The following is a 72,089-nucleotide window of genomic DNA, read 5'->3' as shown; positions in this document are numbered from 1 at the left end:
CTTCTCAAATACTTGAGGATGTCTTTCACAGCTTTCCAGTGTGGAAGACCAGGGTTCGAATAATATCTACTCACTACACTTAATGCAAAAGTCACGTTAGGACGTGTAGATATCATCCCATACATGATGCTACCAATCGCAGATGCATACGGAATGCGTGTCATCGCCTCTATCTCTGCATCAGTCTTGGGAGACATAGACTTGGATAGGGACACGCCATGACACATTGGTAGATGTCCTCTCTTGGACTCATCCATCGAGAACCGCTTCACGATGGTATCAATGTATGTGGACTGGGTGAGACCAAACAATCTTTTTGATCTATCTCTATAGATCTGTATTCACAATACAAAAGATGCTTCACCCAAGTCCTGTGTAGAACCCGTAACTTAGACTACGTATAAACCATGCATAATTCTAGTATTTTAAATTAAAATGATTTTATTGCATGAGTATTTAAATTTAATTATTTTATGCAGTGGTCTAATTTTTATCATTTCAGTTATTTTCAGTGAGGTCGGACTGGAGTTGGAGTTTAGAGATAAAATTTAAGATTTAGAAATCATTTCCAGAATTTATTTTAGCTAGCAAATATGTTCATTTAAGTTAAAAAGGAGGTTTGATGATTTAATTTAATTACTTGAGGTGAGTAGAAAATAAATTTATTTAAGTTCCAATATTTAAGGGTTTAATTCACTAAATTAGTTAAAGGATTAGTGAGGCTTTTAAGGGTTATTGATTTACTAGATAATCAACATTTTCCCTCCATTTATTAGTGAATTTTCGGCCACCTTAGATTGCCAACTCATCACTTTTTTGACCCATTCCTTGTTGTTTTAGCATGCTAATCTTTTAAATTAATAGTCAACCTTATTTAATTAATTAATGAGCATTATATTAGTCTAGATTAGCAAGGATTATCGGCCAACCCTTTCTAGATCCATCCAAGAAGACTTGATAGCAACTAGAATTCAAAATTCAAAAAGAGTAGACTTGGTCTTGATATCTTTCCCTATATTTTGCACCCATTCTCCTCTCTCTTTTAACCACTATTATTCCCTCCTCCATCACCGAAATTCAGAGTGTTTTTGAGAAGAAAAATCGTGGCTAGCACTAGAGAAAAGAAGAGAGAAAATCGAGCAAGCTAGGGAGAATAGTAAGCGCTCCACCTCCTCCGCGCCGGATCGTCTCTTCTTTTCGTTTTTCTTTCAAACGAAACCAGGCATGCATATATTCTTCCTTGACTCTTCAATCAAGTCCTATTATCAATTATTTTCATTGCATGATCATGATTTCTATGGCCATAAACTGAAATCCATCAAGAATTTTCAGAAAAATAAAAGTGCAGAATTTCGGTTTTCATTTCAAGCTTCACATTTTCTTTTGTGTTGATGGTTACAGGTATTGGTTCGACTCATGGCTACCAATGCTGCATCTAGACATGTACTAGGACATGTTAGGATCATAATGGTCCATTCATTGAAGCCCCTCACCCGCTGGAAACGAAAATTGACAGCAACTCCCCAAGCACAGCTCATGTGCACTTGATTTCTTGTGTCTTGCTGTCAAAAAGGGAAGCTTCTGATCTTGGCTGCCCTAGGGGCCTATAGCCTTGGTTAGATCACTTCCCTAGCATGTCTAAGACGTGACTAAGTTGCCCTTTTGGTGGCTTGGTCCATGGTGCATCGGTTTTTAAATCAAACGCATGAACAGCCCCTTTCCCCATTTCGGCCCTTCCTTGGTACAGCATATGAGTTTCATTTTGGGTGGTTTGGTGTGGATCTTGGTTGGCCTATGGCCCTTAGCCACGATTCATACCATACCCCTAGATGTCTAGGTTGTGCCATGGTCAATCAAATGGCCACTGGAACGACACGAGACAGAAAGCAAAGCTAAACATCACACGCGCATGCAAAGATGCTCTCGGGTGAATCTTTTCGATTGTTGCTGGAATATTCCAAATTGTGGCTGGTTTAAAGCCCTTAGCCATGGTTCGAATCATTCCTTAGGATGTTGGTAAGAGGTTCTGGTCGGTGGTTCAAGCCCCAATGGCCATTAGCCTTGCAAACGACGCAAGCAAACCAAAGCACAGTTGCTGTATTTTTGGACAGAAACTTGCTGTGACGGTTCAGTAGCTCGTTCGAGTTCTCGGTCGGATTTTAGCCTATGGCCTTGGACTGGAAACCGCCTCATTGAGTTGGGAAGGTCATGTTTTTGACCGTTTGTCATTCGGATCATTTTTGAGGTCGTACGAGAATTTACGGTGCGATGTGCCAAATTGACTCTCGAAAAAGCGTTTCATGTTTTGGCCTCCATTCACCTAGATTTCGGCCCGCACCATTTTAGGAGCACTATTTTATCATTTTAGGTGTATTTTAATCATGACTACATGACGGTTCAGTGTTGGTTCGGGTTGGTTCGGAGTCATGATTAAATACGAAGTCGGTAGGCGTAATTGTCACATTTTAGAATGTTATTGCATAGTTTGGTTCCATAAATCTATTGCATATTTTTCATGACATATTTAGGTTGCAGCGAGCCTGAGAGCGATCCAATCCAAGCAGTAAATTATTACAGGATATTTAATTGTGCCATTTAATTATATTACGTGCATAAATATATAAAATGTTCATTTTTGAGATTATGCGATATTGCTTGTGGCCATTTCACTATCATGGGATTATTGCTAAATCCGGTCGCCAGTTACCGGTCAGTTGAGTTTGTTTCACCCAGTATACTGTGGCTACAGTTTGATCAGACGTTTACTACTTTATCCGGTCGCTAGTTACCGGTCATGGGAGCATTTTATTATCCGGTCGCCAGTTACCGGTCAGTTTCAGTGCAGGGGACACTTGCGTATACCATAATCTCACCAGGAAAATTATTACAGGCTATTTTCAGTACAGGGCTCCAAGGAGCAAACATTTTTACCATGATATTTTCAGTTCAGTTATGCACGTATTATAATTAATCATGACACGACACTTTTACGATATGCCTCATGACATGACATTTTTATTCCATGAAATTTTACTATAGTATTTACTCGTTATTTACGATATATGCATGTTGAGTCTTTAGACTCACTAGACTTGATTGTTGTAGATTCTGATGATGCCGGGGCCGAGGGCGGGGACCAGTGAGTAGGCTCGAGTCGGCAGTAGTAGGACCCGAGGACCTCAGTTTAGCATTTATTTTTAATTGATGGCTCAAACGTTTTAATTATTGTTGGAAAAACTTTTTACTGTTATTTCAAAAATGTTAATTCTTCCGCTGCCACATTGAACATCAAACTTTATTTATAAGTTCATTTATGAAGGAGGCAATTTTAATTATTTAAAAAGAAAAATTTTAAATTTTTCGCAAATTTTCCAAGCAAGGATTTTTAGGCCCTTTACATCCTGCATCGAGAACTTACTAGCTAACCATATCTTAGTTGATTGCAACATCCCTACATCATTCCCAATGAGTAGAATGTAATCAACATAAAGCACCAGGAATGTCACAGCACTCCCACTGACCTTCTTATACACAAAGGGTTCCTCAGGATTCTTAGTAAAACCAAACTATTTGATTATACTTTCGAATCTAAGGTTCCAACTCCGAGATGCCTGCTTTAGACCATAAATAGATCTATGAAGTTTGCATACCATATGCTCACTTCCGACAGATGTAAACCCTTCAGGTTGAGACATCCATCTGTCTTGACATCCATCTGCCATATCTCATAGTCATACCATGCAACTATGGCTAGCAATATCCTTATGGACTTGAACATTGCAACTGGAGAAAAGGTTTCCTCAAAGTCAACTCCTTGTCTTTGAGTATATCCTTTTGCCACCAATCGTGCCTTGAAGGTCAATACCTTCCCATCCGCCCAAAGTTTCCTCTTGTAAATCCATTTACACCCTATAAGAACAATTCCCTCAGCTGGATCCACGAGATTCCACACTTGGTTCGAATGCAAGAAATTCATCTCAGATTCCATCGCTTCAAGCCACTTGGATGAATCGGCATCAGATAACGCTTCCTTGAAGGTCCTTGGATCACATCCATGGTTAGGCTCATCATGGCCCTCTTCAAGAAGCAGACCATACCTTATAGGTGGTCTCGAGACTCTCTCGGATCTTCTAGGAGCTTGTATCTCTTCTCTTGGCTGTTCGGGTGTGGGTTCTATAATTGTGGGTGTCTCTCAAACCTCTTCGAGTTCTATCATCTCCCCTTTTCTATCCAATAAAAATTTCTTTTCTAAAAAAGGTTGCATTCCTAGAAACAAACACCTTTGTTTCTTGGGGATGATAGAAATAATATCCAACTGAATTCCTTGGATATCCCACAAAATGACATAAAATGGATCGACTATCCAATTTTTCTCCCACTACCTGCTTCACATAAGCAAGGCACCCCCATATTCATTCTGTAAATGTTGCAAACACCTTTGCTAAATAAACAAGAATATCCATCTTTTATCAACCATAGAACTGGAAACAATGTTTTTCACCAAATCAGGTACAAACAAAGCATCTCTTAAAATCAACTTAAAAACACTGTTCAATAATAGGTAAACATTTCCCACGGCCTTGGCAGCAACTATTGCTCCATTGCACAACCTCAAGAAGGTCTCACCTTTTCTAAGTCTTCTACTTCTTCCCATCCTCTGTAAATCATTATAGAGATGTGAGCCACTGCTGGTATCCAATACCCAAGAAGTAGAGTTAATTGAAACGTTTAATTCAATGTAGAACATACCGTTTCCAGAACTCTTCTGGGCAAGATATTCTCTACAGTTACGCCTCCAATGTCCAGGCCTTTTGCAGTGATGACAAATATCAGCAGTCTTGTCAGCCTTTACTGGTGTGGCTGCCACAACGGGATTCGGAGCTTGCCTCTTCAAGGGCACGTGCTTCTTGGGACATTGGAAAGAACACTTCTTTCCCTTCCCAGGTGGACCAATCTTCGTACCAGATGAAGAGCCCACATAAAGAACCGATTTCTCATCTTTCATAGAAGCCTGCATATAACACTTGGCTTTCAAGTCATGGTCACACCATTCCATGTAAGTCTGCAATTCCTCAGGAGTGCAGTCAGTCTGAGCCTCAACAGGGGACGACTTAGTAAGTGTATATGCTAACCTTTCCGAATTCAAGATGATTTTCAGATTTCTTAGCCAATTGAGGTAATTAGGTTCGGTTAATACGTGTTTGTCGAGTATTACAGATAGCGGATTGCGAATCGAAGACATTGTCAAAATGTATTGAAAAGTAAAACAGATAAATGTTAATGACTATTTTAAAATATTTAATAAGATATAAAGTATGGACTTTTACTTTATAAATGTTTACTCCCACTGTTTTGACATCTTTCACTACCCTCTAGTGAAAACGGGAAACTCCTTTTCTCAGTAGGTACGCAAGGTCCAATTAGCGAATTATGATCCCGAATAATATCAGTCAATCACAATCCCTAAAAGGTAGTTTCCAATTGCATCACCATGCAACCCTTTATGTAAACTTTTGTCTCACGTTTGATTAGGACCCAATAATATGACGTCGTTCATCTTCACGTGTCAAGCCTTACCCATCGATGTTGAACCTTAATGGATGGTCGCCATGAGTTCCCCCAATAATATGAGCCGAAATCATGGGAGTTCCACGTAGTTCACATCACCATGTCAATGGATGTCACAGCTTTCTGGCACCCAGGGCCCCCCAATAATATGAGCCGAGCCCCGACCACGGATAGCGTTCATCATGCACCCATTGTCGATGGAAGACATGAAAATTATAAACAAATTTATAATTCCCCTTTTCGGGCTTGATATTAATTTTGAATCTTATTCAAAATGAGGGTTTTTTAATTTTGAAAGGTCTCATCATTAATTTTATTTAAAAACTCGCCATGTTTGATCGTATGTTTGCCGGATTCATGCAACTTTGTTATTATCATAATAATAACGCACATACTCATTATTTATAACATATCATGCATATATTATAAACAGTAAACAAAACAAGGATGATCAATCGCCCCAATACTAATGGCCCGTGTGAGCTAAGCACGGGCCTAGGTCCAATCCTAGGGAAATGCATGGGATGCAAATGCAACTATTACATAAGCTTCCAATATTTACATGTCTTCGATCTTCATAATCATCAAGGCCACCATCTTCCAATCTTGATCTTCCACTATTCTAATATTTACATAGAAATATCCATGGCAAATAGGGATACATCTCATGGGGTGGGAACGGGCCATAAACCAAGCCCACTTTATAAATTGATAATTATTACAATTATTAAACACAAAATATCCTAGCATACACATAGCAAATTGGGCTTGGGCTTTTGATCATCCTTCATGCATAATATCACATATCATACACCATCAATTAATTATCACAATAATTAATTGATCCAATCACTAACCGCCACAATTATAAACTAAATTAACAATGTATACAAACACCTTTGTCTACTTTCTAATTAATTTATTTATAATCAAATTTCTTGTAAATCACCATTTACTATAAATAATTAAAGTCCAACTTAAATTATTTATTTCATGAGAAAATATTTGCAACTTTTGTAAATTTAAATTCAAGGGCCCAAAAAAAAAATTTTTCACCAAAAACATTTTGGTCCATTTAAATTTCACAAATATGTTAGCCATCTAATGGCCCAACAATATCAAGGCCCATGACACTTTGATAATCCAAAACACTTTTGGAAACCCTAGTCGTCATTGCCGTCGCCGGATTCAGGCCAACATGCAAAAATTTTTTTTTTTTTTCAAAGGGGCTGGGCAGCCCCTCGGGCAGCCCAAGCTGCCCGAAATGGGCAGCAACTTGCTGCCCGAAAATCGCCCAAATATGCCTTGATTTTTGTTGCAAAAATTTCATCTCATGCGGTTAGAAATCGACCTCAATATAATATTATGTATATGCTACAAAAACTAGTACCCTTAGCTCTGTAACCACTTAAAAGAGGATCGGTTTTATGGTGTTCAAATGCTCAACGGAAGTTCAAAAATGTTTTCAAGGCATGAAAACCGAAAATTTTAAAGAAAAATTTGAACACCTCATGTACTAGCATGTAACATATACAAAACACAACTATGACATTCTTAGGGTGTTGAGAAATCGTTACCTATCAATCACAATGGATTGAAGTTGGCTCCAACTAAGGTGTAAACACCTTAGCTCTTGATGGGATGACCTTCTACAAGCTCTCCTCCTTTGAGCACTCCTTGCTCAAATATTAAGCCCACCACCAACTAGCTAGATCTCCTCTTATTTTGCACTAGAAAAATAAGAGGATTTTTCAAAGAGAAGTGTATTGTTTCCTCAACAATTGAAGAACAAAATGGAGAGAAATATGAGGAGAAAAATGTCCTCAAAATTTCGGCCAACTTGATGTGTTGGAGGGAAGTGAAGACTTTTTCTTGGTCCTTGAAAAAGTAGAGAGACCACCTTTAGCATGCCATGCAATTTTTTTAATAAAAAGTATTCCCCAACTCTTCACCTCCCAAGCATGCAATGTGACTTGGGCTTGTAACTATTACAAGGCCCATTGACTTTATTTAAATGTCTCAAACACATTTGAGTTCATTTAAAACTTTACTTGATATTACTCAAGTCCACTAGTTTAATAATTATTTCTAATTGGGCTCCACAAGGCCCAATGTTATTTAATTAATCCACTACTTGAATTAATATAATTATTTGGACTCTACTAGGCCCATTCGTGTTTAATTAATTCAACACTTGAATTAATTGAATTTAGTCCATAATAATGCTTATGAAAATCACAATTCTCAAATACATTATTTATTTGGCCAAGTTTTAATTTAAGAACACATTCATAAATTAAAAATTACATTTCCCTCATGGAAGTCACACTTCTATTTTTCCTTAAGCTTATAAACTCCTTTATAAGCCGTTCAACACATTGAACTATTTTACTTCTCAACGGGATCTAGAAAGCTAGTACTTGTGTGGCCCTCAATGGTTCATTGATACAACTAGCCGTGAGTTCACATCTCCATGTGATTTGGACTAAGCATGTCCTTATACGAGCATACCCGAATTGCTCCATTCTTAATTATCAACTTCTTAATAACAAGAACGTCAGAACTCAAGTCTGATATTACCCAATCAATCATGTTAAACGCCTAGCAGCATCGCTTACATGATTCCATAGGTATCAAATGATAGTGCCTGCAAGAACCATTCAATTATGGTTAGCGTACAGTACGGTCCCTTCAACTCAGATATCCCGACCGATTCGACAACCATTGGTATATCGAGAGTTGTCAATGAATCGATACTATGTGTCATGTCGTAGTTGCATCGATGGTGTAATCTATGAAAACCTTTCATAATTACCACCATACTCTGATGAGAGATTTCATACTATACATACATGAGAACACATAGGATATCCATACCCTAAGGTAAGCGGTGAATCCCCGACTACAATGCATCGACTCCTATATGTTTCGACAGAACACCCAACCTTGCCACCTGATGACCCCATGAGAGTCGGTAAACAAGTCAAAGTGTAATGCTAGCACATAGAGTCTCAATGTTGTCCCGGGTCATAAGGACTAATGGTGTACAACCGTAAACTAGGACTTTTCCACTCGATAAGTGAGAACCACTTGGAAAGTCCTATATGGAGGGCTGTTCAGTGCACTCTACCAGGAGCACCTATCTGCATGCTCGGACATCACAATGTCCCCTACCAATGAAACATGGTACTCACATCGTAGATACTAGTCTCAAACTCGAGCGGCCTATATCCTTCTTAGCGGCGGCTTAATCGACTAGGAACTGTTTAGAATATACAGTATTCCAAATATGAGTTTCATGATACTCATCATATGAGCATCTCATATTCTTTCTACTATTTGTATATTTATGGACTTTATCTATGCAACTAGCATGGGTATACAGATAAAGAAGTGCCAAAACAATAAATTCAAATATTATTAAAATAAAGACTGTTCATACATAGAGTTTAAACATGAACCCTCGGCCAACACTTGGCTCGACGGGCATCTACTCTAACAGAGATGGCTCCGTATGAAGCGTTGTACGGCAAGAAGTGCAGTTCCCCTTTTTATTGGGATGAAATATCTGAGGTACCTGAACTTGGGCCTGATATGATTCGAGATATGACTGAGAAAGTGAAGTTGATTCAGCAGAGAATGAAAACAGCTCAAGATAGACAGGCCAAATATGCGAATATTCGACGTCGACCCTTAGAGTTTGAGCAGGGAGATAGAGTATTTCTGAAGATTTCTCCTTTCAGAGGGTTTGTCAGATTTGGCAAGAAAGAGAAATTATCTCCTCGTTATATTGGGCCGTATGAGATTCTGTAGAAGATAGGTACTCGTGCCTATCAACTTGTTATTCCGCCTTCTCTATCTGGAATACATGATGTCTTTCATGTGTCTATGATGCGGAAGTATCTTCCTGATGCTTCCCATGTTCTTTAGCCAGACGAGGCAGAACTTGATGAAACTCTGAGTTATTTTGAGAAACCGATCCTGATTCTAGATCGTAAAGAAAATCAGCTCAGAACGAAGACTATTCCGCTTTTGAAAGTTCAGTGGAGTCGTCATTGCATTGAAGAAGCTACTTGAGAGACTGAATCAGATATGAGAGAGATGTTTCCAGAGTTATTTCATTGATGTGAGTTTTCTTATTAAGCTTCTGTATATCTCCTTCTTGTATGTGATTTGATTGCATGTGATTTCGGGGACGAAATCAGATCTTAGAGGGGGAGAATTGTAATGCCCGAGATTTTATTCTGTTAATCTGAGATTATTGATTATGAATTGATGTGATTATAGACGGACCACTCCGAGACCAGAATTAAAAATTTATGAGTTTTGCATATGTGGGATACAAAAGGTATCGCGCACATGCGCGGCAGAGAGGCGCGCATATGCGCGAGTACCTAGTGCCGAGGCAGAAGACCTCGCGCATATGCGCGAGAAGAGGCGCGCATACGCACGAGCATATGAAGAGAAGAAGTGCCGAAAATTTGTCTTTCAAAATCCCAGCGGGATTATGAACCTGGCGGCTCTGATACCACTTAAATGTCACGCCCCGTGTCTGAAGCGTCTGTGACATCCAGCGTTGTTTAACAATTACTTGAAAACAATTAAGCCTCGTATCGAAATGCCAAAAACCAGTCTTTTTCATAAATAAAACATTGTCTTTACATTGACAATAGAATAAAAATATATCAGAGTTGCAAATGCGGAAACTGAACAAAAGGAAAATAAAGTCTTGATTTCTTGTATCTTGGTCATCGGCTACCATCCCTAGAAGGCTTCTTGTTCCTCCTCATTCAGTTGCACTTCATTTTAATCTGAAATTTGTAAGGGGTGAGTGTTTTGGGAAACACTCAGCAAGTGGAGGTCGATCGATTTCCAATAATACATATAGAACTTAATCTTTAAAACATTTCTTTAACAAACTTTCAAATCTTATTACTTTTAACTCATCATAACAGAAACGAAACAAATATGAGACAAAGGTTATCATACGATTCAGAGCAGTTCAGAAACAGATCAGAACAATTCAGAACAGAACAGATCGGAACAGACAGAACACTATTACTCATCTCATTTCCATGGTCAAATTGTCCCCAATATGTTAGTCCTCTAAGGGGTGAGGCCAGAACTCGGTTTTATACCCACCGGTGAGGGCCAGACAGAATCACAATTCTCGTCCCATTTCAAATTGAATCGTAATAGTGTAACAAAGATTTCAGATTTTTATCGAACATAACTTATCAAAATTTTCAGATATCAGATTTTCAAACGAATTCAGCGGAATCAACGAATTTCGAAACATAGAAGAAACACGTAATCGATCGAAATTTTTAAACAGAACATATAGCAATTTTCGAAAATATGAACATACATATAAGCATGTCATATTATGTATATTAAAGTTTAAAAATACAAACAAATATGTAACAAAAGCCCACTTACCGATTCTCGTACAAAGTTCCTCTCGAAAATTGAGCAGCACTTCATCGTGACTTTAACAAATGCGAACTTCAATCGCGCAGCACTACGATTTTTTCCTTCGAGCAGACTGAGACACAATTTTAGCAGCACTTCAACGTAAATTTTGATCGCCTGCACTGCAAGAATTTCCTCCTCTTCCTTGCTCTCCTTTGGCCGAAATTTGAGAGTGCTTTTTTGTGTGCTTTTCTTCCAACCTTGAGGTGGTATTTATAGGAGAAAGAAAGGCTTTCCACCTAGCCATTTGGCTGATTTCTTGGCCTCCAAGAATGGAGTAATGATGATCATGATGGTGGTCAAAGATATGCGAAGCACCAAGAGTCATTCCTAGCACCATAAATTTGTCCTAGCCTCTTAGCTCCTCCCTTAGCTCCTTCATTGGTTATCTCAATGGTCATTTCTTGCATACTAAGTTTGTCCAAACCTTTAACTCCTCCTTTAGCACTTTTTTTGGCCTTTTTAGGACAAGCATGGTTGAGCTTCTTTGAGCTGAAAGGTCGAGCTCATGAGCTAGGGGTTTTCTCTCCCAAGAATAAATGAACTTCCTTGAGCTGAGGGTTTTAGCTTTTGAGCTGAGGGTTTCTTGTCAAAGAATCTTGGAGCTTCCTTCAGCCGAGGGTTTTAGCTTGTGAGCTGAGGGTTTCCTCTTCCGAGCGACGTACCCTTAATTCTCAAGGTTTTGCATTGCCTCGGCTTCTTTTTGAGCTACTTTCCGAGCTTTTTGAGGTGCTTTGCTTCGAAAAATCCGGGTTCTCACATCCCACCCTCCTTATTGGAAGTTTCGTCCTCGAAACTTTAGTTAGCTAGATCTTTAATGTGATGAGGGTGCCGAGTGCACATACTTTCTTCAAATTCCCAAGTTGCTTCTCATTCCATATGATTTGACCATTGTATCTTGACTTATGGAATTGTTTGGCATCTCAACACTTGGTTTTTGGTGTCCACTATTCGAATAGAGACTTCTTCATATTTCATTTCCTCGTTAACATTTCCTTTGTTTAGTAGCGGTTCAACTTCAAGAATGTTACTTGGATATGAGACATACTTCCTTAGCTGTGAGATGTGGAAAACGTTGTCAATCCTTGACATGCCTGGTGGTAAAGCCCGCTGATAAGCTAGGTTTCCCCTATTTTCTCAGTATTTCGAAGAGTCCGACATATCTTGGAGTTATCTTTCTAGATTTGCTGAAACGAACCACTCATTTCATAGGGGAAACTTTCACATAAGCTTTCACACCATTTTCAAACTCCAACGGTCTTCACTTTAAATCAGCCCAGCTCTTTTGTCGATCATGAGCTGTCTTGCGTTTTTCCTTGATAATAGCTACTTTATCAACAATTCAAGTATCATGATAGCTTTCTTTCTGATTTCAATACTTCCATGATAATTACTGTTATCGGCAAATTCAATCAAAGGGGTGTTTATTTAATTCCTCCGAGGTCCATGGCACATGCCCTAAAATATCTTCAATAGTTCGATGCACCGTCTTTGCCTCATGTTTAATTCCTTTTGTATGAACAGTATTTGAGGCTTTGATGATCGATAAATTTCACACATTTGACACCAAATAAATTGATTCTCTGGATCTTTGGCTCAAATATAATTGTGGCTAATTCACTATCATGTGTTGGATAATTTTGCTCACATGGTTTTAATTTCATCGATGCATAGGCGATTACTTGCCCTTTTGAATGAGAACACATCACAATCCTCTTTTGATGCATCATTGAAAATTGTGAAATTCTTGCCTTCTTCGGGAAGTACTAATACTAGCGTAGGAACGAGTTTTTTTTCAAGATCTAAAAACTTTTCTCACATTCTTCACTCTAATTGAATTTAGAGTTCTTCTGAGTGAGCTTGGTGAGCGGAAGAAAATCCTTCAACACATTTTCTTAATAGCCAACTAATCCCAAAAACTTCAAATTTCTTCCAATATTCGATCAAGGCAGTCTATGATTGCCTCTACCCTATTGGTGATCCACTGATATGCCCATTTCAGAGATTATATGACCAAAGAATATGACATTTTTTTTTATCAAAATTCACCTTTCTTAAATTTAGTATATAGTTATTTTTTTCCTCTGAGCATTTGTCGAGCAGGACCAAGATATTCCTTGCGGTCTTCCTCACTTGTTGAATATTCAAGAATGTCATCAATAAATGCTACCACAAACTTGTCGAGGAATTTCTTGAACACTCTGTTCATGAGTTCTATGAATGTTGTTGGAGCATTGGTCATAACAAAAGGAATTATTATGAACTCATAGTGTCCATGTCCTTTTTATTTTTAAGGCTGTTTTAGGAATATTCTCTGCCTTAGCCTTCAATTGTGGTAGTCTGACATTAGATAAAGCTTTGAAAAGATCTTAGCTCCTTTTAACTGATAGAAAATGTCATCTATTCTTGAAAGATGACATTTGTTCTTGATCCGATTGAGTTCTTTGTAGATCGACACACTATCTTGTGCTTTCACCATTCTTTTGTGTCAATAAGATTGAAGCTCCCCAAGGAGAGGCACTTAGCCTGATTTGTTTTTGAATAACAAATCTTGGAATTGATCTTTTAGCTTCTTGAGTTCAACTAAAGCCATTTGCTAGGGTTCCTTAGATTTTAGTGTAGCACGAACCATCAAGTTACTTTCGAATTCTACTTCACAGACTGAGATAATTCAAAGTAACCTTTCCGAAGCTCGCTACCACAGGAATATTTTATATCTTGAGCTTAATTCTTTCTTTTGCTTCTCTCATTATTGCTAGTTAGACTTCTTCCCGTACTCCATTCCTTTCTAGATCTGAGAGGCAGAAAGGAAGGAATTATGTTCCTTATCCTTGCCATAAAACATGATTTATTCTCGGATTGGAGTTTGACATTCTTACCCCGACCATCTACCATTGTATGATTCTTGTCCCACCAACCAATCCTCATAATGACGTTGAAATTTACCATTGTACACTAAATAAAATCGGCACTGAATATACTTATTTTATTCTATCTTAAAATTATCACGATTAATATCTCAAAACTTAAAACCAATATAGAATCTTAGAACGTAACTCCTTATCAGCCTATTGACTTAAGCCCCAATAACCTAGTTAAAATTTCTTTCAACCTTGTACGGAAGAAACTAATTCCTCAAATAATTTTTCTTTTACTAAATATGTCTTTAATTAAAACTATGAGCCTAACATGCTTTAATACAAACAAGTTTCGTTGGATGTCTTTCTCCACAAATCTTTCCCCTATTTTTCTTTTTACTATAAGAAGAGTCAGAACCTATTATGCATGCTACATTTCCCTCGATGTCCATCAATATCTCATAACTCTCTTTATTTACCTAAGGTAATGACCTTAATTTCTTAACATAAGTTATTGGTTCTTACCTTTATTAAATATTCCAAAATCTTACATATTTAAATTTATCGCTTAATATCCCAAATTTAAATGTCCATACCGTTAATTATTGACATAAACTTTTATATCTGAATATCAAAACTTATATTATTCTTATCTCATACCTTCATAAATAATTTATTATTCCCGAATCAAACATTTCATCTTAAGTCGGAAGCTTATCTTCGATAAGTAAATTTCCAAATGTAAGTCAACTTATATCAGAGTATTTGTATTCCCATAAATATAAGTCAAATTATCTCTGATAGGTATGTTCCCAAAAAATATAATTCAATTTATCTCTGTACATTCTCAAAGAAATGTTACATTTCTTTATTATCGTATCATATAACCATAATACCAGTCTAGCCTACCTTATCATCTCTTCATCATCACTGTTCTTTATTCCACTACTTCCATAGGTGCTTCTTCTTCTTCATCTTCTTCCATGTTTTCCATGACAAGGTGCATATAGTTATGTTGTTCTTGCATTCTATCCATATCACCATGAAGCTTGGAGATGTAACGTTCTTGTTTGCTAAAAAGGTCTTCATGTTGATAAAGAGAGCGGTTAGCAAGATCCTTCTCAGTTTCAATCTTTACTATAAACTTTCGATTAGGGGTCGTATCACGTGAGATGGGTTACGCAGTGTAAGGGCAAGCTGGCTCTTTGATCTTTCAAGGAGATAGGTGAGACGTTGTATATCGGTTTGAAGTAGGTTCTTAATCTTTACGAGTTCTTGTTCTCTTGTTTTTCTATAGCGAGTTGATCCTTTAGAGTTGCAATCTCTCGTGTTTGGTTTTCAATGGTATGTTGACGCTTACGAAGGACGGATTGAGCATGAGCACGAAGGCATCCGTTGAGGTAAAATTTCATAATCGAATAAAGAATAGAAAGGCACAAACAATGTTGTCGTGGGATTTTTGATACTAAGAATTTGCAGAACTTTAGAAGGGAATAGATTTCGAATTTCTCAAAGAATTTTGGAAAGAATGAGAGTTTGTTTCATAATTTACTAGGCTTTTGCCAAAATTTGACTTCTTCAAATTTTGTCTGTCAAAATCCCAGCGGGATTATGAACCTGGCGGCTCTGATACCACTTAAATGTCACGTCCCGTGTCCGAAGCGTCTGTGACATCCGGCGTTGTTTAACAATTACTTGAAAACAATTAAGCCTCGTATCGAGATGCCAAAAACAGTCTTTTTCATAAATAAAACATTCTTTACATTGACAATAGAATAAAAATACATCAGAGTTGCAAATGCGGAAACTGAACAAAAGGAAAATAAAGTCTTGATTTCTTGTATCTTGCTCATCGGCTACCATCCCCAGAAGGCTTCTTGTTCCTCCTCATTCAGTTGCACTTCATTTTAATCTGAAATTTGTAAGGGGTGAGTGTTTTGGGAAACACTCAGCAAGTGGGGATCGATCGATTTCCAATGATACATATAGAACTTAATCTTTAAAACATTTATTTAACAAACTTTCAAATCTTATTACTTTTAACTCATCATAACAGAAACGAAACAAATATGAGACAAAGGTTATCAGACGATTCAGAGCAGTTCAGAAACAGATCAGAACAATTCAGAACAGAACATATCAGAACAGACAGAACACTGTTACTCATCTCATTTCCATGGTCAAATTGTCCCCAATATGTTAGTCCTCTAAGGGGTGAGGCCAGAACTCGGTTTTATACCCACCGGTGGGGGCCAGACAGAATCACAATTCTCGTCCCATTTCAAATTGAATCATAACAGTGTAACAAATATTTCATATTTTTATCGAACATAACTTATCAGAATTTTCAGATATCAGATTTTCAAACGAATTCAGCGGAATCAACGAATTTCGAAACATAGAATAAACACATAATCGATCGAAATTTTTAAACAGAACATATTACAATTTTCGAAAATATGAACATACATATAAGCATGTCATATTATGTATATCAAAGTTTAAAAATACAAACAAATATGTAACAAAAGCCCACTTACCGATTCTTATACAAAGTTCCTCTCGAAAATTGAGCAGCACTTCATCGTGACTTTAACAAATGCGATCTTCAATCGCGCAGCACTACGATTATTCCGTCGAGCAGACTGAGACACAATTTTAGCAGCACTTCTACGTAAATTTTGATCGCCTGCACTGCAAGAATTTCCTCCTCTTCCTTGCTCTCCTTTGGCCGAAATTTGAGAGTGCTTTTTGGCGTTCTTTTCTTCCAACCTTGAGGTGGTATTTATAGGAGAAAGAAAGGCTTTCCACCTAGCCATTTGGCTGATTTCTTGGCCTCCAAGAATGGAGTAATGATGATCATAATGGTGGTCAAAGATATGCCAAGCACCAAGAGTCATTCCTTGCACCATAAATTTGTCCTAGCCTCTTAGCTCCTCCCTAAGCTCCTTCATTGGTTATCTCAATGGTCATTTCTTGCATACTAAGTTTGTCCAAACCTTTAACTCCTCCTTTAGCTCTCTTTTTGGCCTTTTTAGGACAAGCATGGTTGAGCTTCTTTGAGCTGAAAGGTCGAGCTCATGAGTTAGGGGTTTTCTCCACAAGAATAAATGAGCTTCCTTGAGCTGAGGGTTTTAGCTTTTGAGCTGAGGGTTTCTTGTCCAAGAATCTTGTAGCTTCCTTGAGCTGAGGGTTTCCTCTTTCGAGCGACGTACCCTTAGTTCTCAAGGTTTTGCATTGCCTCGGCTTCTTTTTGAGCTATTTTCCGAGCTTTTTGAGGTGCTTTGCTTAGAAAAATCCCAGTTCTCACATTCGATATTGAAGGCCAAAGTCTGGGAATAAGAACGTACGACCATCTAGCTGGGACGAATAGGTGGGAGACTGTTGCGTTCTTATTCAAACCGAGATCCCTAGATAAGAGTTGAGTCAGAGATTAAGAGTCAAAGAGTTTGATTTATAGTTTTATTTTGACTCATGTTTTTCAGATTATGATACATGCTATTGATAACTGTTCTATGCTTTTATATATGTTTATATGAAATGCATGTATACGTTGTTTATACTGGGAATATATTTCTCACCGGAGTTGTCCGGCTGTTGTTGTGTTTGTATGTGTGCATGACAACAGGTGGGAAAGAAATATACTCAGATCGCAAATCAGACGGTCGGATTCTTCGTAAATCAAATTTCCCTATCAAAGAACTTGTAATCTTCCCTTGAGGTCTCGTCCCTTTTCTCTTGTTTCCTCTAGAAGAAATGAACACAAGGATATATATATCTTGCATGCCATGACCATGTGCGTAACATCAAAGCAGCTCGCGCATATGCGCGTCCTCACCTGGCGCATATGCGCGAGGTCCTTTGCAACTCTCTGCCATCCTCGCGCACATGCGAGGGTCCATGTCGCGCATATGCGCGAGGTTCTGTGCCTTCCTCGCGCACATGTGTGCATCATGTCACGCACATGCGTGAGGGGTACTGTCCTCGCCCATGAAATATCACAAGCAAACTCAAATCAAGTCTCGGAGCGATCCTTCAGAATCCTATCAATTCATAAATCAATAATCGCAGATTAACAGATAAACAAATTTCGGGCATTACATTTCTCCCCCCTAAGATACGATTTTGTCCCCGAAATCACAAGCAATCAAATCGTATCAGAAAGAAATGCACAACAGAGGCTAAACAGAAAACTCACATCAGTGAAACAACTCAGGAAATCTCTGTCTCATGTCCTATTCGGTTTCCCACGTAGCTTCTTCAGTGCCATGACGACTCCACTGAACTTTTACAAGCAGAATAGTCTTCGTTCTGAGCTGCTTTTCTTTACAATCGAGAATATGGATCATTGGCTTTTCAAAGTAACTCAGTTTCTCATCAAGTTCTGCCTCATCTGGCTGAATGACATGTGAAGCATCGGGAAGATATTTCCTCAATAAAGAAAATGAAAGACATCATGTATTCCAGATAAAGAAGGCGGTAATGCGAGTCGATAGGCACGATCTCATATCTTCTCGAGAATCTCATACGGCCAAATGTAACGTGGAGACAACTTCCCTTTCTTGCCAAATCTGACAACTCCTCTGAAAGGTGAAATCTTCAAGAATACTCGGTCTCCTGCCTCAAATACCAACGGTCTACGTCGAACATTGGCATATTTGGCCTGTCTATCTTGAGCTGTCTTTATCCTCTTCTGAATCAACTTCACTTTTTCTATCATATCTCTGATCATATCAGGTCCAATCTCAAGTACCTCAGAGATATCATCCCAATACAGAGGGGATCTGCATTTCTTACCGTACAACGCTTCAAATGGAGCCATCTTTATACTCGTCTGATAGCTATTGTTGTACGAAAACTCACAAAGCGGCAAAGAATCTTGCCAATTAGTGCTAAAATCAAGCACTACAGCTCTAAGCATATGCTTCAGTGTCTGGATAGTCTGCTCTGACTGTCCGTCGGTCTGTGGATGATATGCGGTACTTAGATATAACTTCATACCTAGAGCCTGCTGTAAACTCTGCCAGAAGTGCGAAGTAAACCGAGGATCACGGTCTGACACAATCGACTTTGGCACTCCGTGCAATCTGACCACCTCTCTGACATAAATCTCTGCCATTTGGTCATGTCTGTACGTCATCTTATACGGAATAAAACATGCTGATTTGGTTAATCTGTCAATCACAACCCAAATCACATCACAACCTCGGGAGGATCTCGGTAGCTTCATTACAAAATTCATGGAAATGTGATCCCATTTCCATTCATTAATAGACAAACTCTGTAATAGACCTCCTACTTTCTTTCTTTCCGCTTTTACCTGTTGGGAATTCAGACACTTGGATACAAATTCAGCAATATCAGCTTTCATTTTTTTCCACCAAAACTGTCTTTTCAAATCATTGTACATCTTTCTGCCACCATGATGAGTACTGAATCGACTGCTATGTGCTTCTGACAATATCTGCCGTTTCAACTCTGAAACATCTGGCACAACAAGACGATTATTCACATACAGTACACTGTCACGTACCCGATACTCAGATCGATGCCCTGCTCTGACCATCGATACCGAATTCTGAACATTCTGATCAACTTTCTGAGCCGCTTTAATTCTCAAAATCAGCTCTGGTTCAACTTGAACGGTATATAGTCTCAACGGTCTACAATCGGTTTCAAATACTAATCCAGAAAGACAACAATCTTCTATCAAATTTGAAACACCAATCGTCGATAAGGATAAAGAACATACCTTTCGACTCAGTGCATCTGCTGCTGCATTGGATTTCCCCGGATAGTACTTGATTTCACAATCAAAGTCTTTAAGCAAATCAAGCCATCTTCGCTGCCTCATATTCAGCTCTGACTGTGAAAACAGATATATCAAAATAGATTTCGAACTTCTCACCATAAAGATAGTGTCCATATTTTCAAAGCAAATACAATGGCCGCCAATTCAAAATCATGAATTGGGTAGCGAGATTCATGTGGCTTCAACTGTCTCGAAGCATAAGCGATAACATGTCCCCGCTGCATCAAAACACAACCCAATCCTCTGTGAGAAGCGTCACAATAAACCACAAAATCACCAGTACCTGATAGAATAGTCAAGATCGGAGCACAGGTCAATCTTTTCTTAAATTCAAGAAAACTGGACTCACAGTCTTCAGACCAATCAAATGGTGCATTCTTCTGAGTCAGCTGTGTAATAGGTTTAGCAATACTCGAAAAATCTTTAATAAATCGTCGGTAATATCCTGTCAAACCCATAAAGTTGCGTATCTCTGGTACAGATGTCGGTCTCGACCAACTGATCACGGCCTCAACCTTACTAGGATCAACAGAAATCCCATCTCCAGTTATAATGTGACCCAGAAGTACAACCTGTCTCAACCAGAATTCACATTTCGATAGCTTGTCATACATTTTCTCAGCCCTCAGAATTCTCAATACAGTTTCAAATGCTCAGCATGATCAATCATATTCTTCGAGTAAATCAGAATATCATCAATAAATATAATCACAAAATCATCAACTGAAATACACGATTCATCAGACCCATAAATATAGTTGGAGAATTAGTCAATCCAAACGGCATGACAATAAACTCATAATGGACATACCTGGTTCTGAAAGCTGTTTTCGAGATATCAGAATCCCTGACTCTCAACTGGTGATATCCAGATCTCAAATCGATCTTGGAATAGACAGAAGAACCCTGCAACTGATCAAATAAATTGTAACACCTCTGACTGATTTCGTAAAAGAGTAGCGGAATTTATCTAAAATTTATTTGAAGGGAGGAAGGATTTAAAATTTTCTTGACCCAAATACATTTTCAATATATACAATCAAAAGTTTATACATGATCCATAAAGTGTTATATCAAAATACAAAATATCATTTGATCATGTATATCAAAATATATTTCTTCTTCCTTCCATCCTTTATACATATGACCTCGGCTCCAATCAACGTCCTGGCTCGTTGCTCTTATCTGCATCACATAAATAATTGAAATGAGTATAAAACTCTTACATAACAATCTACATATATCATACTCTGTAAAACATGACTTTGAAATCATTAAATACCATCCAACTCTTGAAACATGAATAACATGGTATAGCATAACATTAACGATGGTATTTCTCTTTTCTCTGGTGGATTGATATTTAAATAGTATCTCTGTCTCTGTACCTATATCCCATCGATATAAATCGATTACTCTGTTGAGATATAGTCTATGGTCGTTGATCAACTAATTGCATGCAATCTCTGACTATGTATCTATCAATCCAATAAATCATTTGAACTCTCTTTTGGGCATTAAACCAAACACTGTGCATACTCTTTTCTTTTGTATTCCCTTTTACACAATTGAGACATATAAAGCCTCTCATATACAACATGGTATATCTATACATAATATGAATCAAATGGAAGGGAATAACATGTTAAAACATTGGAACACAATACATATATTATCATGTGAGTACAAGGAATGAATTGCACTTACAATCAATGGAAACCTTGAATCTAATCTCTTGGTACAAATTCTACAACAATAAACCATGAATTGAACCATCAATAACTTAATAATCACAAACCCATAAATAAAATTTATCAAACCAACACAACTAAACATTCCAAATTTCTCCAACACCAAAATCCAAGGATAACTAAACCAAAAGCTTACGTGATGCGAATCCTCGTACGAATGAAAGCAAACACGATTATTACAATCGCGCCCTCAATTCAATATCGAACAAGGATCGATTGTGTTGTACTGATCTTTTAAAACAAGCAAAGATTTGTGATATTCACCTCTAAGCGATTAACACTTAGCAACAAATATCAACGATGATAACAATCGAATTTCATACGAACCTTCAAAGAACTTGTTTTGACAATCCGTGCGAAAAACAATCGACAAACGCCACAAAGATGCAATCTTTGATAAGTTTGATTTGATTTTGAACAAAGCTTTAAAAGCTTTGAGAATTGAGAGAAACTCCTCAAAATATTTTTATCAATCTGAATTTTCACGTTTTTGGTTGATACAATGCATATAAATACAATAAAATACAAGAAAAGTAGTGTAAAAAGTCATAAAGAAAGTTGTGAACAATTTCTACACGGCAGGGAGCGCGGCTGCGTATGATCTCGCGCGGTGGCGCGCGAGATTCTGTCCAGGCGCGCGGTAGCGCCGAATCACGCGCGGTGGCGCGCACGGCTACGCCGAATCACGCGTGGTGGCGCGCGCATGGGCGCGTGCGGCTGCGCCACTTGTGGCGCGGGGGCGCGCCTAGTGCTGCTTCATGCGCGCGGCTGCGCCGCTTCTGGCGCGGGTGCACGCGTGCTGCTGTCCTCATGATCATTTAGCACTTGAATTACATTCCAAACACTTCCATCATTGTATCCATGTTCCCCAAGCTCCTCTAATTTAGACACCCAATTTGTAATCTCTCCTTGGTAACTCAACATTAATCCTTGAAATGTTTCTTTAAACTTCTTGCTACGCCCCCTCGTTATAAGTCCTTCGTTATATTCTTTGTTGAACTCCACCACTTGCTTGAATATGCTTGATTCATCATCTTTAATCACAATCAAGTTTGAAAGTCCGAGGCAACAACGCATCTTAACTTTCCTTTCAACCATTAGCACGTAACACCCGGTCAGATTCGTATCATACTACCCTTCTTCAAAAAGATTTTTTCTCAAATCTTATCTACCTACGCAAAAACGAAACAAGTTAGTAATAACAAAATTTATATGACCAACATGCTTACCTTCAGGTTCAAGTTTGTTGACGCTATCATTTACTCGCTCCATCAGCACTAGAAATTCCAACTTCACGGTCGCCTTCCTTATGTATTCATCATCCTCAACATACACAAATTGACGAGTGACACCAAATAATAAGATATCATTAACTATCACAAAGATCAGATTTCTCCCCTTCTTAGACCTAGTTAACACACATGTGAAATCCATACACGTGTACGACCATAGCTCACTAGGAATAAGATATAATTGATGCAATATATAAGAATCTAGCTTAGATGCCCTTTCCCTATATCCAATGCACTCTTGACTACTCCACTTAACATACTTCTTCATATGCAACCATAGTAAAAATTCATGCATCCTATCTATGGCTCTAATTACTTCATAGCTACCACTCAAACAAATATCATGTGCCTCCATATCATGCAACAACTCATGCAATGAGTGTAGGATGAAAAATTTATTCTTGTTAAATATGTTTTCATCATGAACAAAGAAACAGTCATGTTCATCCTTGCCCCCCTCAAAACCATCATCAAACCAACATAAATCATGCAAATAGAACACCCTAAATATACTATCCATGTAATCTTCACAACCATCACCAATCAAATATAAATCATGGAAATAGGACACGTCACATGTACTATCAATGCAATATCTTATCTTATCACAAAATCTAAGCCTAATATATATAAACCCTTGTAGTAAACAAACCCCATCAACTTTGTAAATCGTGAGACGTTCAAAATTCAGAGTAGGTACATTCAATTCATCCATAGTATCACATCCATAAAAATCAATGAATAAGGATAAATTTACATCTGACCCCTTAACCACCACATTTGCAACACATTCTCCAAGCTTTGGAAAATGATAAATCAAAGAATTAAGATAAGGACGAAAGTCATACCTCATGGTTGTTGTGTTGGCAACTAACCTTACCTCATCGCGATGGTACTTGTATTCTCGAGGCTCGGACCCTTGGGTTCTCCCTTTAGTAAAACTCACTTGTCTCCTTGGCATGACAACCCGAGGAACCTGCAAATAAGAACTAGCAATGCTCGGGATTGAACCGGCTGTATCATCACAATGACAATAAACCACTTTGTACAAAGGTACATGAAATGGTTTATTGAAAAATAAACATCTCTCCATCTCACTCTTTTGGGCCATAAAGTTCTTTTTTTTTTATTTTCTTTGGCCTCTTTTTCTAGTTCTTTTTCTTTTCTCATTCTTTTCTTCTCTTTTTATTTCTATGGTCATCTCACTCTTTTGTTCACTCTTTCTTTTGACCATTTTAAATTCATTTTCACTCAATTCATGAAGTATCAATTGAACCTCAAGGACTCTTTTTGGATTCAATTGAACAAGAGAAACATTTTGTCCCTCAAGAAATGGATGTACAATAATTGCTCCTTGCCTACTCCTCATATCTATATTAGAAAATTTAAGCACTTCTCCTCCACCTAATGATTCAATTTCTACTATACATTGTTTAACATCATTCGACTCATCAACTACTGGAATACTATCATCAACAACTTTCTCAACCACAACCTCAAATTCAGGTTCTTCTACAACATCAACTTCATGTTCAGACTCAACAACCACCTCATCCTCCACTCGGGATTCAAGCTCACCCACAACATCAACCTCCATTTGAGAATTAAGCTCAATTGGTGATTTTATTACGATCACCTCCTCACGTGGACATTGGCTGATTTCATGCCCAATTGCTGAACACCAACAACATATAATATCACAAGTACTAGAATTTGAGTTTTTACTTGTACCTTGATATTCATATTTGCTAGCTTCAACTCTCGACTCATTCTTTGGCCTAGCAATGATTTTCTCTCCCCGGTTGCTATACCCACTACTCTCCTCACATCCCTTATCATCATCACGTTGCAAATACAATGATCTATTCCCTCCAAATCTTCTACATCGCCTATCCTCATCATATTGCCTATCATGTATTTCCTCTTCTTCGCAACTTCTATATTTTTTTCGTAGAGGCTTAAACTCCTTCTCCCATATTCTATCCAACCCTCCTAACATGGTTTGAAATTGACATTCGTCAATCATTATACCTGCAATAAAAAGGTTAGTATAAAACAATAAAAGATAAAGTTTCCTCACCACGAATCCTCACCGGTCACTCCAATGAAAATTCACTCGAATCTCCTTTTTTTTTCTCTTTTTTTTTCACTAAAAAATACTCACCGTTCATTCCAAAGAAATAACGCTCACACTCAAGTGTTTTCACTCGAATTTGATAGTTTTCTCAAAAGATGTGCTCAAGCTTTGTACTTGTATATCAAACTAACAAGATTCAACTCGTGGACACTCGCAACTGTCTCACTTGGACTGCACAAAACAAAGAACACTAGAATAACGCAGATCTTACAACAATACAAAGGATAACACGGATCTGAAAACAGAATCGAAGTTTTAGAAAGATCTTGAATAAAAATGAAAAGATAACAAAGATCTGAGAATAGAATGAAATTTTAAACAGATCTGAAAATAGAAACAAAAGGATAACACATATCTGATAACAGAACGGATATTTTTTTTATTTTTAGACAGATCTGAAAATAACAACAACAACGATAACTTACTTGAATCAAACAGAACTAGAAGCTCTAATACCAAATGATGCGAATCCTCGTACGAATGAAAGCAAACACGATTATTAGAATCGCGCCATCAATTAAATATTGAACAAGGATCGGCTGTGCATGATCTCGTGCGGCGGCGCGCGGTAGCGCCGAATCACGCGCGGTGGCTCGCGCATGGGCGCGCGCGGCTGCGCCACTTGTGGCGCTGGGGCGCGCGCGGCTGTGCCACTTGTGGCGCGGGGGCGCGCCTAGTGCTGATTCATGCGCGCGGCTGCGCCGCTTCTGGCGCGGGTGCGCGCGTGCTGCTGTCCTCATGATCATTTAGCACTTGAATTACATTCCAAACACTTCCATAATTGTATCCATGTTCCCCAAACTCCTCTAATTTAGACACCCAATTTGTAATCTCTCCTTTGTAACTCAAAATTAATCCTTGAAATGTTTATTTAAACTTCTTGCTACGTCCCCTCGTTATAAGTCCTTCGTTATATTCTTTGTTGAATTCCACCACTTGCTTGAATATGTTTGATTCATCATCCTTAATCACAATCAAGTTTGAAAGTCCGAGGCAACAACGCATCTTAAATATCCTTTCAACCATTAGCACATAACACCCGGTTAGATTCGTATCATTACCTTAGATTCTTGAACCCAAAATAATCTTGCTCTCACTTGAACAACCCAACAAGAAGCTTGAATCAAAGGAAATGAAAGGAAGAAATAAGAACCCTAGCTCTCCCTTGAAGTGAAGAACCGAGAAGAATGCAGGAAATGAGAGAAATGAGGGCAAACACATGTATTTAAACACTAAAAATACCAAAACACGACTTTTAAACATTGCTGGCCGCTCAAGCGATCATCTTTTTCTGCCCGGGCGCGGAACTCTCGGCCAAAAATCCAAAATTTTTGAACTAGGCTCACCCGGGCGCACATCTTTTTCGGCCCGGGCGCGCTCTGCGCACAGCTACATCAAAGATTGCTTCCGAAACGCCTCTTTCCTTTAGAATTAGGAAAGTGGTAAACTGGAAAGTTTTAGCCCTATGTCTTTTCTTGATTCTCCTTAAATTTCAGGTCATTTGGAGGTCTGAGTAAAAAGTTATGCTAAATCTCCCAACATGTGTCATTGGAGGAACGACGAAACACACGACACTCTTCGGGGCACTTTTGGCTTATATTCCACAATGATTTGAACAAAACCCAAAACAAGAAAGTTATAGCTTATGTCTTATCTTTCTAATGGATGTAGTCTCACCTCATTTGGATCAATAAATAAATTATCATGAATTTAATCGTAACGCCGCTACTATAACACTACACATCATCTATAACCAACCATACTATAAATCATAAATCGAAACTCTTAACATCCAAACTATACTTAAACTTGACCAAGTAGTCATTAAACGTATGAAATCTTAAACCGTACTATTCACCAGGCTTGGATATTCCATAAATCATTAATACGAGGCAAAGGATATTTGTTCTTTACCGTAGCTTTGTTCAGTTGCCGGTAGTCGATACAAAGTCTTATTGAACCGTCTTTCTTTCTCACAAACAATACTGGAGCACCCCAAGGAGAAACACTCGGTCTGATGTACCCTTTGGCCAGTAGATCTTCCAACTGCTCTTTCAACTCTTTCAACTCAATCGGTGCCATTCTGTACGGAGCTCTAGAAATCGGAACTGTACCTGGTATTAATTCAAAGCTGAAGTCTATCTCTCGAATCGGAGGCAAACCCGGAATCTCATCTTGGAAGACATCAGCAAACTCGCATACCACTGGCAAATCCGCCAATGATGGACTCGATTTTAGTACGCCAACTGAATAAACAAGGAATCCCTCTGCTCTTTTCTGTAACAATCGAGTCATAGACATAGCAGATATCAAGGGAATTCTAGATCTAGAACCCTTACCGTAAAATTTCCATTCATCAGCCATCTCAGGTCTTAATCTCACAATCTTATGGAAACAATCAACGGTAGCTCTGTACTTGGTCAGCATATAGATACCGATAATACAATCAACATCAGATAACCCAAGCACAATACAGTCTAACTCAATCTCATGACCATCATACTGTATTACACAATGTTTCAGAGACTTTAATGATATCAAACCTGTCCCCAAAGGTGAAGAGACAGATACTACAGCAGATAAAGACTCAACAGACAATGCATGACTCAATGCAAATCGTTCTGATATAAATGTATGAGAAGTACCCGTATCTATCAATACATAAGCAGGGTAACCACATAAAGAATAGTTATTTGCAACAACATCATCTAGTGCTTCCTGAGCCTGTTCCTCTGTCAAAGCAAATATTCTAGCCTGCTGTCTAGGAGGCTAGCTAACTGTCTGGCTTCCTCCTGGCCTCTGCCGTGACGGAGTAGTAGTCGGTGGTGGCTGGAAAGAATGAACAGCTGATGATCGTCTATCAGTCTGAGCCACTGATCCAGCTGATTCTGCTCCCTGGGATCCCTGGGAACCTCTCTGTGGACATACTCTGAAAAAGTGACCCTGCTGTCTACAGATACGGCAACTACCAATCACTCCCTGGCATTGCTCAGTCAGATGTCTCCCTCCGCAAGTTCTGCAATAAGCCCCTGTATAACTCTGGCTTTGTCGGGAACCACCGGAGCTAGAAGAACTGCTGCCAGACTTCTTAAACTGTTTTCCTCTGGCTTTCAGAGAATCTTTCTTTCCACCACTACTGCTGCCACTCTCAAATCTGGGAGGGGGTTGCTGTGGTCTCGGTGCTGGAGGAACATATGAAGCTCCTTTCTGTCTCATCAGACCCGCTTCTGCTCCTTTTGCTCTGTTCAGGGCATCAGCAAAGTTATTCGATCGCCCTGTGTTAACCAATGTAAAAATCTCAGGATTCAGCCCATTAATGAACTGATCAGCAACAGCTTCTTCATTCTCGGCCACATGTGGAGCAAAACGCAACAAGGTAGAGAACTTGGCCACATACTCTTCAATGTTCAACTGACCCTGTCTCAAATTTGCAAACTCTGCACCCTTGTCTTTCTTGTACGACACTGGGAAAAATCTTTGATAGAACTCAGTTTTAAAGACATTCCAAGTGATATTCGTATCTCGATGCTCCAATGCTCTCTTTGTCGTGATCCACCAGTTCTTTGCAATGTAATGCAATTTGTGCCCAATCAATCGGACTCGGCGCTCATCTGTATAATCCAAAGAACAAACAGCATCTCAATATCATCTAACCAACACTCAAAATCAACAGAAGTCTCTGTTACTTTCAGGGTTGGCGGTTTGAAAGACTGAAACCTCTTCAGTAACGTTTCCATCGTTGTTGCCGTGACATCCTTCGGATTAGCTGAAGCGCTACGCTATTCTGGTACTCTTCGAGGAGGCATATCGGATTATCAAAAGGATTAGTAACCAAATACCACAAACATCTTTCAGTCCTCCTCTGATCATCTTACTGCTGATCAAGAATCGGTTCTGATTCATTCTCAATAATACACGTTACCAATCAAATCAGATAAACAGTAAACATGCATTTCAAAGCAGTAAGGCATACTAGCAATCAAAAGCAAGGAAGAAAGCTCATTCTACCACGCTCACTAGCTCCTATCTCAGTCTAAGGAACCTACTGCTCTGATACCACCTGCTGTGGGGACCTGGACGCTAATCCATTTCTTAATCATCTTTAGGAATAATTGAATCAAATAGATAAACAGGGTCCAAATTTTTTGTTATACAAATGCAGAAACGTAATGTAATCAATCTGATATACATATCAAAAGTAAAGTACATGTCTTGTACTCAATACATTAAAATCAAACTAGGTTTCAACTACTATATATCAAGTGCTGAAGCCTATCTACTTCTGATCCGGATCTCCACGCTAACTTGTCCTCTCTCATTCTCTTCTTGACCCTGATCCTGTCCCACCTATTTTCATGCACACATACAAACAAAACAACAGCCAGATAACTCCGTTGAGAATATAATCCCAGTATAAACAATGTATACATGCAATCATATAAACAGATATGTAAGCATGAAACAGATATCAATAGCATGTATCAAATCAGAAAGACATGTATCGATATAAAACTGTAAATAAACTCGTGAATCGTCATCTCAGACTCGACTCATCTCTAATCTAGGGATCCCTGTTCCTGGACATTGTCTCGTATATCGAATCTCAGCGATAGGAATAAATCAACTCCTTAGCAAACATCGATATAAATCAAACATCCAGTGTCTTGGCATATCCGCCACAGACTTGGCATATCCTGCCAATGACTAGGCATCTCCGCCCATAATTCAATACACGCTTTGCTATAAATCAATAGAATAAGCATCTCAATCTTAGACATTGCAACATATCGAGGCAATGGCAATTAAGAATGTGATTTTGGGAAACTCGAGTTAAATAAAACTCGAGTTGTACAATGTGAGGCCTAATAACTCTAATTAGGCCCAACCCATTTCCATATTTAATTTAAATAATCCAACCCAATTGATGGAATAGATCAGATCGCTCATTTCCAGAAAAGTTCTTACTCCCCTTGCGTTGCGTCCCGTCGTTCTCTTCTTTCAAGCGTGCAACGTCCCAGCGGGCAGATTTTTGTGCATTAGGTTAGCAATCTTCTTCCTCCTTTCCATTTGTTTCTTTCCTGGCATGAATTTGAAGGTGATGAGCTTGATTTGGTCTGTTTTCCAGCATGGTGCGTGAGCTTTGATTCAGTTTAGGTAAGCTTTTGGCTTCGAATTTTGGTTGATCTTGGTGTATTAGTTTATATAAGTGAAAAATTTAGCTTTTCCCCTAATTTCCAGCTAGGTTTCCGGCGTGAACATATTTCCGGCGACTTGTTCCGGTGAGCCACCTTTGCGAAATTACCGTTGTGCATTCTATCCTCGAGTATTGAGGTATTAAGCTTGAATTCAGATTTTATAAGGGTTTTATAGGCTGTCCGGAATTCGATTTTTAACCGGGCCGATTTAAATTGTTTTAGTCGGTTGGAATGCATTATATTGAAGTGTATAGCGAATTTGTATTGTAGGTTTTATCGTTGGACGAGTTCATCCGATATTCCTTAAGATTTTCTGTGGTATTGTAAGCTATAGTTGAGGTACGCTCAAACCTATATAATTATGACGCCTATATTGATGTGTAAGAATATTCGGTGAATGTTGTTTGATATTATGTGCATTGAATGTTTATTCTGTTGCATTCATGCATTAATTGTGTTGGCATAACATATTGAGCCTTGACTCCTTTGACGACTATTTATGTTGATTTTGTTGAGATATATTGAGTCATCAGAGGGACGAATGGGTTAGGATTAGCCACATTCCCAGATGACAGCTAGGGACGAGCGACTTAGCTACTCGCATTCCCAATGCTACGTGCAAGGACGAGCCGCGATTTGATGCTGCATTCCTGGCATGGGTGGCCTCTGTTACTGTTGATGATGCTATTCGTTTGGACTCCATTTGGTATTCGTTATCCCATTGTTACCATTCATGCATCACATAGCATTGCATTTACTTGATATTACTACATGTCCTTTATTTACGTCGTGATTTTACTGGTTTGTCGTACTGGGGTCAGACCCCTATTTTCTTTTGATGTTGTGGTTGTTTTGATGCCATAGCAGGTCATTCCAGGGGTTTTGACGCGTTTGGTGGAGCGTCAGCGAGTGGTACCCAATTGTTCAGTCGGTTTGTGTCAGAGTTCCCAGATATTTATATATATATTATGTTGGTTTGATACATTTGCCAGGGAGATGCCCTGTGTAGATGTATGGTTATATTTTAATGTTGTTTGGATTTTATTTGTGGTATTTTGTGTCTAATCCTGGCCAGTGCGGCTGTAGGATGTTGGTGTGGTTGATTGTGAACTTGGTGTTATTTTCGAGCGTATATTGTTGTTGTTGTGTTTTGAAATTTTCGGGATGTCCTACTTACAGGGAGGTCATGCCGAAATTTCCGTAGGCCCTAATGAACGTTTTAAACTCATTTTCGCTGTTTACACCATTTAATCCTTGTTGTTTGGTAACTAAATATTTAATAAGTGCACGGGCCCTGACAGTTTGGTATCAGAGCATAACTGGGATACGCTCGAATTAGAGTCTAGGACACTCGAGTTTAGACACAAATAAAATGATTGTGCATGTGTTTGATTACTTGCTCTTACTTGTTTATATGTTTTGAATTAATTGAATTAGCATGACTACAGCGTATAGTTGATTAAGTTTTGACCTTTAGTTTAGAAATTACCTGTTAGTTTAAGTTTATGCTCTTATACTCAACCAATTATTTTTTTTATGCCTGTGGATTAAATCCTTGTGTCTTGTAGATGGCACCGGGATGTAAGGGTAGAAAAGGAAAGGAAGTTTTTCAGGAATGTGAAGCTCCTAATGTGAGAGGACTTAATGAGACTTATTGGGGTAGACGAGGTCGTTGTCCTCGTGGTGAAGCACGAAATGTTAACGTTGAGCATGAAGTGGATCAGTTGACAAGAGGAATTGGGTGAAATGGAACTAGTGATATCCCGATTTCAGAACATGCGTCCTCCTCAATTCTTTGGGAATGAAGATGGTGAGAAAGCTGTAGCATGGTTAAAAAGTATGAATCGTTTGTTTAATATGTTGGAGTACACTTCTGACTTGCAGCTTAATTTGGCTATTTGTCAACTAAAAGACCGAGCTCAGTTATGGTGGGAAACTGCTGAGGAAGCTCTGAAAGAATCAGGTGAAAGAGTTACTTGGGATGTATCTTGCGCTCAGTTTGCTCGAGAGTATTCACCGCCTTCGTATTATTCGGCCAAGGAAGCTGAATTCATTAGATTGACTCAAGGTAATATGACTGTAGTGGAATATGCCTCTCAATTTTCAGTGCTTCTTGCCTATGTTCCTCATGTTGCTAGCAGTGATTGGAACAAGCTATCTCATTTTATGCAAGGATTGAATCGAACCATTTGTACTTTAGTAGTAGATGGAGCGCCTGTAAATTATGCTGATGCTGTTGAGAAAGCCAAGAATGTGGAGGCAAGTCTAGTTTTGGCAGAACCACGGTCAGTTCAACCAGGTTTTCCTCAGAGTTTCGGAGGTAATCTGCCGATGCCAGTTGGTGCACCACTATACAGTCCTTTACTGCCGTATCAGCCTTCGCAGTCTTATCAACAACCAAAGCAGCAAACTTTAAGGCCAAAGGAAAACAGTTCAAGAAACAGACTCGTAGTAGTTCTTTTAGTTCCGGCAGTCAGCGTGGAAGTTCAGTTGGGTCACGAGGTGGAGTATTTTGTGATCGTTGTGGTGGTAAGCATTTCAGCACACAGTGTACGAGAGTTCATGGATCTTGTAATATCTGTGGGCAAGTTGGACATTATGCTAGAGTATGTCCGAATGCAGTAAGACAACAATTTCAGCAACCTCAGTTTGGTCTTGGTTTTAGAGGACAAGCAACTAGACATTTTGTTCCGACTCAGTCTTTTCAGCAGTCTAGCTATCCTCAGCTCAGAGGTTATGCACAACAGCAATTTCCAGGGCCACAGCAGGCTCGAGTTCATGCTCTAACTCAGGATCAGGTTCAAGACGCACCGGGCGGAGTTATCGCATGTATCTGCCTTATTTTTAGTCATCCTGCTCGTATACTGATAGACACAAGAGCATCTCATTCATTTGTATCTGTTGTATTTGTTGATGAGCATGAGATTGCTGCTACTCCGTTGATAGATACTGTGTCAGTGTCTACACCTGCCGGTGTATGCTTGATGTCTCATGAGATAATTTTGAATTGTGTGATTAGATTCGATGATAATATTATGATAACTAATCTCATCAAGCTAGATATGTCTGACTTCGACTGTACTTTGGGAATGGATACTCTATCAAATTATCGAGCTACCGTTGATTGTTTCCATGGAGCTGTCAGATTCAGGCCGTATTATGGCAGTAAATGGAATTTTTACCTGTAGTGATTCGCAATCACGTATTCCATTAGTGTCAGCAATGGAAATGTTTAGAATCTTGTCGACGGGAAACGAAGGATTCATGATCTATTCAGTTGATGCAACTCAGGGAAAAAGATTTGAAGTTTCTGATATTCCTGTTGTCAAGGAATTCCTTGATATATTTCCCGATGAAATTCCTGGATGTCCACCCCAGAGGGAAATTGATTTTAGCATTGAGTTTGTGTCCGGGACAATTCTTATTTCTAGAGCACCATATCGTTTGGCTACAGCGGAATTGAAAGATCTCAAAGAGCAATTACAGGACTTGCTGGAAAAAGGTTATATTAGACCAGGTATGTCACCTTGGGGAGCTCCGGTATTGTTTGTAAAGAATAAAGACGGAACGATGAGAATGTGCATTGATTACAGGCAGTTGAACAAAGCTACTGTGAAGAATAAGTATCCTCTGCCGCGTTTCGATGACTTGTTTGATCAATTGCAAGATACATCAGTGTATTCAAAGATCGATCTTCGTTCAGGCTACCATCAGCTTCGAGTCCGAGAGGAAGATTTTCCGATGACAGCATTTCGAACACGTTATGGACATTATGAATTTATAGTTATGCCTTTTGGATTGACTAATGCTACTGCAGTTTTTATGGATTTGATGAATCGTGTTTTTCGAGAATTTATAGACATATTTGTTATTGTCTTCATAGATGACATTTTGATTTATTCAAAAACAAAGAAGGAGCACCGAGAACATTTAAGGTTGGTCCTCCAGACACTCAGAGCATGGGCAATTATATGAAAAATTTTCTAAATGTGAATTCTGGCTGGACAGATTTGTATTTCTGTGTCATGTTATATCAGCTCATTTTATTCCGTATGATCGTACTTGTACTTATTTGAAAATGGCGAAATTGTACATTGATCATATAGTAAGATTGCATGGTGTGACAGTAACCATAGTATCGGATCGTGATCCAAGGTTTGCTTAGAAGTTTTGGGGAAGTTTGCAATCAGCTTTGGGTTCAAAGTTGGCTATGAGCACTGCCTATCACCCGCAGACAGATGGTCAGTCAGAAAGAACCATCCAGACTCTAGAGGATATGTTACGAGCAGTAGTGATGGATTTCAAAGATGGTTGGCAAGAATCATTGTCTTTGATTGAATTCTCTTACAATAATAGTTTGCAGACAACAATCGGTATGGCACCATTTGTGTAACAACCCATTACAGGCCCAGTGGACCGCCCATACGGCCCACTGCCCCGATCGACCCAAGGCTATCCCGATCTTGGGCTTAAGTCCCCTCACGGGCTTTCCATAGGCGTCGTACGGGTTACTCATAGGATCTCCCCCTCCCTACCAAGGGGTTTCTTTCGCCTCCCCAGGACTTGATCCCATGACCTATAGGATAAGTACATTGATATCAAGAGTTCTGGTACCAATTGAGACTTAATGTAACACCTCTGATCGATTTCGAAAAATAACAGCGGAATTTTTCTAAAATTTATTTAGAGGGAAGGAGGATTTAAAATTCTCTTGACATAAAACATTTATAATCAAGAACATATACATGTTCAATCAAGTGTTTTATCAAAATAAAAAATATTATTTTTGATCATGTCAAAATGCTAGCAAAATATCTTCTTCCTTCCATCTCTTGTATGCATATGACACCGGCTTCAATCAACGTCCTGGCCCGTCACTCTTATCTGCATCACATGAAATAACTGGAATGAATATAAAACTCAGCAAGTGGAACTCTTACATAACAATCTACATATATCATACTCTGTAAAACATGACTTTGAAATCATTAAATACCATCCAACTCTTGAAACATGAATAACATGGTATAGCATAAACGATGGTATTTCTCTTTTCTCTGGTGGATTGATATTTAAATAGTATCTCTGTCTCTGTACCTATATCCCATCGATATAAATCGATACTCTGTTGGGATATAAGTCTATGTTCGTTGATCAACTAATTGCATGCAATCTCTGACTATGTATCTATCAATCCAATAAATCATTTGAACTCTCTTTTGGGCATTAAACCAAACACTTTGCATACTCTTTTCTTTTGTATTCCCTTTTACACAATTGAGAAATATAAAGCCTCTCATATACAACATGGTATATCTATACATAATATGAATCAAATGGAAGAATATAACACATTAAAACATTGGAACACAATACATATATTATCATGTGAGCACAAGGAAATGAATTACACTTACTACACTTGGAGCACTTGATTCAAAACTCTTGGTACAAAACCTACAACAATAAACCATGTATTGCACCAACAACAACTCAATAATCCAACAACCAAACCATAATATCCATAAAACCAACACAATCATCAAACCCATGATTTCTTCCCAACACCAAAATCCAAAGAATAATACACCAAAAGCTTACCTTAGCTTCTTGAACCCAAAATAACCTTGTTCTCACTTCAAAATCCCAACAAGAAGCTTGAATCAAAGGAAATGAAAGGAAGAAATAAGAACCCTAGCTCTCCATTGAAGTGAAGAACCGAGAAGAATGGAGGAAATGAGAGAAATGAGGGCAAACACTTGTATTTAAACGCTAAAAATACCAAAACACGGCTTTTAAACATTGTAGGCCGCCCGGGCGAACATCTTTTTTGCCCGGGCGCGGAACTTTCGGCCAGAAATCCAAAATTTTCGAACTAGGCTCGCCCGGGCGCACATCTTTTTTGGCCCGGGCGCGCTCTGCGCGCTGCCACTTCAAAGATCGCTTCTGAAACGCCTCTTCCGTTCAGAATTAGGAAAAGTGGTAAACTGGAAAGTTGTATCTCTATGTCTTAGCTTGCATCTCCAATTTTTCTCATATCATTTGAAGGTCTGAGTAAAAACTTATGCTAAATCTCCCAACATGTGTCACTGCAGGAACGACGAAACACACGACAAACTTCGGGGCACTTTTGGCTTATCTTCCACAATGATTTGAACAAAACCCAAAACAAGAAAGTTATAACCTTATGTCTTATCTTTCTAATGGAAGTAGCCTCACCTCATTTGGATCAATATATAAATTATCATGAATTTAATCGTAACGCCGCTACTATAAAAATACACGTCATCTATAACCAACCATACTATAAATCATAAATCAAAACTCTTAACATCCAAACTATATTTAAACTTGACCAAGTAGTCAATAAACGTATGAAATCTTAAACCGTACTGTTCACCATGCTTGGATATTGCAATCTCCCCTCCTTAAAGAAATTTAGTCCCCGAAATTGACGTTACTGGGCAAAAAGCTCAGGATACTTTACTTTCATCTCATCTTCTGGTTTCCACGTGGCTTCTTCTATCAATTGATTCCTCCAAAGGACTTTAACAATGCCAATCTCTTTGTTTCTCAATACTTTAACTTTGCGATCCAGAATCTGAACTGGAATATCTTGGTACGTTAAATTCGGCGTCAAATCCAATGGCTCGTGACGAAGAACATGGGAAGGATTCGCAATATACTTCCTGGGCATGGAGACATGAAAAACATTATGACTCCGTCAAGATCTGGAGGTAGGGCTAACCTGTAAGCTCGATCACCGACTCTATCCAAGATCTCAAATGGGCCAATAAATCTTGGACTCAACTTTCTCTTCTTGCCAAACCGCATTACACCCTTAAGAGGTGGAATCTTCAAGAACACATGGTCGCCAACCTCAAACAGCAACGACCTTCGTCTGACATCAGCATAACTCTTCTGTCTCGACTGTGCTGTCTTCATTCTTTCTTGGATAACAGCAACAACATCAGTTGTCTGTTGGACCAACTCTGGACCCAACATCTCCCTCTCACCAATCTCGTCCCAATATAAGGGAGATCTACACTTTCTGCCATAAAGTGCTTCATATGGTGCCATGTCAATCGTTGCTTGGTAACTGTTATTGTACGTGAACTAAACAAGAGGCAATTTGGAATCCCAACTACCAGGATAGTCTATAGTACAAGCTCTGAGCATATCCTCCAAAATCTGAATAACTCTCTCTGATTGACCGTCGCTCTGAGGATGATATGCTGTACTGAATGCCAACCGTGTACCCAAGGCTCTGTGTAAACTCTTCCAAAACTCTGAAGTAAATCTAGGGTCACGATCAGATACGATCGACACTGGAACACCATGAAGTCTAACAATCTCTGCTATGTACTCTTCGGCATACTGGTTGACTTGGTCAACCGATCAACAATAACCCAAATAGAGTTATAGCCTTTCTGCGTTCTGGGAAGACCAATCACGAAGTCCATCGTAATATGCTCCTATTTCCATTGAGGAATCGGCAATGACTGCAATGTCCCAGCAGGTTTCTGGTGTTCGATTTTCACCTGCTGACAAGTTAGACACTGAGAAATAAACATGACAATATCCTTCTTCATACCTGGCCACCAATAGAGCCTACAAAGATCCTGATACATCTTGGTACCACCTGGATGTATCGAGTATGGCGCGGTATGTGCCTCTGTCAAGACGACTCGCCGAATATCATCACCAGTAGGAATACATATACGGCCTCTGAATGTCATTAAACCATCTCTATTCATCCCAAACTCTGAATTACCTCTCTCTTCTGCTCTGGCTCTCATCTCTATCAACTGTGCATCATTGGCCTGCTCTCTACGGATCCTGTCCGTCAATGTAGGCTGAATGATCAACGCTGAAAAGCGAGCAATAGTTCCCGGTACTACAAAAACTATCTCTTCTCGTTGCAAATCTAACAACAACGGCTTCTGAATCATAGAACTCAAAGAGGAACTTGACTTATGGCTCAATGCATCCGCTACAACATTCGCCTTCCCAGGGTGGTAACTAATCGTCAAATCATAATCTTTGTCAAGCTCTAACCACCGTCTCTGTCGCATATTGAGTTCTTTATGAGAAAACAAATACTTTAAACTCTTGTGGTCCGTGAAAATTTCACACTTCTTGCCATATAAATAGTGTCTCCAGATTTTAAGGACGAAAACCACAACTGCCAGTTCCAGATCATGCGTAGGATAATTCTTCTCATAGTCTTTCAACTGGCGAGAAGCATAGGCTATAACCTTTCCACGTTGCATCAGCACTGCACTAAGACCCTTCTTCGACGCATCAGTATAAACAACAAAATCCTCTGTACCACTGGGCAATGCAAGTACCGGAGCTGTCGTCAACCTATCTTTCAACTCCTGGAATCCACTTTGGCATTCATTGGACCACTCAAACTTCACAGTCTTCCTCGTCAGATTGGTTAACGGCAGGGCAATCTTGGAAAAGTCTAAAATAAAACGACGATAATAACCCGCCAAACCAAGAAAACTGCGTACCTCTGATACAGTGGTAGGGATAGGCCACTTCTGTATCGCCTCTATTTTCACTGGATCAACAGCTAAACCATCCTTCGAAACAACATTTCCTAAGAAAGAAATCAGCTCCAAGCAGAACTCAGATTTCTTTAACTTAGCATACAACCTTTTCTCTCTCAACAACTGAAGAACAACTCTGAGGAGCTCTGCATGAAGCTCTCTGGTCTTGGAATAAATCAATATGTCATCGATGAAAACAATGACAAATCTATCCAAATACGGCTTGAACACTCGGTTCATAAGATCCATGAAGGCTGAAGGGGCATTAGTCAAACCGAACGACATAACAAGAAATTCGTAATGACCATACCTGGTCCGAAACGCCGTCTTAGGGATATCAGACTCCCTAACTTTCAACTGATAAAAGCCAGATCGCAAATCAATCTTCGAAAACACTGTAGCCCCTTGCAGCTGATCAAAAAGATCGTCTAATCGTGGCAACGGATATTTATTCTTAATCGTTATTTTGTTGATTTCTCTACAGTCAATGCAAAGCCGCAAAGACCCATCTTTCTTTTTGACGAAAAGAACTGGAGCTCCCCAAGGCGAAGAACTCGGCCGAATAAAACCTTTATCCAAAAGATCCTGCAACTGCGTCTTCAACTTTTTCATTTCCGTAGGGCCATTCTGTACGGAGCCTTAGAAATAGGAACCGTCCCGGGGACTAGATCAATCACAAACACTACATCTCTATCCGGCGGTAAACACGGCACATCATCTTCAAATACATCAGGGAACTCTCTCACAACATCAATATCATCAATATTCAACTTCACAATTCTATCTGTATCAACAATCAAAGCCAAAAACCCATCACAACCTCTAAACAACAACTTCTTAGCCTCAAGACACGAAATAAAAGGAAGGACCAGCGAAGTACCTGCACTGGCGAGCATACCTTCCTTATTTTCATCATCTACAAATTTCACCTTCTTGGCAACACAATCAATCATTGCACGGTAAGATGATAGCCAATCCATGCCAAGTATAATATCAAACGCAACCATCGGAATAACAATCAAATCGGCATAAACCACTCGCTCATCAATTTGAACAGTAGACGCGTACATAATAGACGTAGGGTAAAACAGATCCCCAGAAGGCAATACAACATTAAACTGGAGGGGAAGAACAGAAGGAACTAAACCGAAAGATCTCAAAAATAGTTCAGACATAAAAGAATGAGTAGCACCTGCATTCACTCCTATGAGGCCTACTGCACTTGGGACACAATGACTTCTCTGGGTCAAACGGGACTGTCGGTGCTTTAGAACTCGGCACTATCTTGCCTTTTCCCTTGTAACTGCCTTGTCCTCTTTGGCTCGAACCTTGACCTCTTTGAGCAATAGCCTGGTGCCTCGCCTGTCTCTCTCTAGCAATATCCTTCTCATCTTGCTCGGCTAACAATGCTTTAGCCACAATCTCTTTAAATGTCACCGCCTTAGACATATTGATGTCCCTCCTGATCTCTGCTCGATGTCCTCTAATAAAATGAGCACCCTTGTCTTTGTCATTTTAGGCAATGTATGGGGCAAACAGATAGCCCTCTTCGAACTTCAAAATGTACTCATCAACATTCATACCTCCTTGCCGAAGCTCTAAAAACTCAGTCACCTTCCGAGCTCAAAGTGCATCCGGGAAATACTTGTCGTAGAAAAGATCCGTGAAATCTTGCCACTTTAATGTCGGAACATCAACACCTACCTTAGTGGCATTCCACCAAATACGTGCAACTTTGACTAGCATGAAAACTGCACAACCAACTCTATCATTATCTTCATACTTGAGATGATCAAATATCGCCTCAAATGCTTTAATCCACTATACAGCCATCAATGGATCAGTGCTTCCTGCAAACTCAGGTGAATCCATCCTCTTGAAAGCAGTAAAGATTCCATCAGTCCCAACTGCTTGAACCACTTGGCCTCTCACTTGGCCTCTACCTTGACATGTTCCTTGCATACGTAGCAACTGTTGAATCTGTTCACTGTGAACCTTGGCTTGCTCTTTCAGTAACTTGCCGAACTCGTCGACAACTCTCGATGAGGAGCTATCCTCACCCTCTGAAGCCTTTCCCTTAGGAGGCATAACTCCTACAATGTGCTCACATAATACATATCAACCATAACAATAAATAGATAAAGAAGAAGACATAACCGGACTGTTGAAAGTAGACGAAGTCATATGCATTGGTCCGAAGAATGTTGCTCTGATACCACTAAATGTAACACCTCTGACCGATTTCGTAAAATAACAGCGGAATTTTTCAAAAATTTATTTAGAGGGAAGGAGGATTTAAAATTCTCTTGACATAAAACATTTATAATCAAAAACATATACATGATCAATCAAGTGTTTTATCAAAATACAAAATATTATTTTTGATCATGTCAAAATGCTAGCAAAATGTCTTCTTCCTTCCATCTCTTGTATGCATATGACCCCGGCTTCAATCAACGTCCTGGCCCGTCACTCTTATCTGCATCACATGAAATAACTTGAATGAGTATAAAACTCAGCAAGTGGAACTCTTACATAACAATCTACATATATCATACTCTGTAAAACATGATTTTGAAATCATTAAATACCATCCAACTCTTGAAACATGAATAACATGGTATAGCATAACAATAACGATGGTATTTCTCTTTTCTCTGGTGGATTGATATTTAAATAGTATCTCTGTCTCTGTACCTATATCTCATCGATATAAATCGATACTCTGTTGGGATATAAGTCTATGGTCGTTCATCGACTAATTGCATGCAATCTCTGACTATGTATTTATAAATCCAATAAATCATTTGAACTCTCTTTTGAGCATTAAACCAAACACTTTGCATACTCTTTTCTTTTGTATTCCCTTTTACACAATTGAGACATATAAAGCCTCTCATATACAACATGGTATATCTATACATAATATGAATCAAATGGAAGGGAATAACATGTTAAAACATTGGAACACAATACATATATTATCATGTGAGCACAAGGAAATAAATTACACTTACTACAATTGGAGCACTTGATTCAAAACTCTTGGTACAAAACCTACAACAAGAAACCATGTATTGCACCAACAACAACTCAATAATCCAATAACCAAATCATAATATCCATAAAACCAACACAGTAAACAAACCCATGATTTCTTCCCAACACCAAAATCCAAAGAATAACTACATCAAAAGCTTACGTTAGCTTTTTAACCCAAAATAACCTTGTTCTCACTTCAAAATCCCAACAAGAAGCTTGAATCAAAGGAAATGAAAGGAAGAAATAAGAACCCTCTCTCCCTTGAAGTGAAGAACCTAGAAGAATGGAGGAAATGAGAGAAATGAGGGCAAACACTTGTATTTAAACACTAAAAATACAAAAACACGACTTTTAAACATTGCTGGCCGCCCGGGCGAACATCTTTTTCCGCCCGGGCGCGGAACTTTCAGCCAGAAATCCAAAATTTTCGAACTAGGCTCGCCCGGACGCACATCTTTTTCGGCCCGGGCGCGCTCTGCGCGCTGCCACTTCAAAGATCGCTTCTGAAACGCCTCTTCCGTTCAGAATTAGGAAAAGTGGTAAACTTAAAAGTTGTAGCTCTCTGTCTTAGCTTGCATCTCCAATTGTCCTTATGTCATTTGAAGGTCTGAGTAAAAACTTATGCTAAATCTCCCAACATGTGTCACTGGAGGAACGACGAAACACACGACACACTTCGGGGCACTTTTGGCTTATCTTCCACAATGATTTGAACAAAACCCAAAACAAGAAAGTTATAACCTTATGTCTTATCTTTCTAATGGAAGTAGCCTCACCTCATTTGGATCAATATATATATTATCATGAATTTAATCGTAACGCCGCTAATATAACACTACACGTCATTTATAACCAACCCTACTATAAATCATAAATCGAAACTCTTAACATCCAAACTATACTTAAACTTGACCAAATAATCAATAAATGTATGAAATATTAAACCGTACTGTTCACCGGGCTTGGATATTACAATTTGAAGCTTTGTATGGAAGAAAAAGCAGATCGCCGATATGTTGGGAAGATGTAGGAGAAAGACAGATGTCACAACCAGAATTTATTCAAGAAATGAAAGATAAAGTTGAATTGATCAGGAAAATGATGAAAGCAGCTCAGGATCGCCAAGCCAGTTATGCTAATAAAAGGTGCAGACCTTTATAATTCCAAGTGAACGATTATGTTTTCTTGAAATTATCACCATTCCGGGGTACTATGAGATTTGGACATAAAGGGAAGTTAGCTCCGCGTTATGTTGGTCCGTATGTGATTGTTGAGAGGATTGGCACATTGGCTTATCGTTTGGATTTGCCCAGAGTTTTTCTTTGATACATAATGTGTTTTATGTATCAATGTTGCGGAAGTATGAGCCAGATCCGTCTCATATCTTGAATGTAGAGGATGTGGAGTTGGATAGTTTTCTTAGCTATGTTGAACATCGTGTGCAAACTTTGGACCGCAAGGAAAGACAGCTTAGGAGCAAGACGATTCCACTAGTTTTGGTACAATGGAGTAGGCATGGAAGAGAAGAATCTACATGGGAATTAGAGACAAAGATGCGACAAGAATGGCCTCATTTGTTTGAGAATGTAATGAATTACGAGATGTATACTGGATTTCCTATGTATTATCAGATGTAATGTTGTGGATATCAGTGTTGTATTTGTTAGATTTCGAGGACGAAATATTTTTTTTAGTGGGGGAGTATGTGAGGCCCAATAACTCTAATTAGGCCCAACCCATTTCCATATTTAATTTAAATAATCCAACCCAATTGATGGAATAGATCAGATCGCTCATTTCCAGAAAAGTTCTTCCTCCTTCTGCGTTGCGTTCCGTCGTTCTCTTCTTTCTAGCGTGCAACGTCCCAGCGGCCAGATTTTTGTGCATTAGGTTAGCAATCTCCTTCCTCCTTTCCATTTGTTTCTTTCCTGCCATGAATCGGAAGGTGACGAGTTCCATTTGGTCTGTTTTCCAGCACGGTGCGTGAGCTTCGATTCGGTTTAGGTATGCTTTTGGCTTCGAATTTTGGTTGTTCTTGGTGTATTAGTTTATATAAGTGAAAAATTTAGCTTTTCCCCTAATTTCCAGCTAGGTTTCTGGCGTGAACAGTATTTCCGGCGACTTTTTATGGCGAGCCACCTTTGCGAAATTACCGTTGTGCATTCTAGCCTCGAGTATTGAGGTATTAAGCTTGAATTCAGATTTTATAAGGGTTTTATAGGCTGTCCGGAATTCGATTTTTAACCGAGCCGATTTAAATTGTTTTAGTCGGTTGGAATGCATTATATTGAAGTGTATAGCGAATTTGTATTGTAGGTTTTATCGTTGGACGAGTTTATCCGATATTCCTTAAGAATTTCTGTGGTATTGTAAGCTATAGTTGAGGTACGCTCAAACCTATATCATTATGACGCCTATATTGATGTGTAAGAATATTCGGTGAATGTTGTTTGATATTATGTGCATTGAATGTTTATTCTGTTGCATTCATGCATTAATTGTGTTGGCATAACATATTGAGCCTTGACACCTTTGACGGCTATTTATGTTGATTTTGTTGAGATATATTGAGTAATCAGAGGGACGAGTGGGTTAGGATTAGCCACATTTCCAGATGACAGCTAGGGACGAGCGACTTAGCTACTCGCATTCCCGATGCTACGTGCATGGACGAGCAGCGATTTGATGCTGCATTCCTGGCACAGGTGGCCACTGTTACTGTTGATGATGCTATTCATTTGGACTCCATTTGGTATTCGTTATCTTATTGTTACCATTCATGCATCGCATATCATTGCATTATTTGATATTATTACATGTCCTTTATTTACGTCGTGATTTTACTGGTTTGTCGTACTAGGGGTCCGACCCCTGTTTTCTTTTGATGTTGTAGTTGTTTTGATGCCATAGCAGGTCATTCCAGGGGTTTTGACGCGTCTGGTGGAGCGTCAGCGAGTGGTAACCAGTAGTCAGTCGGTTTGTGTCAGAGTTCCCAGATATTTATATATATATTATGTTGGTTTGACACATTTTCCAGGGACATGCCCTGTGTAGCTGTATGGTTATGTTTTATTGTTTTTTGGATTTTATTTGTGGTATGTTGTGTCTAATCCTGGCCAGTGCGGCTGTAGGATGTTGGTGTGGTTGATTGTGAATTTGGTGTTATTTTCGAGCGTATATTGTTGTTGTTGTGTTTTGAAATTTTTGGGATGTCCTACTTACGGGGAGGTCATGCCGAAATTTCTGTATGCCCTAATGAACGTTTTAAACTCGTTTTCGCTGTTTACATCATTTAATCCTTGTTGTTTGGTAATTAAATATTTAATAAGTGCACGGGCCCTGACATGCAATAGCGGATCAACATTGATTTATACCTTTCTTTTCTGTCAATCTGACTCTGTCGAAGTCGCGGATTCAGAGCCTGTCAATATCAATCTGGCAATGACAATATCGAGGAGTATAATATCAATACGCCACTCAATCAATACTGGGTTCAATCAGAACTAGATCAAATTCTGTTTCAACGGCATAACGGCACAATCTCAATATACCCAGCGATACAATATCAATCAGATATCAATTCCACAACTCATGATCAATTAGAGTACAAATTTGATATCAATCTCAATCAAATAAACTCTGAAAATCATAACAATTTCATACGGTATCTATTCTTCAATCCGGTTTTGATTATACGATGTCTACTATGTCAACAACACCATATATGAATCATACTCGATTACTTCAATATCATATTTTCAAAACATAACGAAACGTAATAAAACTTACGTCCGTGTGAAGCCGTTTATACAAGGATCACAGAAATAAACTCAGATCGCAAATCAGACGGTCGGATTCTTCATAAATCAAATTTCCTTATCAAAGAACTTGTAATCTTCCCTTGAGGTCTCGTCCCTTTCTCTTGTTTCCTCTGGAAGAAATGAACACAAGGATATATATATCTTGAATGCCATGACCAAGTGGCTCTTCCTATGTGCTGCACGTCTCGTGCATATGCGCGACCCTCCTCGGCGCGTAACATCACGGCAGCTCGCGCATATACGCGCCCTCACCCGGCGCATATGCGCGAGATCCTTCGCAACGCTCTGCCATCCTCGCGCACATGCGCGAGGTTCTCTGCCTACCTCGCGCACATGCGCGCATCATGTCGCGCACATGCGCGAGGGCTACTGTCCTCGCACATGAAATCTCACAAGCAAACTCAAATCAAGTCTCGGAGAGATCCTTCAGAATCATATCAATTCATAAATCAATAATCGCAGATTAACATATAAACAAATCCCGAGTATTACATCCAGCATTTTTGTCTTACTATCCAGGGGCATTTTATGCCAATCTTCCACGTCAATCGGACAAAATTTGCCATTTCTTGCCAAAGTACCCAAAAAATCAGTAAATTTTATTCTTCTTGATCCAATAGGACGCCCCATATCATCACATCGAATCTTCATACGTGGCAGCGTGCTAGGTCTACCCTAAATTTCTTTCATAAATGTAGGGCCTCTAGTTTTCTTCTCAGTGTCAAGAGATTCACTTTCGCTATCTACATCTAGTTGCAAAACGGAAAAATAAATGATTGAATAAATAAAGTTAAATGAGTTATTACATTTTTCTATAAGTTATTTTGATCAGATTCTTCGTCCATAAAATCATTTTCAACATGTGGGTTATTGTTGAATGTGATCGTAGATGTCAAACCTGTATTGTTTTATATGGATAAATAAAGGATGAAGTAAGTATTATAACAAGTTATGTCTAAATGTAATCATCGGAACTAAAAAACTATAATTTATGTCTTTCTATATTTTAATTTTTAGGATGTTACCTTGTAATTCAATGTCTTTTTGATTTGAAGCTTCATCTATTTGGTTTCTTGATGCACCTTGTATGCTTTGACAATCTGCACAAGCATTATTTCAACAAAATAAATGAAAATTGAGTTCATAATTATAATAAAAAAATTTCTGACTTTTTCCATTACCACGTTCTCAAGTTCTCTTTATGATAGACTTGAATAAAATATACATGTAAAAGAAAAAGGTCAAATAAGAATTATACACAAGACACGACATATTTTTTATGTATAAATATGATGCTACCTCTTTCTTTTGAATTTCGAGTTGTGTGATTGTCAATCAAAATCAGTGGTTGAGTATTTGTCTCATCTTGAAGTTGAAAATGAGTTTTTCCAACATTTTTATTTTTAAGAGTTATTCCTATCAAAAGCAAGTTATATAAGATAAATAAAGCATTAATAAGCATTATACCGAATTATATCAAAATTTAATCTTTTGAAATAAAAAATGTTAAGTTTCATATATTTTTATATCTAATACCTTGTATGTGAGAACGCGAGATTTTATGATCCCAAGTAAATAAGGTAAGAAATATACGAGCTTAAAACTTAGCTTTATCTAAGATCAAAATACTTTCATTCTAATTATAAACTTAATTATGAACTTAGATTTTCAGCTAGTAACTCGTGGAAGTAACTTCAAAGCTCGGGAATGAGCTCAACCGGAAACCGAGCTGCAAATAACCATATCCATCGAAGAATTTTCACGAGAGGAGTGAAACCCCAGCTCAAGAACGCGAACCTTCAGCTCGAAGAAGCTCAACCAAGCTTGTCCTAACAAGGCCAAAAAGGGAGCTAAAAGTTAAGCTAAAGGTTTGAACAAATTAAATATGCAAGAAAAGACTTTTAAGTAAACCCATAAAGGAGCCAAGGGATTAAGCTAAGGGTTAGGACACATTATTGATGCAAGGAATGACCCTTTAGAAAATCAAGATGACAATTAAGGGTGCATGGGATTTTGGATTTTCATGCATGAAACTTTGGACCAACATTATGACCACATTCATGGCTATTCTTTTTGAACAAGATTTCGGCCAAGAAGAGGCTAGGTGGAAGGCCTTTCTTTTCCTATAAATATCACTACAAGTTGGTGAAGAACACACCAAAAAGTGCTCCAAAATTTCGGCCCTCACTCCTTCTCAAAACATCTTCAAAAATTCGGCCAAGTCAAGTGAGGGAAAGGAAGGATGATTTCGTGCAGTCCTGTGCGGAAATCTTACGTCAAAGTGCTGTCTGATTGAAGACTGCAATTGCTAAAGTCGCGCCGAGGTGCTGCCGAATTTTTAAAAAGGAAGTTTCGTACAAAGAACTAAACATTGTAAGTGGGCTTTTGATATTTTTGTATTTTAAAACTTTAATATGTATATCATGACATGCATGTATGTGTGTCTTCATTTTCGAAAATTGCTATCCGTTCTATTTAAAATTTCGATTGATTATGTGTTCTCTTTTATGCTTCGAAATTCGTTGATTCCGCTGTGTCCGTATGAAAACTCTGAAATCTGAAAATCTGAAAAGTTCTGTCTGTTACTTCTGAATTGTGTTGCACTGTTACAAATTGATTTGAAATGGGACGAGAATTGTGATTCTGACTGGCCCCCATTGGATGGTATAAAACCATGTTCTGTTCTGGCCCCCATTGGTGTGTATAAAACCATGTTCTGTTCTGGCCCCCATTGGTGGGTATAAAACCATGTTCTGTTCTCACCCCTTAGAGGACTAACATATTGGGGATAATTCGACCATGGAAATTATATGAATAACAGTGTTTTGTCTGTTCTGATATGTTCTGTTCTGAATTGAGTTAATCGGTTCCTGAATTGTTCTGAATCATCTGATGAATTCTATCATTTATTCGATTTGTCTCTGTCCTGATAAGCTAAGAATATTAAGTTTTGAAAGTCTGTTAAAAGAACGTTTTAAGAAAACTAAGTTCTATATGTATCTTTGGAATCGATCGACCCCCACTTGCAGAGTGTTTCCCAAAACACTCACCCCTTACAAATTTCAGATAAAAATGAGGAGTAACTGAATGAGAAAGAGCAAGATGCTTTCTGGGGTTGGTGAACCGGAGATCAAGATCAGAACTCAAGATTTTACTTTTCTTTCGTTTCCGCTATTTGAAACTCTGATGTATTTTATTCCATTGTCATTGTAAGACAATGCTTTATTTATGAAAAAAAACTGGTTTGATTTGATACAAGCCTTTATTGTTTTCAATTTAATTGTTAAACAATGCCGGATGTCACCGATGCTTCGGACTCGGGGCTTGACATTTAAGTGGTATCAGAGCTACCAGGTTCATAATCCCGCTGGGATTTTGACAGCCAAAATTTGACAAAGTCAAATTTTGGCAAAAGCCTAGTGCATCCCAATTTGAGTCCAACTTTCATCTGTTCTTGAAATTCAACTTCCATCTGTTTCCTAAATTTCGAACAGATTTCAAAAATCTATCCCTTCAATCGCTTCGCAATTCTTAGAATCAAAAATTTTTCCACGACCACTTTAATTGTGCCCTTTATTTGTGCCTTTCTATCCTTTATACGATTTTGATGCTTTACTTCCATTTTATCCTAGGAAATGGCTGCTCACGTACTCGCGCTCAGGCTGCCCTTCGCATGCGTCAGCTCACGATTGATAATCAGACTAGGGAAATCGCGACTTTGAAAGCGCAACTAGCCTAGGAAAGATTGGAGAAACAAGAGCTTAGTGAGGTTAGACACATACTTGAGACTGAAGTACAGCGATTGACTCATCATCTGGACTTGGCGGAGAGCCAGCTGTTGCAGAGACCGACCGATTCCGTTCGCATCACACGCTTAGTTGCACTTAACAAGGATTTATTGGAGAGAGTGGAGATAGAGCGTGGACGTGCTGCTCAGGCCCGTCAGCGCCAGGAGGAGTACAACGCCAGGCAGGATCGGTACATTTCGAAGCTACACAGTGCTATGGACAGACTTCAGGATCTGAATAACTGCCTACATTTGGTAATAGAGAGCATGGAGGAAGAGGAGGTAGCACCGATGGAGGTGGCCGGTAAAGTATCTGGATTGTAGTAAACTTGTGACTAAGAAAATAATATGTGTACAAAACTATTTTTAAACTTTCTATTATCTTATTGCATATTTAAGAATGGATGTGTATCTTATTTAAATGATTTTATAGGAAACCAACATGGACTTTCAAAGCATTATAAATGAACTTCAGAAACAACTTCAGGAAAAGGAGTCAAAAATTAAAACACTGAAAGAAAAGAATGATAAACTTGAGAGAAATAACTATCAGTTGGAAGGAAATAACGTGTGCATGATGGAGGATCTTCGTGAGGCCAGGGTGGAAGAGAAGAAACTACGCGAAGACGTTAGACGTTACGCGGCTTATCATCTGGAGTCAGAGCGTCAGCACGAGATCACCAAGCAAGAGTTGAAGAAAACGCAAGATAGGATTTTTACGCTCGAAATTCGGGAAAATAGTCTTCTCAAAACCCAACGTCGTCTTCAGGAGCGGATTGAAGAGCAAGAAATCGATGAAAAAGTGAGCCAATCAACAATACAAGAACTACAGGATCAAGTAAACAATCTCGATCACCACAACACACAACTGCAGAATTACATTGAGCACCTACAAAATGAGATGGTCAATATGGAAGAACTCATAGAACAACTGGAAGAGAACCCTGTGGAGGAAGAAATTAATGAAGCAGTAGGGGATGGAGAAGTAATAGACGAGTAGGGAGAGAGAGTTCTAGAATAGGCTTCGATTGTATCTAGAAATATTTGATTAATCATTTGTTTTGAAAAATATTTGGTTGTATGAAATATTTTACAATTTAATGAATTATTCCTTTTATTAAATATTGTGGCAAACAAATTAATAAAATACATGTTTATAGGAAATGGCAGGCAGACCACCCCGAAACAACTGTAACCCCCGTGGTGCCAGCCAAAACGAAAATCCACCACCACCCAGAGTGAATCTCAGTCAAGAGGATATGATGGCAATAGCTACTATCGTAGCTGCAACGTTACAAGGATTCGTCAACCCATTGGCTAACGCCATCCAACCACCACTTGAACCGCAACCGCGTGGGATTAAGTACCATTACGAATCTCTCAGAAGGAATTGAGTTCAAACTTTCGATGGGAACCCAGACCCAGAAGTCAGCCACAACTGTCTCAAGAACGTCGAAACACAATTACATTTACTGGAGATACCTGAAGAACTGAGAGTGGAGGTTGTAACACCGTTTTTGGAAGACCGAGCAAGGAAATGGTGGGAAACTATGTCGCCATCCTTGGAAGAAGTGGAAGAAATCACATGGCAGATTTTTAAGAGAGAATTTTTGAAACAATATTATCCAGCTGAGTTTCGACTACAGAAGTTGAGTGAGTTTGAGAATTTCAAACAGGCTTCGGACATGTCAGTAATGGAATACACTTCCCGATTCAACGATCTGGGAACCTATGTCCCAACAATCATGTCGGATGAAACGTTAAAAATGCATCGTTTCAAGAAGGGACTCAACAGTCGAATTCAGTCAGCATTGGCAGTGTTCAAGCCAAACAGCTTTGCAGATTTGATGGGCGCGGCAATGAGCGCAGAAACTGATATCAAGCGTCATGAGGAGGAAAACAAGAACAAAAGACCGATGATCAGTCAATTTACTCAGAATGGTCCCAAGTTTAAGAAACCAAATTATTTAGGTGGGTCTTTCAAAGGAAATTCTGGCAGTGCTGGTAACACCGAAGGAAAGTGGTGTGATACATGTCGACAAAAACATGTTGGAGAATGTTATCGGAAGACGGACGTTTGTTTTAAGTGCGGAAAGGTGGGTCATAGAATTAAAGATTGTCCTGACAACAAGGACAAAGGGACGGGGTCCAACAAGAAAAAAGAAAACAAGACCAATGCACGGGTATATGCAATCACCCAAGAGGAAGCTGATAACACCAATGAAGTGGTGGCAGGTACCATCTTACTCAATAAAATTCCTGCATATGCTTTGTATGATTGTGGTGCCACACATTCATTTGTGTCTAGAAGATTTGCTAAAAAGCTTAAACTTGAGCATGATATTCTTAGTGAACCGTTAAGAGTAACAACACCTGCCAGCAAAACAATTGAAACACACAAAGTGTATCAAAACTGTAAAATTTGTATCAACAATCAAACTTTTGAAGTGGAATTAATTCAACTCAATATGGTTGAGTTTGACATCATCCTTGGAATGGATTGGTTAGCTAAAAACCATGCCATGGTAGATTGTCAAAAGAAAGATATTAGACTTCAGACTTCGACTAAGGAGGAATTCATATACCATGGGAAGTCCAAAGAAAGGAAATCTCTATTATCTGCCTCACAAGTCTGGAAAGCGATAAAAGGAGGAGAAGAGATTTATCTGGCAATGATCATTGAAGTTAAGGGAGAAGAAATTCCAAAGATGGAAGCTATACCGATTGTTCAAGAATTTCCAGACATTTTCCCCGAGGAACTACCGGGAGAGATACCAGATAGGGAAGTAGAATTTGAAATCAATTTGGTCCCTGGTGCTGCACCAATATCAAAGGCACCATACCGAATGGCTCCAGCTGAATTAAAGGAGCTAAAGGAGCAACTGCAGGAATTACTAGACAAGAAACAGATTCGCCCCAGTACATCCCCGTGGGGAGCCCCAGTGCTTTTTGTAAAGAAAAAGGACGGAAGCATGAGGCTATGCATCGACTATCGGGAATTGAACAAGATAATCATAAAGAATAAGTACCCACTCCCAAGAATAGATGATCTTTTCGATCAGTTAAAGGGAGCCAAGGTCTTCTCAAAACTAGATCTGAGATCTGGTTACCATCAGTTGAAGGTCAAAGCGGAAGACATCCCTAAAACTACTTTTAGGACAAGATATGGACATTACGAATTCACGATAATGCCTTTTGGCCTAACAAATGCTCCTGCAGCATTCATGGACCTGATGAATCGGGTATTCAAACCATATCTCGACTAGTTTGTGGTTGTTTTCATAGATGATATTCTTGTGTACTCACCAGTGAGGAAGAACACAGAGAACATCTGCGTCTTACTTTGCAGACACTTCGAGAAAAAGAACTATATGCCAAATTCAAGAAATGTGAATTTTGTTTAAAAAGTGTGGCGTTCTTAGGGCATATAATTTCTGAATTAGGAGTGTCAGTAGATCCTAAGAAGGTAGAGGCAATCAAGGATTGGCCACAACCAAAGATAGTGACTGAAGTCAGGAGTTTTCAGGGTTTAGCAGGCTACTATAGAAAATTTGTGGAAGGATTTTCTTCGATAGCCATTCCACTCACCAAACTTACTCAGAAAAATTCGAAATTCATTTGGAATGAAGCTTGTGAAAAGAGTTTCGAAACCCTGAAGACGAAACTCGCATCCACACCAGTACTCATTCTTCCAGAGGATGGTAAGAATTTCACTGTATACAGTGACGCATCAAAGGAAGGATTAGGGTGTGTGTTATGCAGGAAGGTCAGGTAATTGCTTATGCCTCACGGCAACTAAAACCATATGAGCAGAATTACCCCACTCATGATTTCGAATTAGCCGCAGTGGTATTCGCGCTTAAAATCTGGAGGCACTACCTTTATGGAGTAAAATGCGAAGTTTTTACTGATCACCAGAGCCTCAAGTACATTTTCACTCAAAAAGAATTAAACATGAGGCAAAGAAGGTGGATGGAACTTCTCAAGGACTATGACCTGTCAATTAATTACCATCCGGGTAAGGCAAATAAGGTGGCATATGCGTTGAGTCGAAGGAACCCTGGGAAGGTGAACTTAAATTCCCTATCAGTGCAACCAAATCTCCGAGAGACCATCAAATTGAAGCAGAGTCAAGACACCTCCATCCTTAAAATTAAAGAACAAATCCAAGAAGGAAAAGCTCCAGAATTTCAAATTGATGAAAATGGAATACTCTGGATGAAAGGACGATTGTATGTGCCAAACGTCGATGGAATTCGAGAAGAAGTGATGGCCGAGGCACATAAATCGAGATTTTCAGTACATCCAGGAAGCACCAAGATGTACCGGGATTTGAAAAATAATTACTGGTGGAACGGTATGAAGAAAGATGTAGCTGTCTTTGTTGCTAAGTGTTTAGTCTGTCAACAAGTCAAGGCGGAACATCAAAGGCCTGGAGGACTTTTACAACCATTGGAAATACCAGAGTGGAAGTGGGATAACATCTCCATGGACTTCGTAGTAGCACTACCACGATCAAGGCATGGTCACGATGGGATCTGGGTGATCATTGACAGATTGACCAAGTCTGCCCATTTCTTGCCAGTACGGATGACTTATAATTTGGATAAATTAGCCACTTTGTATATGGACAACATAGTGAGGCTACATGGAGTTCCAGCGAGTATTCTGTCTGACAGAGATCCAAGATTTGAATCAAGATTTTGGAAAAGTTTCAAGAAGGCTATGAGAACCAAGGTTACTCTCAGCATGGCTATCATCCCCAGACTGATGGCCAAACCGAAAGGACAATTCAAACCCTCGAAGATATGCTGAGGGCATGTGCACTGGACTTTTCTGGAAATTGGAGTGAACAGTTACCCCCGATCGAATTCACTTATAACAACAGCTATCATAGTAGCATTGAGATGGCTCCATATGAAGCTTTGTATGGTCGGAAGTGTAGGTCGCCTCTATACTGGGACGAAGTCGGAGAAAAAGCTGTTACCGGACCAGAACTCATTCAGTTAACCATCGATAAAGTAGTCATAATCAAGGCTGAAAGGGATCGATTTTAGGTTCCCGAATGCGCAACGGAAGGTACAAAATTTTCTGTTTTTGCGAGAGAAAAATCGAGCACCTTAATACTAGTGTGTAACATATACTAAACACCTTTGTCATACATAGGGTGTTGAGAAATTATACCTATCAACCTCTTGAGGTTGATGATGGCTCCAACCAAGTTGTAAACAACTTGGCTCTTTAATGGCAAGACCTTCTACAAGCTCCCTTTGAACACTCCTTGTTTAAAAATTAGGCCCACCACTTGCTAGGAAGATCCACTCATATTTTGCAATAGAAAAATATGAGGATTTTTCTTTGAGAAATGACTTTTTTCTCCAACAATTGAAGAACACAAAAATGAGAGAAAATTGAGGGAATAATCTCCTCAAGGTTTCGGCCAAGTGAGGAGTTAAGGGAGAGTGAAAGACTTTTCTTGGTTCTTGAAAAAGTTGAGTTAAGCATGTGCATGCCATGCCTTGGTTGTACAAAAGGTTGTCTCCCAACTCTTCACCTCTCTTGCATGTCTTTTTTTTATTTGGGCTTGTAACAATTACAAGGCCCATGGACTTTTATTTAAATGTCTCAAACATATTTGAGCTCAATTAAACTTTACTTGATTTTAATCAAGTCCACTAGTTAAATAATTATTTCCAATTAGGCTCTACAAGGCCCAATGTTATTAAATTAATTCAACACTTAGACTAATTTAATTATTTGGACTCTACTAGGCCCACTAGTGTTTAATTAATTCAACACTTGAATTAATTTAATTTAGTCCATAATAATGTTTATGAAAATCTCAATTTTCAAATACATTATTCACTTGGCCTACTTTTAATCCAGGAACACTTCCACAAATTAAAAGTTATATTTCTCTCATAGAAGTCATACTTCTAATTTTTATTTTTTTTCTTACGCTTATAAACTCATTTATAAGCCGTTCAACACATTGAACTATTTTACTTTTCAACGGGATCTAGAAAGCTAGTACTTGTGTGGCCCTCAATGGTTCATTGATTCAACTAGCCGTGGGTTCACATCTCCATGTGATTTGGACTAAACATGTCCTTATATGAGCATACCCTAATTGCTCCATTCTTACTTATCAACTCCTTGATAACAAGAACGTCAGAACTCAAGTCTGATAGTACCCAACCAACCATGTTAAACTCCTAGAAGCATCGCTTACATGATTCCCTAGGTGTCAAATGATAGTGCCTGCAAGAACCATTCAATTATGGTTAGCGTACAGTACGGTCCCTTCAACTCATATATCCCGACCGATTCGACAACCATTGGTTTATCGAGAGTTGTCAATGAATCGATACTATGTGTCATGTCGTAGTTGCATCGATGGTGTAATCTATGAAACCCCTTTCATAATTACCACCATAATCTGATCAGAGATTTCAACCAACATACACATTAGAATACATAGGATATCCATACCCGAAGGTAAGCGGTGAATCCCCGACTACAATGCATCGACTCCTATATGTTTTGACAGAACACCCAACCTTGCCACATGATGACCCCATGAGAGTCGGTAAACAAGTCAAAGTGTAATTATAGCACATAGAGTCTCAATGTTGTCCCGGGTCATAAGGACTTTATGGAGGGTTGTGCAGTGCACTCTACCAGGAGCATCTATCTGCATGCTCGGACATAACAATGTCCCCTACCAATGAAACATGGTACTCACATCGCAGATACTAGTCTCAAACTCGAGCGGCCTATATCCTTCTTAGTGGCGGCTGAATCGACTAGGAACTGTTTAGAATATACAGTATTCCAAATATGAGTTTCATGATACTCATCATATGAGCATCTCATATTCTTTCTACTATTTGTATATTCAAGGGATTTATCTAAGCAACTATCATGGGTATACAGATAAAGATGTGCCAAAACAATAATTTCAAATATTATTAAAATAAAGATTTCTTATACATAGAGTTTCATTGTGAACACTCGGCCAACACTTGGCTCGACGGGCACCTACTCTAACAATCTCCCACTTGCACTAGAGCCAACTACCAAAATGCTTCAAACCCATTGATTCGCGATGCATCTCGAATAATGGTCTAGGTAAAGGCTTAGCTAGTGATCAACAACATAATCTGCGGAGCCGAATTTTTCAATCGACACTTCTCCTCTTTCCACAATCTCTCAGAGGATGTGGTACTTTCTCAATACGTGTTTGGATTTTTGATGAGACCTTGGCTCCTTTGGTTGAGCTATAGCTCCTGTGTTGTCACACAACACCGGGAAAGGAGCAACTCCATTAGGAATGACGTCCAACTCTTGGACGAAATTCCTTATCCAAACAGCCTCTTTTGCTGCATCTGATGCAGCAATATATTCGGCCTCAGTGGTGGAATCCGCAGTACTGTCTTGCTTAGAACACTTCCAAGAGACAGCAGCACCATTGAGCATGAATACGAACCAAAGGTTGACTTCGAGTCATCGATATCGCTTTGAAAGCTAGAGTCGGTATAGCCATTCAATGTCTGTTCTCCACCCCATAGACCAAGAACAACTTATTGGTCCTTCTCAAATACTTGAGGATGTCTTTCACAGCTTTCCAATGTGGAAGACCAGCGTTCGATTGATATTTACTCACTACACTTAGTGCGAAAGCCACGTCAGGACGTGCAGATATCATCCCATACAAAATGCTACCAATTGCAGATGCATAAGGAATGCTTGTCATCGCCGCTATCTCTGCATCAGTCTTGGTAGATGTCCTCTCTTGGACTCATCCATCGAGAACCGCTTCACGATGGTATCAATGTATGTGGACTGAGTGAGACCAAGCAATCTTTACGATCTATCTCTATAGATATGTATTCCCAATACAAAAGATTCTTCACCCAAGTCCTGCATCGAGAACTTACTCGCTAACCATATGTTAGTTGATTGCAACATTCCTACATCATTCCCAATTAGTAGAATGTCATCAACATACAACACCAAGAATGTCACAGCACTCCCACTGACCTTCTTATACACACAGGGTTCCTCAGGATTCTTAGTAAAACCAAACTCTTTTATTGTACTATCGAATCTAAGGTTCCAACTCCTAGATGCCTGCTTTAGACCATAAATAGATCTATGAAGTTTGCATACCATATGGTCACTTTCGACAGATGTAAACCCTTCAGGTTGAGACATGTAAATCTCTTCCTTAATATCCTCAATAAGAAAGGCTGTCTTAACATCCATCTGTCATATCTCATAGTCATACCATACAACTATGACTAGCAAAATCCTTATGGACTTGAACATTGCAACTGGAGAAAAGGTTTCCTCAAAGTCAACTCCCTTTCTTTGAGTATATCCTTTTGCCACCAATCGCGCCTTGAAGGTCAATACCTTCCCATCCGCCCCAAGTTTCCTCTTGTAAATCCATTTACACCCTATGGGAACAATTCCCTCAGGTGGATCCACGAGATTCCACACTTGGCTCGAATGCATGGAATTCATCTCAGATTCCATGGCTTCAAGCCACTTGGATGAATCGGCATCAGATAACGCTTCTTTGAAGGTCCTTGGATCACATCCATGGATAGGCTCATCATGGCCCTCTTCCAGAAGCAGACCATACCTCATAGGTGGTCTCGAGACTCTCTCGGATCTTCTAGGAGCTTGTATCTCCTATCTTGGCTCTTCAGGTGTGGGTTCTATAATTGTGGGTGTCTCTCGAACCTCTTCGAGTTCTATCATCTCCTCTTTTCTATCCAATAGAAATTCTTTTTCCAAAAAGGTTGCATTCCTAGAAACAAACACCTTTGTTTCTTGGGATGATAGAAGTAGTATCAAACCGAATTCTTTGGATATCCCACGAAGTAACATAAAATGGATCGACTATCCAATTTATCTCCCACTACCTGCTTCACATAAGCAGGGCACCCCCATATTCTAAGATAAGAATATTTGGGTGGCTTACCCATCCATATCTCATATGGTGTCTTGTCAACTGCCTTTGAATGGACATTGTTCAACAACAGTGTCGCTGTCTCAAGCGCATATCCCCAAAAGGATGGCGGCAACTCCGTGAACCCCATCATAGACCGAACCATGTCAATCAAAGTCCAGTTACGACGCTCCAAAACACCATTCAACTGTGGTGTAGTGGGCGGAGTCCACTGCGAGAGAATCCCATTCTCCCTAAGATACTCTTGGAACTCGGCACTCAAGTACTCACCACCTCGATCCGATCGAAGTGTCTTGATGCTTCGTCCCAATTGCTTCTCTACTTCACTTCTGAATTCTTTGAACCTTTCAAAGGCTTCAGACTTGTATTTCATCAAATAAACATACCCATACCTCGAAAAGTCATCGGTAAAGGTGATGAAGTAGGCATGTCCATGCTTAGTGGTGATGCTAAGCGGACCGCACACATCGGTATGGATCAAATCCAATAACCCTTTGGCTCGCTTCACATGGCCCTTAAAGGGAATTTCGGTCATCTTTCCTTTTAGACAGGATTCACAAGTCGTGAGAGCATTAATATCAGACATATCAAACATGCCCACTCCCACTAGCTTGTTCATCCTTCTTAGGGAAATATGTTCTAATCGAGCATGCCATAATTGTGCCGAATTTAGAGTATCTTGTTTGTGCTTGTTTGTTGTTATAGCTTGGACATTGTTAAGTGGAATATCTTTCAATTTTAAGGTGTAGAGATCGTTTTCAAGTTCTCCAGTACCAATTAAACATTCATTCTTGTAAATATTGCAAACAGATTTGCTAAATAAACAAGAAAATCCATCTTTATCTAACATAGAAATGGAAATAATGTTCTTCACCAAGTCTGGTACAAACAAAACATCTCTCAAAATCAACTTAAAATCATTGTTCAAATGCAAGTAAACATCTCCCACAGCCTTGGCAGCAACCTTTGCTCCATTGCCCATCCTCAAGAAGGTCTCACATTCCCTGAGCCTCCTACTTCTTCCCATCGCCTACAAATCATTACAGAGATGTGAGCCACAGCCGGTATCCAATACCCAAAAATTAGAGTTAATTGAAATGTTTACTTCAATATAGAACTTACCGTTTCCATAATTCTTCTGGGCAAGATATTTCCTGCAGTTACGCCTCCAATGTCCAGGCTTTTTGCAGTGATGACAGATGTCAACAGTCTTGTCAGCCTTCACTGGTATGGTTGCCACAACGGGACCCGGAGTCTGCCTCTTCAAGGGCACATTCTTCTTGGGACGTTGGAAAGAACGCTTCTTTCCCTTCCCAGGTGGACCGATCTTCGTACCAGATGAAGACTCCACAAAAAGAACCGGCTTCTCTTTCTTGATAGTGGACTCAAAAGTCACAAGCATATTCACCAACTCCTCAAGGGTCGGCTCCATCTTGTTCATGTTGAAGTTAACCACAAAAGGATCAAATGAGTTAGGCAATGACAACAGCAACACGTCGGTGGTCAGCTCCGAAGGCAATATCAAATCCATGCCAACGAGCTTGTCCACGAGCCCAATCATCTTCAGGCCATGCTCATGGACCGAGGCCCCATCTCGCATGCGCATAGTGATCAGCTCCTTGACGGTAGCATGCCTAAGAGGCCGAGTCTTCTCACCAAAGAGCTCCTTGAGGTTCATATGAATGTCAGCAACATTCTTTGCATCCTCAAAACGCCTCTGCAGCTCATCATTCATAGAAGCCTGCATATAACACTTGGCCTTCAAGTCATGGTCACACCAATCCTTGTAGGTCTACAATTCCTCAAGAGTGCAGTCACTCGGGGCCTTATCAGGGTGCGACTCAGTCAGTGTATATGCAATCTTTTCCGAGTTCAAGACGATTTTCAGATTTCTTAGCCAAGTGATGTAATTAGGTACGGTTAATACGTGTTTTTCGAGTATGGCAGAAAGCAGATTGCGAATTGAAGACATTGTCAAATTTTGTACTGAAAAGTAAAACAGATAAATGTTACGTAAGGTCCAATTAAGCGAATTATGATCCCGAATAATATCGGCCAATCATAATCCCTAAAAGATAGTTTCCAATTGCATCACAATGCAACCCTCTATGTAAACTTTTTTCTCACGTTTGATTAGGACCCAATAATATGACGTCGTTCATCTTCACGTGTCAAGCCTTACCCATCGATGTTGAACCTTAATGGACGGTCGCCATGAGTTCCCCCAATAATATGAGCCGAAATCATGGGAGTTCCACATAGTTCACATCACCATGTCAATGGATGTCACAGCTTTCCGGCACCCAGGGCCCCCCCAATAATATGAGCCGAGCCCCGAGTACGAGTAGCGTTCATCATGCACCCTTTGTCGATGGAAGACATGGAAATTATAAACAAATTTATAATTCCCCTTTTCGGGCTTGATATTAATTTTGAATCTTATTCAAAATGAGGGTTTTTTAATTTTGAAAGGTCTCATCATTAATTTTATTTAAAAGCTCGCCATGTTTGATCGTATGTTTGCCGGATTCATGCAACTTTGTTATTATCATATAATAACGCACATACTCATTATTTATAACATATCATGCATATATTATAAACAGTAAACAATCAAGGATGATCAATCGCCCCAATACTAATGGCTCGTGTGAGCTAAACACGGGCCTAGGTCCAATCCTAGGGTAATGCAAGGGATGCAAATTCAACTATTACATTAGCTTCCAATATTTACATGTCTTCGATCTTCATAATCATCATGGCCACCATCTTTAAATCTTGATCATCCACTATACTAATATTCACAAATAAATATCCATGGCAAATAGGGATACATCTCATGGGGTGGGAACGGGCCATAAACCAAGCCCAGTTTAAATTGATAATTATTACAATCATTCAACACAAAATATCCTAGCATACACCTAGGAAATTGAGCTTGGGCTTTTGATATTCCTTCATGCATAATATCACATATCATACACCATCAATTAATTATCACAATAATTAATTGATCCAATATTATATATCTTGAACCAATCACTAACCGCCACGATTATAAACTAAATTAACAAAGTATACAAACACCTTTTTCTACTTTCCAATTAATTTATTTATAACCGAATTTCTTGTAAATCACAATTTAATATAAATAATTAAAGTCCAACTTAAATTATTTATTTTATGAGAAAATATTTGCAACTTTTGTAATTTTAAACTTAAGGGCCCAAAAACTCATTTTTCACCAAAAACATTTTGGCCCATTTAAAATTCACAAATATGTTAGCCATCCAATGGCCCAAAAACTCAAGGCCCATGACACTTTGATATTTCAAAACACTTTTTGAAAACCCTAGTCGTCATCGCCGTCGCCGGAGCTCCGTCGCCGGAGCTCCGTCGCCGGATTCCGGCCACAACTAAATTTTTTTTTTATTTTTAAAAGGGGGGGATTCGGGCTGCTGCCCCCTTGGGCAGCCCGAGTTGCCCGAAATGGGCAGCAAAAAGCTGCCAAAATGTGCCCCAAAAATGGCCTTGATTTTGTTGCAAAATTACTTATAATTCGGTTAGAAATTGACCTCAATATAATATTATGTATATGTTACAAAAACTAGTACCCTTAGCTCTGATACCACTTGAAATGGATCGATTTTAGGTGCCCGAATGCGCAACGGAAGGTACAAAATTTTTGGTTTTTCCAAGAGAAAAATCGAGCACCCTAGTACTAGTGTGTAACATATACTAAACACATTTGTCATACATAGGGTGTTGAGAAATTATACCTATCAACCTCTTGAGGTTGATGATGGCTCCAACCAAGTTGTAAACAACTTGGCTATTCAATGGCAAGACCTTCTACAAGCTTCCTTTGAACACTCATTGTTCAAAAATTAGGCCCACCACTTGCTAGGAAGATCCACTCATATTTTGTACTAGAAAAATATGAGGATTTTTTTTTGAGAAGTGACTTGTTTCTCCAACAATTGAAGAACACAAAAATGAGAGAAAATTGAGGGAATAATCTCCTCAAGGTTTCGGCCAAGTGAGGAGTTAAGGGAGAGTGGAAGACATTTCTTGGTCCTTGAAAAAGTTGAGTTAAGCATGTGCATGCCATGCCTTGGTTGTACAAAAGGTTGTCTCCCAACTCTTCACCTCCCTTGCATGCATTTTTTTTTTATTTGGGCTTGTAACAATTACAAAGCCCATGGACTTTTATTTAAATGTCTCAAACATATTTGAGCCCAATTAAACTTTACTTGATTTTAATCAAGTCCACTAGTTAAATAATTATTTCCAATTGGGCTCTACAAGGCCCAATGTTATTTAATTAATTCAACACTTGGACTAATTTAATTATTTGGACTCTACTAGGCCCACTAGTGTTTAATTATTTCAACACTTGATTTAATTTAATTTATTCCATAATAATGTTTATGAAAATCACAATTTTCAAATATATTATTCACTTGGCCTACTTTTAATCCAGGAACACTTCCACAAATTGAAAGTTATATTTCTCTCACAGAAGTCATACTTCTAATTTTTATTTTTTTTCTTACGCTTATAAACTCATTTATAAGCCGTTCAACACATTGAACTATTTTACTTCTCAACGGGATCTAGAAAGCTAGTACTTGTGTGGCCCTCAATGGTTCATTGATTCAACTAGCCGTGGGTTCACATCTCCATGTTATTCGAACTAAACATGTCCTTATATGAGCATACCCTAATTGCTCCATTCTTACTTACCAACTCCTTGATAACAAGAACGTCAGAACTCAAGTCTGATAGTACCCAACCAACCATGTTAAACGCCTAGCAGCATCGCTTACATGATTCCCTAGGTATCAAATGATAGTGCCTGCAAGAACCATTCAATTATGGTTAGCGTACAGTACGGTCCTTTCAACTCATATATCCCGACCGATTCGACAACCATTGGTTTATCGAGAGTTGTCAATGAATCGATACTATGTGTCATGTCGTAGTTGCATCGATGGTGTAATCTATGAAACCCCTTTCATAATTACCACCATACTCTGATCAGAGATTTCAACCTACATACACATGAAAACACGTAGGATATCCATACCCGAAGGTAAGCGGTGAATCCCCGACTACAATGCATCGACTCCTATATGTTTCGACAGAACACCCAACCTTGCCACCTGATGACCCCATGAGAGTCGGTAACAAGTCAAAGTGTAATTCTAGCACATAGAGTCTCAATATTGTCCCGGGTCATAAGGACTAATGGTGTACAACCATAAATTACGACTTTTCCACTCGATAAGTGAGAACCACTTGGAAAGTCCTTTATGGAGGGTTGTTCATTGCACTCTACCAGGAGCACCTATCTGCATGCTCGGACATCATAATGTCCCCTACCAATGAAACATGGTACTCATATCGCAGATACTAGTCTCGAACTCGAGCGGCCTATAACCTTCTTAGTGGCGGCTGAATCGACTAAGAACTGTTTAGAATATACAGTATTCCAAATATGAGTTTCATGATACTCATCATATGAGCATCTCATATTCTTTCTACTATTTGTATATTCAAGGGCTTTATCTATGCAACTAGCATGGGTATAGAGATAAAGATGTGCCAAAATAATAATTTTAAATATTATTAAAATAAAGACTGTTCATACATAGAGTTTCATTGTGAACACTCGGCTAACATTTGGCTCGACGGGCACCTACTCTAACAAAGGCAGCTCAGGATAGACAGAAGAGCTGGGCCGATCTAAAAAGAAGACCGTTAGAATTAGAGATTGGTGAGAAAGCTTACGTCAAGGTCTCCCCTATGAAAGGAATAGTTCGATTCAGTAAATCCGAAAAGTTGAATCCGAGATACGTGGGACCATTCGAGATACTGGAAAAGGTAGGAATCTTAGCCTACCGATTAGCGTTACCACCGGACATGGCCAGAATACATAACGTTTTCCACATCTCACAAGTGAGGAAGTATGTCCCAGACCCGAGTCTTGTACTCAAAGTTGCACCACTGATGATTGAAGGAAACCTCAAAGAAGAACTCAAATACGAAGAAGTCCCTATTCGAATAGTGGAAACAAAAGACCAAGTATTGAGGCACGGGACAATACCTTATGTCAAAGTACAGTGGTCAAATCATACCGAAAGGGAAGCAACTTGGGAACTCAAAGAGAAAATGCGATCACAATACCCTCATCTGTTCGAAAGATCAAGCTAATGCAAGTTTCAAGGACGAAACTTTTAATAAGGAGGGAGGGATGTGAGAACCCGAGATTTTACGATCCTAAGTAAATAAGGTAAGAAATATACGAGCTTAAAACTTAGCTTTATCTAAGATCAAAAAACTTTCATTCTAATTATAAACTTAATTATGAACTTAGATTTTCAGCTAGTAACTCGTGGAAGTAACTTCAAAGCTCGGGGATGAGCTCAATCGGAAGCCGAGCTGCAAATAACCATATCCATCGAAGAATTTTCACGAGAGGAGTGAAACCCCAGCTCAAGAACGCGAACCTTCAGCTCGAAGAAGCTCAACCGAGCTTGTCCTAACAAGGCCAAAAAGGGAGCTAAAAGTTAACCTAAAGGTTTGAACAAATTAAATATGCAAGAAAAGACTTTTAAGTAAACCCATAAAGGAGCTAAGGGATTAAGCTAAGGGTTAGGACACATTATTGATGCAAGGAATGACCCTTTAGAAAATCAAGATGACAATTAAGGGTGCATGGGATTTTGGAATTTCATGCATGAAACTGTGGACCAACATTATGACCACATTCATGGCTATTCTTGTTGACCAAGATTTCGGCCAAGGAGAGGCTAGGTGGAAGGCCTTTCTTTTCCTATAAATACCACTACAAGTTGATGAAGAACACACCAAAAAGTGCTCCAAAATTTCGGCCCTCACTCCTTCTCAAAACCTCTTCAAAAATTCGGCCAAGTCAAGTGAGGGAAAGGAAGGAAGATTTCGTGCAGTTCTGTGCGGAAATCTTACGTCAAAGTGTTGTCTGATTAAAGACTGCAATTGCTAAAGTCGTGCCGAGGTGCTGCCGAATTTTTAAAAAGGAAGTTTCGTACAAAGAACTACACATTGTAAGTGGGCTTTTGATATATATTCGTTTGTATTTTAAAACTTGAATATGTATATCATGACATGCATGTATGTGTGTCTTCATTTTCGAAAATTGCTATCCGTTCTATTTAAAATTTCGATCAATTATGTGTTCTCTTTTATGCTTCGAAATTCGTTGATTCCGCTGTGTCCGTATGAAAACTCTGAAATCTGAAAATCTGAAAATTTCTGTCTGTTACTTCTGAATTGTGTTGCACTGTTACAAATTGATTTGAAATGGGACGAGAATTGTGATTCTGTCTGGCCCCCATTGGTGGGTATAAAACCATGTTCTGTTCTGGCCCCCATTGGTGGGTATAAAACCATGTTCTGGCCTCACCCCTTAGATAACTAACATATTGGGGACAATTCGACCATGGAAATGAGATGAGTAACAGTGTTCTGTCTGTTTTGATATGTTCTGTTCTGAATTGAGTTAATCGGTTCCTGAATTGTTCTGAATCATCTGATGAATTCTATCATTTATTCGATTTGTCTCTGTCCTGATAAGCTAAGAATATTAAGTTTTGAAAGTCTGTTAAAAGAACGTTTTAAGAAAACTAAGTTCTATATGTATCTTTGGAATCGATCGATCCCCACTTGCTGAGTGTTTCCCAAAACACTCACCCCTTACAAATTTCAGATAAAAATGAGGAGCAACTGGATGAGGAAGAGCAAGATGCTTTCTGGGGTTGGTGAACCGGAGATCAAGATCAGAACTCAAGATTTTACTTTTCTTTCGTTTCCGCTATTTGAAACTCTGATGTATTTTATTCCATTGTCATTGTAATACAATACTTTATTTATGAAAAAGACTGGTTTCATTTGATACGAGGCTTTATTGTTTTCAATTTAATTGTTAAACAATGCCGGATGTCACCGATGCTTCGGACTCGGGGCGTGACATTGTACATCATTGTGTTGCTGCTTTGAAACTTTATCCATTTGGTTATTGAGCCTACCTTGTATGTTTTGACATTCTGCACAAATATTGATTCCACCAAAATATAATCAAGTAAAGTTATAATTATAAGCAACAAAGTTCTAACATTTTTCGCTAACTACCATGTTACCAAAATCTCTTGCAAGACTGACTTGAACAAAGTATACAACATTCATACAAATGCAAAATGTCAAATAAGAGTTATACACAAGCAACAAACAGATTGTTTTTGTGTAAAATGCGATGATACATCTTTCTTTTGAATTTCGAGTTACATGATTGGCAAATATAATATGTGGTTGTGTATCTTCCTCATCTCGAAGTTGAAAATGAGATTTTGCAAAAAATTTACTCTTATGAGTCATTCCTATCAAAAGAAAAGGTTAAAAATTACAAATGCTTTTATATAGAATAAATAAAACATGAAGTAAGCATTATACATATAAAATACTATAAGTTTCATATCTTTTTACATTTAATACCTTGTAAATCATCGTGTTGGTGCTTTGAAACTCCATCCATTTGGTTATTCGTCATACCTTGTATGTTTTGAAATTCTGCACAAGTTTTGATACCACCAAAATATAAGTAAGTTGAGTTTTTAATTATAAACAAGAAAATGCTAACCTTTTCCGCTAGCTGTCATGCTACCGAGTTCTCATGCAAGACCAACTTGAACTAAGTACATAAAATTCAAACAAAATCAAAAGGTCCAATAAGAGTAATACAAAAGCAGCAAACAGATCCTTGATGTATAAAGTTACATGCTACCTCTTTTTGAACTTCGAGCAGCATGATTGACAATCATAATTCGAGATTGTGTATTTGCCTTATCTTGAAAATGAGGTTTTCCAACAGTTTTACCCTCACTAGACATTCCTATCAAGAGCAAAAAACACAACTTGCAGATAAAAAAAAGTTAGTTATATCCTTTGATATGATAAATAAAAGATCCATAGTGAAAAATGAAATTAAAATATATAAAGTTATTATTATTCTAATATCCAGAAAATCCCTCGACTAGTTTCACTTTATATCATATTAACTAAACATAAAAAATTATATATGCTAGAAAAAATCTCATCATTAACTAAATCTCATCATGCATCAACATCAATTTCAACTCCTGCATCATCATCCCGAACCCAAACGACTTCTTCTCGTTCATTCCCGTCTTCAGGGTTACAAATACAACTTTGAATATATTTATCAACATCTGCCATAGGTTGCATTTTATACTTTGCTCGTGCATCGGTGGTGATATTTACATGCCAATTACAATCAACTGGATCTTCCACATAAAAAACTTGCATGGCTTGGGATGCTAATATATAAGGCTCGTTGTGACGCGTCACATTTGTATAATTGGCCAACATAAAAACATCATCATCCAGTTTTAATCGTTTGCCTTTGGAGACCCAATCACATTCAAATAAAACAACTCTTCGACCTCCCTCATAATCTAACTCAATCACATTTTACAAAATCCTGTAATAATCAAGTTCACTTGATACTGGATTCTGATCTCTTATACTCGAATAACTTGAAGTAGTAGCCCGAACAATTACACCACAATTCTGAGTTTTTCTCTTGCGTTCCACTTCTTTTGTATGAAACCTAAATCCATTGGAAATGAATTTTTTATATCGTATCCCTATGAAATTTGGGCCTCTGGAAAGTGATTTCAAATAATTTGATACTAGATCATCTTGTGAATGATTTGTATTTTCAATCTATCACAAAAGGAAAAATTGATAAATTATGTATAAAAATCATAATATATAACCTTAATGACAATTACAACAAAAACTTACATGTTTGGCAAACCAAGAGGCAAAAGGCTCACTATGCATACATTCAATTTGGTGTTGTGGAAGACCAAAATGAGTAAGATTCAAAATCTAACGGTGTTCATTGTAAATTAAGAACGGTGATTTGATAAACATCGATGATTATATATTTAAACACAAGGAAATATATAATCACATACTCTATATAAGATTGTACGTGATGATAGTTGAATAACACATATTGATGTGCCTTCTTTAATGTCTCATCATCAAACTTAGTTGCAATGGCCTTTCCAAGTGCATAACCAGAGGCTGTAAACACATCCAATACGAATGTTGAGCCGATAGTTGTCTCATCATTTCTTGTTGATTGATTTAATTTTGTCTCTACATAATCAGCTAAATAAAAAGAACAGAATGTCAAACATTCCTCAGCCAAATACCTCTCAGCAATGGATCCTTCTGGCCTACTTCTATTTCGAACATACGACTTCAATGTCCCCAAGTACCTTATACCAAAAACATAAATTTTGTATTATTTAGTGAAAATAATAATTTAAATAAAACAATATCAATAATATTTGTTTTTACCTTTCAATTGGTTACATCCAACGATAGTAAACTGGTCCAGCAAGTTGTATTTCAGTAGCCAAATGTACAGTCAAATGAATCATTATGTCAAAAAATGAGGGAGGAAAAATCTTATCCAATTGACAGAGGATCACCACAATATCTTTCCTTAGACAAACCACATCACTAGGAGAAATTACTTTACAACATAGCTCTCTGAAATACCTACTCAATCTAATCAAAGGAGTCCGAACTGATTTAGACAAAGTCACCGGCAACAACTACTGCATCAAAATATGGTTGTCATGGCTTTTTAGACCAATTAATTTTGCCGGTTTCATTTGATCACACCGTGAAATGTTAGAAGCATAACCATCTGGAATTTTAACTTTTTTCAAAACCTTGAAAAATGTGCCCTTCTCATTTTTGCCCATTGAATAACATGCTGGAGGCAGATAAACTCTACTTGGTCCTTTCTCAATAAGATGAAGTGCTTATATCATTCCAATTTCTTGCAAATCAAGACTTGATTTAATATTATCTTTTGTTTTTCCTTCCATATTCAACCGTGTCCCACATATTGATTCGCACACATTCTTCTCAATATGCATAAAATCAAGATTGTGGCGTACCACATTATCTTTTCAATATGGTAAATCGAATAAAATACTCAACTTTTTCGAATTGAATGGTAATTATGGATTATCATCAACAGTTTTTTCAAATTTCAAATTTAAATTTTTCAACTCGTTGATCACCGTGTCTCCCAAAAGTATGGGTGATGGTCTTCCATATTCTTCTGTGCCATCAAAATATTGAGAATCTTTGCGAAATTCATGATCACCATTCAAAAATTTGCGGTGACCCATATAAAAATATTTTTTGGCATTTTTTAACCAACGTGAATGTGTAAATTTGTGGCACACTGGGCATGCAAATTAACCTTTGGTGCTCCATCCAGATAGGGTTGCATATCCAGGAAAATCACTTATAGTCAATAATAATGCGGCATTCAATTGAAAATTCTTCTTGGTTGATGCATCATATGTTTTGTTGGGGATCGATATGGAGTTTAGAGGGGTGGGGGGTGAATAAACTCTATTCCATTGGCGGTCGTTTTTGCAAAGGGGTGCTAGAATCCTGTTAGACATTAAAGCAAATCTTGGTTAAGTGTATAACCAGCAGACCACAATATAGTGCGGAAACGATCTGATGGTTTAAGGGTGAATAATGATATAAGAGTAAGCAGTAGACAATGGTTTGTTTATGGAGGTTCGAAGATGAAATCTTCTACGTCTCCCCTTCTACTGTTTCCAAAAGATATCACTGAAAGACTTTGGTTTTTACAGTACAACACTTGTACACACCCACTTCAGCAGGACTTATCCTTCGCCTACTGAAACTCTTAGTTTCTCAACATGATAATACGAATACAACAAAGTTCTGGAAAAGATTCTTTTCCAGATTACAAACTCTTCTCAAAGATATAATAACTCGATAATGATTGTAGAGAGAGTAAGAAACAGTCAGCACAATATGATCTTAAAAGATCAGATAACTTAAGTGAAGCGTGTGATGCTTTTCTGTATATTGAGCTTTAAAGATGATAAGGAAATTTAAGTGCTAAAATCAACGTTCGTATGTTAAAGAATAAGCTCGTAGTTTTTGGTAACTTGTAAACGTCGTTGATTTCGTGAATTTATAGGAGTCTTGAATCCAACGTCTATAAATAAAAACGGCTTCTTTGACTTCTGATAGAATCAGCTTGATTGCTTAAAAGAGTTCCTGTAAAAAGGCTTCAAAACAATCAGTCTTGTTTTATACCTAAATAGGTAAGACGTATTAAATGACTTTGTTTAGCATTAATGAAGCATTAAATACGTGTACTTGATAAATCAACGGTAACATTTAATATAAAATCGATTGGTTCTGATTCAGTAAAAGTCAAGTTCTGCTTCTGTTTCTCTAAGCGGATAAGTACTCGAAGAGTACTGCTTTTGTAATAGCAATAGGAAAACTACTGGTTTTATACTAACTACTGCTTTAAACTATCTTCAGGTTTTTTATTTACGCGATCTATTGGTTTTAACTATCATCACCACAATTAAATTAAGTCTATCAATTCCTCCCTTTGCGGTGATGCCAAAACCTAGAAGTTAGTAAAGATAAATATAAAAGCAGATAGCCTTTAAAAGTAATTGATAATAATAAAAAAAATAAACAGTCAATCATAGTTCAAAAGGCTTTAAGGAGTTATAAAAATCTGTTCCAATATCTCGGAACACGGTATCCTCATCGTGAGGATCATGGATTCTTAAGGATGATTCTGCGTGATGACCTCATTCTGTCATTCTTCCTTCTGCTTCTGGTCTGCCTTCTGTTTCCCCATTTTTCGCATCAAACGTCTGAACTCGAGTAAGTAAGAAATCGACTCGTTCAGTAAGATTAATAAGGCCATTTTGCAGTGGCGTTTGATTCAAAACATGTTCATTTAGAGCTTGAATTGATTGAGATTGGGACTCAATCTTGTCGTTGATAGTTTCGATTTTGGAGTCAGTGGCCGTAATTTCAGTTGAGATGGTTTGAAGAGACGAGTCATGAGCAGAGATAGTACGAAGAACATTAGTTTGACCAAGCACGAGGGTAGCATGACTTGCCAAGAAATTTTTCCGGAAGAGATCAGATTCAACTTCAAGCTTTGACAATGATTCTGACGTGTTAAGGAAAAAATTCATTATGCGCTTTCGGAAAGAGTCGGTGGCGTTGACCTCAACAGCATGATCAAAAGATAACTGCTTGACGATGTAGGAAATTCTATCAATAGATCGCCTCAGTGTTTCGATCTCAAACTCAAGATTGAAGTGCTTTTCTTCTGGGGAGGGGCTTCTGGCCAGAAAACGTTGCTTGATTTCAGCACGATGAGCAACGTGAGCAATACGAGTCGGGGAGTCTTCAGGATGGACAATCAATGCAGTAGAAGGGACCAGTTTTATAGGGGCAGTAGCAATTGCAACGGGATGTTCAGAGGAGGTTCCTTCAGCAGCAGCAGATGATTCAGGTGCTGCATTTCCTTGTGGTTCTGCACCTTCCAAAGCTTCCATTTGTTCTGTGGCGGGAATGGATATAAATATATATTTCAAAATAGCTTCCATTGCCACTCGATGTTCAGCAGAGAAAATCCCTAGATTTGGCAAGGATTGAGATTGAGCAGCATCTGATTCTGCCATGGGTAGGTCTGATGGTTGAACTGTTTGTTGGACTGCTGGTTGGACCACATCTTCAACCTGAACTGCTTTTGGTGTAGCGGAGGCAGTAATAACAATGGATTAAATGACTTCATCCACAGAAGCCAAATCTCGAACCGAAATAAGAGATGAAGATTGAGTGGGCCGCTTAGGTAATGCAG

The 72,089-nt window shown here is 38.7% G+C and overlaps 1 protein-coding gene and 1 long non-coding RNA gene across 3 annotated transcripts; one reads left to right on the top strand and one right to left on the bottom strand.

The window, feature by feature from the left end:
- Positions 1 to 43,542: 43,542 nt before the first annotated feature.
- Positions 43,543 to 44,923, top strand: LOC142541617 (uncharacterized). Of its 2 annotated transcripts, none has more exons than XR_012819420.1 (4): positions 43,543 to 43,689; positions 43,774 to 43,867; positions 44,002 to 44,070; positions 44,599 to 44,923. It is a non-coding gene; the product is annotated as an uncharacterized LOC142541617 (long non-coding RNA). The 2 variants fall into 2 exon arrangements; XR_012819421.1 differs by having other exon boundaries at positions 44,002 to 44,390.
- Positions 44,924 to 46,318: 1,395 nt separating this feature from the next.
- LOC142541950 (uncharacterized) lies at positions 46,319 to 67,156 on the bottom strand. Its single transcript, XM_075648395.1, has 5 exons — positions 66,951 to 67,156; positions 66,806 to 66,880; positions 66,574 to 66,690; positions 46,532 to 46,606; positions 46,319 to 46,404 (listed from the first exon to the last, which is right to left on the bottom strand). The coding sequence occupies exons 1-5, from the start codon at positions 66,967 to 66,969 to the stop codon at positions 46,319 to 46,321; spliced, it is 372 nt and encodes a 123-aa protein (XP_075504510.1). The 5' UTR covers positions 66,970 to 67,156.
- Positions 67,157 to 72,089: the final 4,933 nt, after the last annotated feature.

This window comes from Primulina tabacum, chromosome 4 (genome assembly GCF_025594145.1).
Source record: "Primulina tabacum isolate GXHZ01 chromosome 4, ASM2559414v2, whole genome shotgun sequence".
In the NCBI taxonomy this organism is placed as follows: Eukaryota; Viridiplantae; Streptophyta; class Magnoliopsida; order Lamiales; family Gesneriaceae; genus Primulina; species Primulina tabacum.
This window is presented reverse-complemented; position numbering and strand designations above follow the sequence as displayed.

Excerpts from the sequence above, each read along its gene's own strand:
- LOC142541950 (XM_075648395.1), bottom strand. Across the intron at positions 46,607-66,573 it reads TCGAAATTCAAAAGAAAGAT|ATTGTCAAAGCATACAAGGT; the intron begins GTATCATCGCAT and ends ATGCTTGTGCAG. Across the intron at positions 46,405-46,531 it reads AAAAGACATTGAATTACAAG|GTTTGACATCTACGATCACA; the intron begins GTAACATCCTAA and ends AAAACAATACAG.